The sequence below is a fragment of the Mustela nigripes genome, chromosome 9, assembly GCF_022355385.1.
Source record: "Mustela nigripes isolate SB6536 chromosome 9, MUSNIG.SB6536, whole genome shotgun sequence".
In the NCBI taxonomy this organism is placed as follows: domain Eukaryota; kingdom Metazoa; phylum Chordata; class Mammalia; order Carnivora; family Mustelidae; genus Mustela; species Mustela nigripes.
The window spans coordinates 87,010,344-87,082,432 of record NC_081565.1 but is presented as its reverse complement, the minus strand read 5'-3'; the positions used below and the strand labels follow the sequence as shown (position 1 = coordinate 87,082,432).

General features: G+C 39.9%; 2 protein-coding genes across 11 annotated transcripts; one reads left to right on the top strand and one right to left on the bottom strand.

Annotated features, from left to right (window-relative positions):
• The first annotated feature begins 2,362 nt into the window (after window positions 1–2,362).
• On the top strand, window positions 2,363–23,596 carry ZNF484 (zinc finger protein 484). Of its 10 annotated transcripts, XM_059412014.1 has the most exons (7): window positions 2,363–2,461; window positions 3,105–3,138; window positions 5,584–5,749; window positions 6,721–6,765; window positions 13,888–14,014; window positions 14,301–14,393; window positions 18,913–23,596. In XM_059412014.1, exons 4-7 carry the CDS (start codon window positions 6,751–6,753, stop codon window positions 21,189–21,191), a joined length of 2,514 nt encoding a protein of 837 aa, XP_059267997.1. In that variant the 5' UTR covers window positions 2,363–2,461; window positions 3,105–3,138; window positions 5,584–5,749; window positions 6,721–6,750; the 3' UTR covers window positions 21,192–23,596. The 10 variants fall into 10 exon arrangements, with proteins under 10 accessions (XP_059267997.1, XP_059267996.1, XP_059267993.1 ...); XM_059412013.1 differs by lacking the exon at window positions 3,105–3,138; XM_059412010.1 differs by lacking the exon at window positions 5,584–5,749.
• Window positions 23,597–55,885: 32,289 nt separating this feature from the next.
• LOC132024169 (large ribosomal subunit protein eL43-like) lies at window positions 55,886–62,154 on the bottom strand. The gene is made up of 2 exons (XM_059410147.1): window positions 62,150–62,154; window positions 55,886–56,201 (listed from the first exon to the last, which is right to left on the bottom strand). Exons 1-2 carry the CDS (start codon window positions 62,152–62,154, stop codon window positions 55,886–55,888), a joined length of 321 nt encoding a protein of 106 aa, XP_059266130.1.
• Between the last annotated feature and the right edge of the window lie 9,935 nt (window positions 62,155–72,089).

Genomic DNA, 72,089 nt, shown 5'->3' with positions numbered 1-72,089 from the left:
CAAAGAAGATAGGCAGATGGCAAATAAACTCATGAAAAGATGCTTCACATTATATGTCAACATCGAAATGCAAATTAAAACAGAATGAGATACTACAACACATGTATTAGAATGACTAAAATCCAGAACTCTGACAAAAACCAAATGCTGATAAGGATGTGGAGCAAAGGAACTCTCACTGCTGATAGAAATGCAAAATGGTGTAGCCACTTTGGTATACAGTTTTACAGTTTCTCGCAAAACTAAATATACTCAATATATGATTCAGCATTTGCACTCTTTAGTACTTACCCAAAAGTGGTGAAAACTTAAACCCACACAAAAATCTGCACAGAGATATTTATGACAGCTTTATTCGTAATTGTCAAAACTTGTTAGCAATCAAGATGTCCTTTGGTGGTGAACGGATAAATAAACTGTGGTACGTCTAGGCACTGGAGTATTCTTTAGTGCTAAAAAGAAATGAGCCTTCAAGACATGAGAAATTTGGAAGAAACTTAAGTGCATTTTACTAAGTGAAAGAAGCCAAAATCTACATGCTATAGGATTCCAACTAAATGACATTCTGGAAAAAGCAAAACCATGAAGGCAAGAAAAAAAGAAAAGGTTCCAAGGGTTGAGGTATGGGAAAGGAAAGGTTGAATAGAGAACAGAGGATTTTCACAGAGGGTACAATAATGATGGGTACTTCTCATTATATATTTGTCTAAACTCCTAGACTGTATAACACAAAGAGTGAACTGTAGTATAAACTATGGACTTTGGCGGGGGGTATGACATGTCAATGTAGGTTTATCACCAAGTTTCAGTGAGGTCTCCTAAGTTCTGCTCTCTTAGCAACTTTCAAATATGCAGTACTGTATTATTAATTATAGTCACCATGCTGTGCATTATATCCTCAGGACTTATTTATTTTAGAAGTGGAAGTTTTTGAAGACCTTCAGTCAGCATTCTCCTATCCCCTACCTTTGGCAACTACCAATCTATTCTCTGTATCTGTGAATTCAGTACTTTTTTTTTTCATTTTTTAGATTCCAATATAAGTGAGAACATAAAATACTTGTCTTTTTCTGTCTTTTTTCGCTTAGTATAATACCCTCAAGGTCCAACCATATTGTTGTAAATGGCAGAATTTCCTTCTTTTTGTGGCTAAATATTCCCATTATATGTATGCACCTCATTTTTTTAATCCATTCATGCATTGAGGAACCCTTAGGTTGTTTACATTTTGGCTGTTGTGAATAATGTTACAATGAACACAGGGGACCGGATATCTCTTCCAGATACTCATTTCAGCTTATTGTTTTGTTTTCTTTGTTGTTTTTCAGTTTCATTGTTTCTGTTCTTTATTATTTCCTTCCTTTTTTAGTTTATTGAGTTGGGAGTGTAGGTAATTGAGAATTTTCTTCTTTTGTAATGTAAACCTTTATTATTTTCTCTGGTACAGAATTTCCTCTATCCACTGTCTTAGCTACAACCTACTAATCTTGATATGTTGTGTTTTCATTTTCATTCATCTTAATGTATTTTATTTTATTTTTTTTTAAATCTTGTTTTTGTTTGTTTGTTTTTTTTTAAAGATTTTATTTATTTATTTGTCAGAGAGAGAGCGAGCGAGAGCGAGCACAGGCAGACAGAGTGGAAGGCAGAGTCAGAGGGAGAAGCAGGCTCCCCGCAGAGCAAGGAGCCAGATGTGGGACTCGATCCCAGGGTCATAGGATGGAGCCCCGCATCGGGCTCTCTGCTCAGCAGGGAGCCCGCTCCCCGCCCCCCCCCCCCGCCTGCCTCTCTGCTTACTTGTGATCTCTCTCTCTCTCTGTCAAATAAATAAAATCTTTTTTAAAAATCTCCTTAAGACTTCCTCTTTGGCTCATTGATTACGTAGAATTGTGTTAATTTACAAGTGTCTTTCTGTTCCTGATTTCCACTTTGATTCTTCTGTGTTCAGAGAACATAGCCTGTATAATTTCCGTTCTTAAATCTGATAAGATACGTTCTATGACCCAGGTTATATTCTACCTTGGTAAATGCTCCATGGGTGCTAGAATAGAATGTGTATCTTGCTGTTTGGGGACAAAGTGTTCTATAATTGTTGACTGGCTTCAGTGGTGGTGTTGAGTACACAAGAGAACGCAGAAAGGCCTTGGGGGGCTTGGGGTGAAAGGCTTGGGGCTTGTGGTTGCTCCCTGGCTTACTCCCAGAGTAGTACCTCTGTTTGCCTTCTTTCCACCCACAACTCTGGGCTACACCGTCTTTACGTCACTCCAACATGGCGGCCCGCAGAGCTGAGTGGCTAATGGGCGCCGCCATGTTGGCGCCCAGTCGGCCATTTGAAGGGGGCCGATTTTAGCCGACAGCCATGTTGAGTCTGAGCGTGCGCACATCTAGGCGGCGGCGTAGAGAGTCCCGCAGGCGCTGGGAGGGAGTGAGAAAAGAAGACCGGTTTTAGTCACCACCTGAGGTATATGGCCACTGTCTTGAGAGACTGTGGGTGAGGGGCAGGTGAGTGCAGCGATAGGAACATGGGGAGCTGAGCCGTGAGAAGTCTCTGATGTCTGTGATTAGCACCGGGTCAGTGATGGGGGCGGTCACTGGATGGAGTAATGGGAGTCGGTGGGGTCTCTGACGGTGGATCGTCCGCGGAGGGTCGCGGTCTGTGGGATCTCTGACGGTGGCTCCGCGGGGGAGGGGCGGGGTCTGTGGGGTCTCTGACGGTGGATCGTCCGCGGAGGGTCGCGGTCTGTGGGATCTCTGACGGTGGCTTCGCGGGGGAGGGGCGGGGTCTGTGGGGTCTCTGAGCGCGGATCCGCAGTGGCGGGACCGGGTCTGTGGGGTCAGTGTGGGTGGATAACTGCAGAGCCTGGATAATGAGGGATCTGAGGGGTGAGCGATGTTAGATATTAATTGATATCCTCTTTTTTTTTTAGGCTTTTGGTTTGTTCCTCTTTATGAGTATTCATGTTACATGTTGCTAGAGATTTAAAAAATATGCGATGAGGCTGCCTATACGTTTTCATATACCTTATTTTGATCGTTTACTTATCCAGATTAGCAGCTACTTTGCTATTTGTCATACATATTTTCTTTCTCTTTTTTATTGTCAGACGTCTCAAATTTTATTTTATGGACCATTTTAAGGTACTGGTTTTGTTTATAATCTATACTTTTGTTTTCTTTTTTAAAAAATTCACTCGCTTGTTTTATTTATTTTTATTTTATTTATTTGACAGAGAGCGACACAGCGAGAGAGGGAACACAAGCAGGGAGAGTGAGAGAGGGAGAGCGAGCAGGGAGCTGGATGTGGGGCTGGATCCCAGGACCCTGGGATCATGCCCTGAGTCGAAGGCAGATGCTTATCGGCTGAGCCACCCAGGCGCCCCCAGTCACTTGTTTGAGAGAGAGAGAGAGAGAGAGAGAGAGAGAGAAGGTGCCCACGTGACAGGTGGGAGGGGCAGAGGGAAAGGGAAAGGCTGTCAAGCTGACCCATAGAGACGCTGGGATAGGGACGCTCCATCCCAGGAACCTGAGATTATGACCCTGGCAAAAATCAGGGCTTCCACGTTCAACTGACTGAGCCACTGAGGTGCCCCATCTCTGTTCTTTTTTTCTTTTTTTCTTTTTTTAGATTTTATTTATTTATTTGACAGATCACAAGTCGGCAGAGAGGCAGGCAGAGAGAGAGAGGGGGAGGAAGCCGACTCCCCTCTGAGCAGGGAGCCCGATGCAGGGCTGGATCCCAGGAGCCTGGGATCAGGACCTGAGCAGAAGGCAGAGGCTTTAACCCCCTGAGCCACCCAGGCGCCCCATCTCTGTTCTTTTTATGTTAATTTTATCTCTCTTTCTTTTTAAAAGATTTTTTTTTAAGGTAAATTGTCGTTCTTTCCCTTATTTTCTCAGTTTTATACTGGATATCTATAGGGATATAAAATTTTCCTTAAATACATTTTTATATATTAAGTGTATTAATAAATGTATATATTAATAAGTGTATGTATTAAGTGTATATATTTTTAAATATTCTTTTCTAAAGATTTTTTTATTTTGTTTATTTTAGAGGCAGTGTGAGCAGGGAGTGGGCAGAGGAAGAGGGAGAGAGAGCTGAGCATGGGGCTCCATCCCACAGCCCTGAGGTCATGACCAGAGCCAAAATTAAGAGTCAGAGACTTAACTGCCTGAGCCACCTAGAGGGCTGGAACTTGAAACTCACCCCCTGACTTGAAGTTGAGTCAATCACTAATGGCCAGTTATTTCATTAATCATCTGTATGTAATGAAGCTTCCATAATATTACAGAAAGATGGAGTTTGGAGATGTTTTGGATTGAACACATGAAGGTGCTGGGAAAGTGCAGTACCCCTTTCCATGTACCTTGCCCTAGCATCTCTTCCATCTGGTTGTTCCTGAGGTATATTCTTCTATAATAAATTTTTAGTCCAGTAAGTCAAATGTTATCTTGAGGTTTGTGAGCTGCTCTAGCAAATTAATGGAACCCAAGCTGGGGTTCCTGGGAGCTTCTGATTCACAGTCGATTGATAAGGCACAAGTAACAACCTGGACTTATGACTGGCATCTGAAGCTGGGGTGGGGGCAGTCTCATGGGACTGAGCCCTCAACCTGTGTGATCTGATGCTGACTCCAAGTTGATGATGTCAGAATTGAGTTAAATTGTAGGACACTCGGCTAGTGTTGCAGAATTGCTTAGTGTGAATCCCTTTCCCGCCCTGCTTCAAACACATGCACACACATTTGGTGATCAGAAGTATTGAGAATAGAGGAAAAACACATAGAAGGAGTTTTATAGGAGGGAGTCCTATAAAAAAAAAAAAACAAAACCAAAAAACCTGCTTCCAAACACAGCAGTGAGAAAAGGTATTTCTGAGATAATTGGGGTATTTTGAATATAAGCTGAATATTAAAATGATACAGAAGTACTAGTAATTTTCTCAGGCATAATAATCTTCTAGGAGATTTATGTGAAGTATCATAACATCTGCAACTTCCAAATGATTCAGCAAAAAATGTGTACATACACATATGAATCTACTTGTGACTGTGTGTATAGAAAGATTAAGCAAATATGGCAAAATACTAACTGTTGAAACTAGGTGGAGGGTATGTATGTGTTTCTAGTACTAATCATTCAACTCTTCTTTCTGTTAGAAAACTGTGATTAAAAGTTTTGGAATGTGGCGCCTAACTGGCTCAGTCAGTAGAGCATGAGACTCTTGATCTTGGGGTCCTGAGTTTGAGGCCCACGTTGGGCATAGAAATTACTTTTTAAAATATTTTAGGGGTGCCTGGGTGACTCAGTCAGTTAACATCCAGCACTTGATCTCAGCTCAGGTCTTGATCTCAGAGTCGTGAGTTCAAGCACTGCATTGGGTCCCATGCTGGGTGTGAAGCCAAATGCAAAAGAAAAAAAAAAAAAAAAGGAAGAAAGAAAGAAAGAGAAGGGGGCCGGTGGGGGGGGGGGGGGAAGAAAGGTAGATTTTAAAAATGAAAAAATAAAAATACTGGAAAATAAGTGACTCAGATCAGTTGTTTTATTTTTTTTTAAGATTTTAAAAATTTATTTTTTTCACAGACAGAGATCTCAAGTAGGTGGAGAGGCCAGGCAGAGAGAGGGGAGGCAGCAAGGCTGAGCAGGGAGCCCGATGTAGGGCTCTATCCTACGCCCCTGGGATCATGATCTGAGCTGAAGATAGAGGCTTTAACCCACTGAGCCACCCAGGGGCCCCTCAGCTTTTAAGGTATGTTATTAACTAGAACCAAATCCACTTACTACATTGTAACCAAGACAAATTTTCCATTGAAGTTTCCCTTTAAAGAACTGTAAAGTGGGACGCCTGGGTGGCTCAGTTGGTTAAGCAGCTGCCTTCGGCTCAGGTCATGATCCCAGCGTCCTGGGATCGAGTCCCACATTGGGCTCCTTGCTCCGCAGGGAGCCTGCTTCTCCCTCTGACTCTGCCTGCCACTCTGTCTGCCTGTGCTCGCTTTTGCTCGTGCTCTCTCTCTGACAAATGAATAAATAATAAAATCTTTTAAAAAAAATAAAAAAGAACTGTAAAGTTAAGGAAAAATGTGAAAAAGCTTCAGGGTGTCTCTGGTCTTTCCTGTCAATATTCTCACAGTTGGGATGGGCTAGAGCAAACTTGTTAGATTCTTTAAAAACAATTACTTTGTTTTTTACTAGCAAATAAGAAGAATATAAAAATTACCTGTAATTTTACCATCACCCAAATAATATATCTGTAAACATGGTAGTATATTTCATTCCAGATAATTTTCTTTTTGTGCATGAGAGCAGTTGTAGATGTGTATATGCATGTATGTGTGCATATGTATGTATACCCATGTTATTCAGTGAAAATGGAATCATATTGTTTAGTACATGTTTTGATTTTTACTTGTCAGTTTAACATATTTTCTACTGTAATTTAATTTCACATAACTTTATGTTCTCAGGATGGCCTATAAATTATTTAAGCAGTCTGTAATTATTGGTTATCAAGATGTTCTAGCCTTTTTATTTTGTTATTAGTCATGCTGTGGTAAAACTGCATTTAAATTTTTGTGCAATACAGGATGATTTTTTATGATACAGTTCTAGAAATAAGTTTTTGGGACAGCTGCATGGATGCTAAATGATGTATGTGTCCATGTGTGGGACCCTGGCACAGTTTCTTCTCTCATCTGTCCCTCTGTTCATCTCATTTTTCAGATCTCTACCTCTTTCCCAGAAAAGCCAGAAATGACCAAGTCCCTGGTGAGTTCTTTTTGTTCATATATTTGTTGCTTTATTTTCTAGTGGATTTTAGGAAGGATTTAATAATCCATACAGTAAATGGACAAGCACAAATAAAGAAAAACTAAGATTGGGTGGGGAAAAGAGGTGACTTATTAACTCTAGGTCAAGCTTGGGGTATGTAAGACTTGTGTGATTTTATATAGCTATGAACTTTGAACTGTGAGATTATCTCTGATCTTCCTGAAAGACCTAGCAATAATGGAAATGAGATACTGATTTATATTGTTGATAAGTAATTTATTTCACCTGTACTAAAGATACCGTGGTTCCTGATGTTTGAGAAAAATTTTAATGGCTCTTCAGATGGTTGGAGACAGAACAGTGTCTTCAACAACACTGTTAGTGGAGGTGCGCTGATAGGTTTTCTGTTGTTATAAAGCAGTGCTTCTCATATTGGAGCATCACTACAGATTCTGATTTAATAGTGTTGGGATTCCCACAGGATGTCATTGCTGCTTGTCCAGGGACTACCTGCTGAAGCAGAGTTTTGAGGTTTTATGATGAACAGGTATTTTGTCAGATGGTTTTTCTGCATCAGTTGGTATGGTAATGGGATTTTACTTCTTAAGTCTGTTGCTATGGTGGATCACAATTGATTGATTTTCTTTTTTTTTTTTTTCAAAGAATAAAATGTATTGTCTTCTCATGCAGCAGGAGGCTCTGCTGTGCCCTCAGACGCCCCCTTCCCCCCTATAATTGATTGGTTTTCACATCTTGAGCCAGTTTTGCAACCTTTGAATAAACCCCATTTGATTATGGCATATACTTCTTTCTATTTATTTGTATTTGTTGATACTTTGTTAAGGATTTTTGTATCATATTTATGAGGGATGCTGATCTATTTATTTTATTACTACTATGTATGGATTAAAGTTCCGACTCCCCACCTGGCTTTTTCTCACACCACACCTTTGGAGCATGAAGGGGGCATCTCTCTTTAGCTAGTCGGAGTGCGAGTCTAGGCTACTCACTGGGTCTTCGCTGATGGGTTTGGGGTCAGGCTCAAAGGTTTTGTTTGTTTTTTTAATTTGTTGTGTCTGCCTTGAGTGTGTTTTGCCTACAAGTTTTCTGCCTTTCTGTGCCTTTGCTGGTCTTTTAGCTAGAGAGAGCAGACTTTTCTTTGAGCTCTCTTTGTGTGCTCTTGTTGGTGATACTGGGTTGTAGGCTTTTCTAGCACCGGTAAGGACTGTATCAAGCAGTCTTTGGGAACTCGTGTTATGTAGTTTTGGGTTTCTGAGGTTCCTAGGCAGTTCGACTTTTCTTTAGCCTTACAGAGTCTTCTCATATTTGTTTTATGGATGATGTCTATGGTTTCTAGATGTACTTAGTGGGATGAGAATGAACAAGTGCATCTATTTCCATCTTTCCAGGAATGGAAGTTAGTTCACTGATTTTTTATTTTTTTTAAGGAGGACTTGTTTTATATTAAGCATATTCCTTTTCTTTGGCATTTTACTGTTAATTTAATTATGGAAAGTGCTAATTGTATCACTCTAAGACTTGAAAATTTGTTAAGCATATTCTTACATACTTTTTTTTTTAAAGATTTTATTTATTTATTTGTCAGAGACAGGGGGAGAGAGACCGAGTGAGCACAGGCAGACAGAGAGGCAGGCAGAGGCAGAGGGAGAAGCAGGCTCCCCGCAGAGCAAGGAACCCGATGTGGGACTCGATCCCAGGACCCTGAGATCATGACCTGAGCCGAAGGCAGCGGCTTAACCAACTGAGCCACCCAGGTGTCCCTTTTACATACTTTTTTCAATTATATTTACCTCTTTGTTCTTTGCATTTTAACTTTTATTTATTTATTTATTTGTTTATATTTATTTCATTTATTTATTTGACAGAGAGAGAGAGCACAAGTAGGCAGAGCAGCAGACAGAAGGAGAGGGAAAGTCAGGCTCCCCTGAAAGGGTACCCTGTTGTGCAGTGGCAGAAAGCCTAGGTGAAGTTTGTCCTGTAGTTAATGTGGAAAACAGATTTGTCAATGATGAACTTGGGTTTTTCTCTGAGAAGATTTCTAAGCAAAGGGTTGAAGATGTAGCAAGTTTATTCTTCCTGATTATAGTGAAATGTGACAGTTGAGCGGGATTGAGGGGACAACTGTTAAGCAAAAAGAAACCAGACTTGATGACTTGGGGAATTTACAGGCTATTAGGATTCCAAAAGGTGCCAAAATTAGTTTTACAGTCAAGAAACCTCTTGAGAGAAAGCCAAGGGTGTGGATAAGTGTTTTGTGTATTTTTCTAGGTTTTTAGGTAATTAGCAGGAGAAATAGGGTGAAGTGCACGAACTCTATTTTTTTAAGAACCAGAAGTCTCAGTCTTGCCTTTTATTTTTTTAAATCTTATTTTTTTTATTGAAGTGTTGTTGACACACAATATTAATTGGTTTCAGCTGTGCAACACAGTGATTCGATGAGTCTGTACATTAGGCTATGCTGACCGCAGATGTAGCTGCCATCTGTTGCCTCACAACACTGTCACGATACCATTGACTCTGTTCTGTCTGCTGTACCTTTCACTCTCAACAACTCACTCATTCCATAACTGGCAGTCTGTACCTCCCATCACACTTCACCCATTCTCCTCCTACCCCCGGCAACCATCAGTTTGTTCTCTGTCGCGGCCGGCGCGACAAGAGGGAACAGGGTTGAAGGACAGGATCATGAAGAAAGGGAGTGTGGGGACAGGAGGGACGCAGGCGAACGCCAAAGTTTATTTTGCAGAGTTCTGATTTATCCCACACAGTAAGAGAATCGCCTTCTGTACATCTAGTTTCTATTTTGGCCTGAGAGTAGCTGGCCATGCAGAGATATCAGACAGCCTTGACCTTTGTGGTTTGGACACTTAGGCCATAACTCAATATTCTCAAAACACAGGAGCCTTATTAACTTAGTCTTGAGACAGCAACTGCAATGGCAACAAGCCAAACCTTACAATGTTCTCATAACAATCCAGGGAAACACGGTGGCACTCTAGCTTGCCGCCCGTGAAAGTCCTCAGTTGAAGAGGTTCCCAAGAACTGTTCCTCTCTTGGGTTAACCCCCTTCTAGGCACGAGGCTCCCAACAGTTCTCTATATTTATGGGTTCGTTTCTACTTTGTTTGATTGCACGTGTAAGTGAAAACATGCTATTTGCCTTTCTCTGACTAGTTTCACTTAGGACAGTACCGTGTAAGTCCATCCATGATGTCATAAATGGCAAGATCTTATTCTTTTTTATGTCTGAGTGTCTTATTTAACATTTTTTTAAAGATTTATTCATTTATTTTCTGGAGAGAAAGAGTATGTGCGAGCAGGGGGTGGGGGCAAAAGTAGAGGAAGAGAGAGAATCCCAAGCAGACTCCCTGCTGAGCATGTAGTGCAACATGGAGCTCCAGCTCATGACCCCGAGACCATGACCCCGAGACCATGACCCAGGCTGAAACCAAGATTTGGAAGCTCAACATCTTTATTCATTCATTTATTGATGTGAACAGTGGGGTTGCTTCTATAACTTGGCTATTGTAAATAATGCTGCAATAAACATAGAGGTACATATATCTTTCTGAATTAGTGTTTTTTTTTTCTTTGGTTAAATACTCAGTAGTGGGTAGCTGAATTATACTTTTTTTTGCTTTGTTTTTGGAGATGCTCTCTGGTTAACTTTTTAGTCTTTTACCCGTATACCCCTAGAATTGGGCAGGTGTGTGTTTGAGTCCTGGTCTCTCTGTCACCCAGCTGTAGCCTTCTACTGATTCAAAGCTGGATTCTACCTTTGCCAACACCTAGAATTGGTAAATACTTCCAGTGTAAAAGTAGCTGCATACATGAGCTTAAATCTTCAATGTTCTCTCCAGAGTCTAAACTTCTAACAGCTTTCCTGTATATGGCATTTATAGTTAATCTTGGAAGAAACCCTGGACTGCCACAGACTATTGTATCCCATCTGGAAATAGCAGTGCCTCAGAAGAGTCCTTTTTACACCATATATTTCATCCATTTAAAGTATACATTCATTGGTTTTTAGTATATTCACAGAATTGTATAACCAGTATAAGTTTTAGAACATTTTCTCTAACCCCTCCTCTCCAAACTTATAACACACCTTTTTGTTAGCCCCAATCCTTCCATTCCTCCTAGCCCTAGGTAATCACTAATCTTTCTGTAACAATAAGTTCTCCTGTTCTGAACATTTTGTATTAAAGGAATCATTTAATATTTGGCCACTTGTGACTCACTTGTTTTACTTAGCATAATGTTTCCAAGATTTATCCACATTAAAGCACGCATCAGTACTTTATTCCTTTTTATGGCTGAATAACATTCTGTTGTATGGATATAGCACATTTTTTTTTTTTAAAGATTTTATTTATTTATTTGACAGAGAGAGATCACAAGTAGATGGAGAGGCAGGCAGAGAGAGAGGAAGGGAAGCAGGCTCCCTGCTGAGCAGAGAGCCCGATGCGGGACTCGATCCCAGGACCCTGAGATCATGACCTGAGCCGAAGGCAGCGGCTCAACCCACTGAGCCACCCAGGCGCCCCTGGATATAGCACATTTTTAAACCATCATTAGTTCACAGACATTTGGGTTGTTTCTGTTTTTGTATATTATGAATAGTGCTACTATAAACATTCATGAGCAAATTTTATGTGCATAGATGTTTTCATTTTCTTTGAGGTATATACCTAGAAGTGGACCCCTTGGGTTATATTGTGACTGTGTTTAACTTTTTGAGGAATTGCCATTGTTTCGCAGAGTGGCTGTACCATTTTATATTTTCACCATCACCACTTGAGGATTCCAGTTTTTTCCACTTCCTCACTAATGTTTATTTATTTTTTTTTTTTAAAGATTTTATTTATTTTATTTGATAGAGAGAGATCACAAGTAGGCAGAGAGGCAGACAGAGAGAGAGAGGAGGAAGCAGGCTCCCTGCTGAGCAGAGAGCCCGATATGGGACTCGATCCCAGGACCCTGAGATCATGACCTGAGCCGAAGGCAGCGGCTTAACCCACTGAGCCACCCAGGCGCCCCACTAATGTTTATTATTATCTCTCTTTTTTATTGAAGCCATCCTAGTGGGTATATTTCCCTGATGACAAATAATATTGAGCATCTTTTTTATTAAAGTCATCTCAGTGAATTTGAAGAGGTATTTTCGATATGACCTTTTGACTAAAGATACTGAGGATCTTTTCATGTGCTTTTGGCCATTTGTTTATCTTTGAAGAAATGTATATTCAGATCCTTTACCCATTTTAATTGGATTATTATTTTTTATTGAGTTGTAAGAGTTCTTTATGTAGTCTAGATCCAAGTCCCTTATTAGACATATCATTTGCAAAAATTTTATCCCAGTTTTTGGATTGTCCTTTCACCTTTTTTTTTTTTTTTTAAGATTTATTTGTCAGAGAGTGAGAGCATGCCCAAGTGGGGGATCAGGGAGCAGAGGGAGTAGCAGGCTCCCTGCTGAGCAAGGAGCCCAATGTGGGACTTGATCCCAGGACCCTGGGATCATGACCTGAGTAAAAGGCAGACGCTGAACCAACTGAGCCACCCAAACTTCCCATCTTTTCACTTTTTTGATGATCTCCTTTTTTTTTTTTTAAAGATTTATTTATTTTGACAGAGAGAAATCACAAGTAGACAGAGAGGCAGCCAGAGAGAGAGAGAGAGAGTAGCAAGCTCCCTGCTGAGCAGAGAGCCCGATGCGGGACTCGATCCCAGGACCCTGAGATCATGACCTGAGCCGAAGGCAGCGGCTTAATCCACTGAGCCACCCAGGCGCCCCTGATGATCTCCTTTTAAGCACAATTAATTAAGTCCAGTTTATATGTTCTTTTTTTCTTTAGTTGCTTGTGCTTTTGATTTTATGTTTAAGGAATCGTTGCCAAATCCAGTGTCACAAAGATTTACCTTTTAATTAAGTGTAAATTTGGCTAAATATAAGAACATTAGGGCCTTTGATCCACTTCGAGCTAATTTTTTTATATAGTACAAAGTAGGGGTCCAACTTCATCCTTTTACCTGTGGATATCCACTTGTCCCAGCATGATTTGTTAAAAAACTTTTTTTCCATTTAAAAATTTTTTGACTCCTCTGTTGAATATCAATTGACTATAAATATGAGGGTCTATTTCTGGATTCTCAGTTACATTCCATTGACCTATAGTCTCTCTCTATGCTAGTACCACACTGTTGTGGGAGGGGGGAAGCCTTTTTAAAATAAACTTTTTTTTTTTTTTAAGATTTTTATTTATTTATTTGACAGAGAGAGAGATCACAAGTAGGCAGAGAGAAGGGGAAGCAGGCCTCCTGATGAGCAGAGAGCCCGATGTGGGGCCCAATCCCAGGACCCTGAGATCATGACCTAAGGTGAAGGCAGAGGCTTATCCCACTGAGCCACCCAGGCACCCCTTTAAAGTAATCTTTATTTATTTATTTATTTATTTTTATTATTTATTTATTTTTTTTTTAAAAAAGATTTTATTTATTTATTTGACAGAGAGAGATCACAAGTAGACGGAGAGGCAGGCAGAGAGAGAGAGGGAGAGAGAGAGAAGCAGGCCCCCTGCTGAGCAGAGAGCCCGATGCGGGACTCGATCCTAGGACCCTAAGATCATGACTTGAGCCGAAGGCAGCGGCTTAACCCACTGAGCCACCCAGGCGCCCCAAAAGTAATCTTTTTTTAAAAGAAATAATGGACTTATTAACAGTGGACTGATAAGTACAAAATGAATGGCAGAATATAGTTTATTTTTTATGTTAAGTGTTAATGACATGGCATAGAAAACAGTGCACAAATCATATGTTTACAGTTTTATGAATTTTCACAGCTTATTTCTTTGAAACTAGTACACCAATAAAAACAAGACCAAAACTACCCAGAATGTCATCAGTAGCACAGAAAGAATGACATGATGTTTTTAATAAGATTCATTTTTTCCTTCAAGATAATAGCATAGGATATTGGTATTTAGTGGGAACCTTGTATGTTGTAGCATATTAAACATTATTAAAAGTAACTTCCTAAATATCTTGTTTCCATTCTTCAGTCCTCATCCTTCATATTGAATAGGAATGTGTTTTTCAGGGATCAGTGTCATTCAAGGATGTAACAGTAGACTTCAGCAAGGAGGAGTGGCAGCAATTGAACCTTGCTCAGAAAAGCCTGTACAGGGACGTAATGCTGGAAAACTATTTCAACTTGATCTCAGTGGGTAAGCATAGCTCCACTGGCGAGAAGCCTATATCTGTTTGAATACATTTTCATTCTCAGTGGAATTTTTGAAATATGTGGGATTTCTGAGGTATGTGGGAGTTCTAAAAACTGCAGGACATCTGAAGTGTGTAATAGTTTTGTTCTTATTTTGTTCTATGTTATTAATTATACCTTTAGGGTATTATGAATATACTTCTCTTCTGCATGAACTTTTCTGAAAAGTAAATGGAATGCTTCATTGAATGGCCTCGGAAACCCAGTCTTCTATTATTTCCTGTTAATAGGGTGTCAAGTTCCCAAACAAGAAGTCATCTTTAGCTTGGAACAAGAAGAGCCACGTATGCTGGATGGTGAAACCTCCAGCCACAGCGCTCTCGGTGAGTAGAGAACAAGAGCATGGGGACCAGCGTGCGTGAACTGGAGTTGTACTGGCAGAGGCTGGCAGCTGTGAAATGCTGTTAACAAGACACTTCTGGGGACGCCTGGGTGGCTCAGTTGGTTAAGCGGCTGCCTTCGGCTCAGGTCATGATCCCAGCGTCCTGGGATCGAGTCCCACATCGGGCTCCTTGCTTGGCAGGGAGCCTGCTTCTCCCTCTGCCTCTGCCTGCCACTCTGTCTGCCTGTGCTCGCTCTCGCTTCTCTCTCTATGACAAATAAATAAATAAAATCTTAAAAAAAAAAAACAAAAAAAAACCCAAGACACTTCTGTAATACTCCGCATTCTTGGAACTGCATGGATGAAGTTGGTATAGTTTCCTTGGACATCTGAAAGCCATCCCCACTTAAGGCCTCTTCCTGTATCAGTACCTCTGTCTTGGCTTGACTTTCTAGGAGGGAATGTGCTCTAATTACTGGTACTTTGGGTCTAGGATCCTGCTCTATGGATTTTCTCCCTTTCTCTTAGCATTTCTATTCTTTTTACCTCCAACACAACATTAAATCCTTTTCTTACACATTCAGAAACTCATTGATTTACCTTTTTAAAAAATTACTGTGGGACACATTCTTGAGGAGTTCTTTTCATTTTCTCTCTTTCCTCTTAGTGCTTCAGAATTGTCATTTAGACATGGCCTTCTTTTATTATCTCCTGTGTCTCTCTTTGAGTGTACCATTACTACATTCAGGAGACAGCTTTTTGCTGTATATGACAGTAGTAGTTATGTTTCCTGACATTTTCTTTTACTGCCCACAAGTGGGCAGAGAGGCAGAGAGGAAGAGAAGCAGGCTCCCTGCTGAGCAGAATGCCCGACGCGGGGCTCGATCCCAGGACCCTGGGATCATGACCTGAGCCGAAGGCAGAGGCTTTAACCCACTGAGCCACCGAGGTGCCCCCCTGTGACTCATCTTTTCAAATAATTCTTTCTGCCCTTTCTAGTAACTTTTGTCTTCTAGAAAATACCATTTAGATGCCCTCCTCTTATTACTTTCCTGTGTTACTACTCAAAACCCTGTCTATATTTTCTCATGCCTTTAGGTTATTCTAACCCTATTTGGATGTGCTAATCTCTACCCATGCCTTTTTTTTTTTTTTTTTGACTAGTATATCTTAGGTGCTAGTAATAGATTTCATTGCTTAAATTCCATGTTTACCGCGCCATAGCTATATGGAGCCAAACTAAAGGTACTGCCTTTTATGTAACACGTGACAAATTGTTCTCTCAGTGGGTTTGTAAACTAAAGAAAGAACATGCCTCATATTTGCAGGTTGCATTGTCTCTGTTTAGTGTCCATAATTATGTTTATTTACTTCATTTTAATGTTTTTTAGTGATCCCCGTACATCTGACCATTTAATTGTTTTGTGATCTGGGCCGATTCAGATACTTACTCTTTGTGCTTAGACTTCACTGACCATTACATGCATAAGCACACACGGCTTTTTCCTTTTCTAATTCAACAGTCCACAGAAACTCAGCAAAATTACATCAAATTATGTGATAACTGAGTCTTTTTTTGAAAAATTTTTTTAATGTTTCTGTGGAGAGTATTTAACAAAATTAAATTCTTAAATTTATGCAACAGGCAGAGGAGGTTACTTTTCTGTCTCAGAGTGATTAAAAAATTTTTTTTTCTGCTAGGAGCAACTCAGAGGGCCAATAATTGTAATTGGAAAGGGAAAAGAACTGCATGAAATGTTTAAAATGTCAGCCTTTGTGCAATAAGCGTTGGTTACGGTATACATCTGTGCCAATTAAGTATGACTATGAGTGGCTCAGAATATCTGTTTTTTGTTAATACTTTAAGAAAAGAGAGATCCCTAGATTATCTGTGAAAGAATAATGAATTTTGAAAGGAACAGAGGATCAGAAATAAAAAGCTGAATGGGGAAAAGAATATAGTTGGCCCATGGACAGTGTGGGGGTCAGGGGCGCCAGCTCCTCATGCAGTCATGAATCCATGTATAACTTAGACTGACCCAGAACCTAACTACTAATAGCCTGCTGTTGACCGGCGCCTTATTGAGAACATAAACAGTCATGTAACACGTGTTTTTTTTTATGTTAGGTATATTACATACAGTATTCTTATGACAAAGTAAGCTAGAGAAAAGAAAATGTCATTAAGAAAATCATAAGGAAAATAAATTTACGGTACTATACTGTTTATTGAAAAAAATCCACATCTAAGTGGCCCCATGCAGTGTAAACTTGTGTTGTTCAATGATCAACTGTATATGTTTGGATTTAGTAATAAAAAAGACTTGAGTGACTAGTGGAAAGATAGCGTACATATATACATTTTATTGGCCTGAAATTATGGCCCTGTATTTTACTGAATGAGCATTTGAGTGTGTAGTGACAGGAATTGCATATATTTAAACTTTTAAGAACAGGAACAGATTTTTACACTGCACATTGTTGGTGGTAATGTAAATGTTGTTGGATGTTTCAATGGCTTGTAAGCTAAAGAAACTGAAAGATTGCAAAAGATCTAGTATTAGATGCTCTCAGGAATAATAAAAGCTGTTAATGTGTGTGAGTAAAATTGTAACGTAGCATCTAAAGAATATGTCTGGGAGCATGACAAGGCCCTGGAGGCAGAATGAAATGGATATGAGGTTAGACTACGTCTGTATTCAAGAACTCTAGTCGAATAAGTTAATAGTATCTATTTTTTTGGTAAATATTTACTGAGAATCTACTATGTCTTATATACTCTTCCAGAATTTGGACTATTAATTCTCTTATTCTAGGCAAGAATGGTGTATCGGAGAAAGCAAGCTCTTGTCACTAATAGACCCCAAGTCAGTGACTCAGAGAACATAAATATTGACCCGGCATCATGTAACAGTTTCCAAGCCATCCCCTAGAGCTGCGGTTGGCAAACACTTCCTGAAAAGGCCCAGAAGTCATTATTTTAGGCTTTGTGAACCATGTGATTGCTTTCATTACTATTCAGTTTCACTGTTTTAGCCCCAAAGCAGCTAGAGGCACTACATCAATGAATGAGTATCTCTCTGTTCCAATAAAAACTTCATGCACACAGAAATTTGAATTTCATTTATTTTTCATGTGTCATGTAATTACTCTTTTGATTTTTTTTTTTGACCACTCAAAAACTTAAAATCCATTTCTAGCTTTTGAGTGGAGGCCTGGATTTAGTCTGAGGGTCATAGTTTTCCAGCCTGTGCCTAGGGCATTACCAGCCACAGAGCCGGGTGCCACCAGTCTGGAATATAGCCAGTGGGAAGAGAAGAGGGTTGTGGAGACATGCCTACATTCTTAGGCATATCCTTAGGATATGGGCTTTGTCACACAAAATAATTTTTACTCCCATTTGACTGATAAGCACTGAATTACTTGGCTTTACCTCACCATAAATGAGGCTGTTGTTCGGGGGCAGCCATGAACTTGGCTACAAGCTTCTTACTGCTGAAGGGAGAGGAGAGGTTCTGATGGAAGGCTTTTAGGCCCTGCTTCAGACAGCTGCTCCTTTCTCCTGTTACATGCCTCCTGTTGAGTACATCTATCTCTGCACCCCAAACCAGAATAAAGAATTGAATCATAGGTGTTTTTTGCCATTTGGCTAAGTCAGAATGAATGAAGCTACAGTAGTTTTACTCTAGGGGCACCTGGGTGGCTCAGTTGGTTAAGTGTCTGACTCTTGATTTCAGCTTAGGTCATGATCTGGGGTCATGAGATCGAGTCCTGCTTCGGGCTCTGCGCTCAGCATGGAGTCTGCTTGACCCTTTCCCTCCCCTTCTGTTCCTCCCCTCACCCCTGCTCACATGCGTGCTTTCTTCCTCTCCCTGTCTGAAATAAATAAATAAATCTTTTAAAAAATAGTTTTACTCTACATAAATACATGGGTATTTAGGACAGAGTGATTAACAGGGAAGGAGAATGTAGAGAGATTAGTGGATGAAGGTTTAAAAAGAATAATAAGGATGACAAGGATATAGACACAGATACTTCTTTTAAGCTACGCAGTTCGTCATTTTGTTCCTCTGACAGCTTACTGTATGTAGTTCTGCTACATACATAGAGCTGATGTGGCTTCACTTTGAATCTCCTCCAATTACTGATCATTTGGTTTGGGCAAACACCTGACTCTTCTGTGGCTCAGTTTCCTCATCTGTAAAATAGAGACAACACTGATACCAAGAGCAGTGGGTTGTGATGCCTAACTAAGTTAGTTACAGAACTTAGGACAATGCCTGGCACATCTACATGCTACTGCTTATTATTTACTAAATACAAAACAAGTATTTGTATTATTGCCATATATTATATATAAATCTATTACTACTCATATATATTTTTACATATATTTGTTATATTTATATAACACTTTATCTCACACTTCTCTGTAATCACCCTAAGTCAACTGTATGTATTGGCCCTTCTATGTTCTCTTAACTGTTCTTTGTGTGTTTTGTTTTTTCCTTCTTTTTTAGGTGGGGATATTGGTTTTGAGACTTCACAGCAGGGAATGTCTAAAGAAGTTTCAGTCCAGTTTGAGAGAATTAATCTCTTCACAAGAGATGACCCATATTCCATTTTAGAAGAATTGTGGCAAGATGGCAAACAGACAGGGAGATGTGAGGAAAACCAGAACACAAATGTAACACAAGTTCCCTTTATCAACAAGGGAACACTATTTAATGAGAGAGACTGTGAGTATAAGGATATTGGGAAAATTGGCCATGTAAATACAGCAAGAAAAAGACTCCAGAACTATGAATCATTTGGAAGGAGTTTGAAGCCTATTATAAGCTTATGTGATTATAGAAACAATGCAACAGAAAATCTTGATAAGATTATTGGCTATGGCCATATTTTCACTCATATAAATTCTCATACAAAAATGAATGCTTGTGAATATAACCAGTGTAAGAAACTTCTGAGTTATAAGCAAGCTCTCATTCAACATCAAAAAATTCATACTGAAGAGAAGCTCAGTTTATTTTCTGATTATGTAAAAATTTTCATCCAGAAGCCACACCTCTTTGCAGATCAAAGTATTTATACTGAAGAGAAACAGCATGAATGCAGCAAATGTGAGACAGTCTTCACTCAGAAGCCCCAACTTGCTGTACCTCAGAAGGCTTCTGTAGGAGGGAAACCCTGCACACGCACTGAGTATGAGAAGGACTTGTCCCTTAAGCCAAATCATGAGAAAACTCACACCGAGGAGAATAATTGTAAATGCAGTGAATATGGAAAAGCCTTTATCCAGAAGTCAGATCCACTCAGATGTCAGGGAATTCATATAGGAGAAAAACCCTGTGAATATCGTGAATGTGGGAAAAATGTCTCTCAGAATTCAAATCCCAATGTACATAAAAAAGTCCATAGTGGAGAGAAACACTTTGAATGTACTGAATGTGGAAAAGCCTTCACAAGGAAATCAACTCTAAGTATGCATCAGAAAATTCATACAGGAGAAAAACCCTATGTTTGTACTGAATGTGGGAAAGCCTTTATCCGGAAGTCACATTTTATTACCCATGAGAGAATTCATACTGGAGAGAAACCTTATGAATGTAGTGACTGTGGAAAGTCCTTTATAAAGAAGTCACAACTGCATGTGCATCAGCGGATTCACACAGGAGAGAATCCCTTTATATGTACAGAATGTGGGAAGGTCTTCACTCACAAGACAAATCTCATTATACACCAGAAAATTCATACTGGAGAGAGACCTTACATATGTACTGAATGTGCGAAGGCCTTTACTGACAGGTCAAATCTAATTAAACACCAAAAAATTCATACTGGAGAGAAACCCTATAAATGCAGTGATTGTGGAAAGTCATTCACCTGGAAGTCACGGCTCAGGATACATCAGAAATGCCATACCGGAGAGAGACATTATGAATGCGGTGAGTGTGGGAAAGCCTTCATCCAGAAGTCAACACTAAGTATGCATCAGAGAATTCACAGAGGAGAAAAACCCTATGTTTGCACTGAATGTGGGAAGGCCTTCTTCCACAAATCACATTTTATTACCCATGAGAGAATTCATACTGGAGAGAAACCTTATGAATGCAGCGATTGTGGGAAATCCTTCACGAAGAAGTCACAGCTCCATGTCCATCAGCAAATTCACACAGGAGAGAAACCCTACAGATGTGCTGAGTGTGGAAAGGCCTTCACTGACAGATCAAACCTCTTTACACACCAGAAAATTCATACTGGGGAGAAACCTTATAAATGTAGTGACTGTGGAAAAGCCTTCACTCGGAAGTCGGGCCTCCACATACATCAGCAGTCTCATACCGGAGAGAGACACTATGAATGTCATGAGTGTGGGAAAGCCTTTGCAAGAAAATCAACACTAATTATGCACCAGAGAATTCATACAGGAGAGAAACCTTATATTTGTACAGAATGTGGGAAGTCCTTCATCCAGAAATCACATTTAAATCGGCATAGGAGAATTCATACTGGAGAGAAACCCTATGAATGCAGTGACTGTGGGAAGGCCTTCATTAAGAAATCACAGCTCCATGAACATCATCGAATTCACACAGGGGAGAAACCATTTATATGTGCTGAGTGTGGAAAAGCCTTCACCATCAGATCAAATCTTATTAAGCACCAGAAAATTCATGCTAAACAGAAACCTTATAAGGGCAGTGACTTTAGGAAGGCCTTAAACTGGAGGCCACAGCTTAGTGCACATCAGAAATCAGATTCTGGGAAAGTAGATTGCCCAGGGCCACAATCATGATGTGGGGATACAAAGCTGTGAGAGGCTACAGCTTGGCTAAGAAGCAGGAGGTAAAGCCGCCTTACCTCTGGTCAGAAGTATAAATGTCTGGATCACAGAGCTGATGTCCTGTTTCACGTATGGGGAAGACATTTTGAAGAAAGTGTTTAAACAGTGTGTGATGGTCATGCTTAATTCCTGGACAGATACTGGGATTGTCAAGCCCCTGAAATAATAGTAAATATGCAAGGAGAGGATTTGGCAGTCTTTCTTGTTTCATGTTATGGATAAGCAGCTTTATAAATTCAGAGCTGTGTTCAATATTAACCAAAGGAATTTCTTAATGAGTAGAGTGCTAAGAAATTTTCTCATTGTCTAAGGATGCTGAAATGAAAGCAAAAGTGTAGACCATTCAGAGCTGTAATGAAGAGAATCTAGAAGTTTTTGTGAATATTGACATTAGAGACAAAAGAAAGGATTCTTTCTTTTTCCTTTTAGGAAGTCAGTCATTTATTGTTTACAGTATCAGTATGTGGAAATTTGGATAAACATTTTTCTATTTGACTTTGACATTAGCAAATCAGAGCCACAGGCTTACTTGAATATTCACAGGCCTCTTTAGTTAACCAGTATGTTCCCTTATTTATTAATTTCCTGCCATGACCCGGGTAACTCACACCTGGGAGGCATAAAGTTTTCCCATCTTGTGTCCATACCCAAAGTGACCAGTGAGGTAAGCAGCCCTGCAGACTACTTACCATCACCTCAGAACTGGCCCTGAGACCACAGGGCTTAGTCTGCACTTTGAACTCTTAACATCATCCACAGAAATCTATATATTTTTTACTCATTTCTGTTTGGGAAAGAAAAATTAAGAAAATGGATTTCAAGACCTAGAATTCTTTTCTTCCAGTTTTGTTAATACATTCTCTACATAGTCATCACATGCTGGGTTACTACTAGACGCTATTGTTTGCATTTGAATTTGTCTTTTTAAAAAACAGTTTCACATTTGGAAGAGTACCCTTCCTGTCCCCTCCCAATCTCTACAAATTAATCTTACTGTGTTTTCAAACCCTTTCTCTTCTTCCAGACTTATTCCATCAGATTCCAAAAGAAATGCTTTATCTTCCAGAATATTTGTGAATTTGTCTTTCCTTTAGATCAACCCATTTTTGTTTTATATATTTTGAGACTTTGTTTTTTTTTTTTTTTTCTTTTTTATTTTTTATTTTTATGAGACTTTGTTTTTACATGCATTCAAATTTAGAATTGTTATATTCTTCCTGGTTAATTGAAACTTAATCATTATGAAATGTCCGTTTTTAAAATAGATTTTATTTATTTATTTGATCAAGATCACAAGTAGGCAGAGAGAGAGGAAGGGAAGCAGGCTTCCTGCTGAGCAGAGAGCCCAATGTGGGGCTCTATCCCAGGACCCTGGGATCATGACCTGAGCTGAAGGTAGAGGCTTTAATCCACTGAGCCACCCAGGTGCCCCCTGAAATGTCCATTTTTATTGCTACCAATGCTTTAAAATTTACTACTAAGGATGTTAATACCGTATATACATATCACTTACTGAAGGCTAATTTAAATTAGTATGCACACCACTCTGGATGAGGTGAGCAGCTACAAAAATGGCTCCTTTATTTCCCTCTTGACTTATATAGTATTAATGTTCTGCATTTGGATTTTGTAAGTAGTTGATTTGGTCAGTCATTGTTTCACAGTCAGTATTCCTCTAGATTAATCCTCATACTTACCCTTTTAAAATTCCTTTTTTATTCCTTCTTTCAAATTTCACTCTAGAATCATTTTCACTCTGATTGAAGAGGATCCTTTAGCATTTCTTTTAGAGTGTGCTTGTTTTTGTATCTTGGAAAATGTCTTTATTTTACCTTCATTTTTGAAAGATAATTTTACTGAATATAAGATTCTAAGTTGACAGTTATTTTCTGTATTAGTATTTTGAATATATTTTGTTAAAGATTGTATTTCACTGTTTTGTTGGAAAATAAGCTTTCAGTGTAATTACCTTTGAAGGTAATGTGCTCCCAACCCCACCCCCTTTTTCTAGTTCCTTCAAAATTCATGTCTTGTCTTGGGTTGCCAGCAACTGCACAGTGATATACCTAGGTGTGATTTTCTATGTGTTTGGGATTTGTAGTTTTTCTTAAATCTGTAGCTTAGTGAGGGTTTTTCTTTTCTTCACATTTTGGGAAATTTCTTGCTATTATCTATGCAAAGTATGCTTCTGTTTCATTATCTTCCTCTGCTTTGTCTAGAAATAACCCCATTATTTACACCCTGTTAACCTTTTTCCATTGGTTCTTTCAGATTTTAGTGATGCTTGTCTTCTCCTATGCCTGGTGATTTTAAATCAACTACTAGACACTGTATATTAAAAATTGTAGAGATGCTGAGATGGTCTGGATGATACCTTCTTCCAGAGAAGATTTGCATTTGACTCTAACACGTGACTGGGTGAGAGCATGAACACCCCTGTTTGTCTTCATCCAGTCACGTAATGAGAGTATGTAAAACTGGGCTCCATTCCCCGTGAAGGCTTGTTTGGTGTTTTTCACTCTTATTGCTAGTGGATACTGTGGAGACCTAGACTTAGGGAGATTGCCAGGTGCCTCATCCTGAGAAGGAGCTTATTCCTAGTATTTGTACCAATAGGTCACATAAATTTGTCAAAAATTGTCTTAACCTTTCTTGGCCAGCATTTGCTTTAAAAATTAGCATACACCTCTTTTTAATAAATAGCCCCAAATTCCAGAGGTTATGTCTTCTCTCTTATCTTACTCATGCAGTCTCTTACTTCCTGGTAGCTGTCCAGTGCCATCACAGAATTAAATATATTTAATATTTTCTTCCACCATTTTTAGTTCTCAAAGTACTGGTCTGTATCACCTACTCTATCAGCAGATTCAGTGCACTGAGAGCTGTTCCTTTCTAAGCAGTGTGGAGGTCAGAAATACATATATTCTTAATTACCAAAACTTCTCAAACTAAAAAAATGAAAATTTTTTCAAACTAACAACTGAAAATGCTTTGATTTGTGACATTGTGTCACTGAATTTGTGACATTCACTTTTTTGTTGCTCAAAGTGAAGGCATTTATTGTTTTCTTGAAGATTTTGTAAACTTTGATACATAAGAGAAAATTACCTTTGGTGGTGTCAAATTTTATTATGGTAGCTGCCAGACTTTAGCAAAAAGAAGATTGACTAAGAGACTCTCATGTTTCTTTCTTTTTTTTTTTTTTTTTAAGATTTTTATTTATTTCTTTGATAGAGATCACAAGTAGGCAAAGAGGCAGGCAGAGAGAGAGAGGGAAGCAGGCTCCCCGCTGAGCAGAGAGCCCGATGTGGGGCTCGATCCCAGGACCCTGAGATCATGACCTGAGCCGAAGGCAGAGGCTTAAACCACTGAGCCAACCAGGTGCCCCTCTCATGTTTCTTTTTTAATAGTGTGTTTTTAACCCCCCTTTGGATAATAAATAGGAAGTGAAGTTAATGAAGACTAGTCTAAGAGCCCAGGGGTTTGAAAATAAGGATTTTGAAGATTAATTTAGAAGGATTACGGAGATAGTGATTCTCAACCTTTTTATTCCCAGGTACATTTTATTTATGTTTTATTTTTAAAAACATTTTATTTATTTATTTTGAGAGAGAGAGAGAGTGCACACGCAGGGGGAGGGGCCTCCACATATTTGAAGGGGCACTGGGAATTGATTGGGGAATGGATGATGGACAGTTACGGGTGAAATGGGAGAGTTGAATCTTACTTAGAAGGAACTCCAAGGTCAGTATGATTGAAAGCATGTGCAGCAAAGACCTTACAGTGGGGAGTAGTATGAATTAGATGTATCTTTTTATGCCACTATGTAATATAATTCATTTTATTTACAGCAAAACTTTCTAAAAAATTTTACAATCTAAGTTTTACAATCTAAATTTAATTAAAATGTACCTTAAGTTAACTTTATTATTTTTTTTAAAATTTTATTTATTTATTTGACAGAGATCCCAAGTAGGCAGAGAGGCAGGCAGAGAGAGAGGAGGAAGCAGGCTCCCCACCAAGCAGAGAGCCTGATGTGGGGCTCGATCCCAGAACCCTGGGATCATGACCTGAGTCAAAGGCAGAGGCTTTAACCCCCTGAGCCACCCAGGTGCCCCATAATTTTAACAATTAAAAAAAAAGCTCATTCTGTGAATTCAGTAAATATAAGAAAACTTTCACTCAAACCAACATTTAATCATATATCAGATAATTCATAGGAGAGAGTAGTTTTCTGTTTTACTAAATGTGAGTAGGGCTTCATTTACAAATCATTATGTCATTACACAGCAGAGAAATCATGCTGGAAAGAAACCTTATGAATACAATGACTAGAAAATCATCTTGAAACTGGAAAGTTAACTTTCTGAACATCAGCAAATTCACATATGAGAGAAACAAAGGTTAGAAACTCATTTTCCCCCAGAAGCTCATTTTGGAGACAGAACCTTATAAAAGCAATGACTAGAGAACCCACATGGAAGTTAAAAAAAATTTCTGCTGCAAGTAGACAAAATAAATGCACTTCATGTGGAAATAGCTTCATTCAGAAATCAGTTTTCAGTGTTTGTACATGAGTGAAATTATGTATTTCCTGAAAATGAGAGACATCTCTAAGTTCGAACCTGTTATAAATTACTCATACTACAGGGACGCCTGGGTGGCTCAGTTGGTTAAGCAGCTGCCTTCGGCTCAGGTCATGATCCCAGGGTCCTGGGATCGAGTCCCACATCGGGCTCCTTGCTCGGCAGGGAGTCTGCTTCTCCCTCTGCCTCTGCCTGCCATTCTGTCTGCCTGTGTTCACTCTCTCTCTGACAAATAAAAAAGTCTTAAAAAAAAAAATTACTCATACTACAGAGTTGTATGTCAAAAAGTTTTCATCCACAAGTTACATCTTACCAGACATCATAAACAGTGGAGGAGAATAAGTTTTATGAGAATACATCATTTTCTTAAAATGCCATAAAATTCATACTGGAGGGAAACTGGAAGAAGTATTCCCATAGAAGCAAATTTTACAAGAAATATATTTCATTTTGTTTATTGGTTAAAGTTCATGCCCATGTCTCAAACCAGTGAGGACAATAGGCCAGCCCAATAGCTGATTTTTTTTTTTCTTAACTTTTTAAACTTTTTGCTTAGGAATGGTTTCAAACATAGAGAACAGATAGAAGTCTTCAAGAATAGGAAGGGTAGGGACGCCTGGGTGGCTCAGTTGGTTAAGCAGCTGCCTTCGGCTCAGGTCATGATCCCAGCGTCCTGGGATCGAGTCCCGCATCGGGCTCCTTGCTCGGCAGGGAGCCTGCTTCTCCCTCTGCCTCTGCCTGCCATTCTGTCTGCCTGTGCTTGCTCTCGCCCTCTCTCTCTCTGATAAATAAATAAAATCTTAAAAAAAAAAAAAAAAAAGAATAGGAAGGGTACAAAAAATACATATAGTAACCGTTTAACCAACTTCAACCAAAATTAACATTTTGCCCAATATGTTTTATCATTGAAATTACCTTTTTTTTTTTTAAGATTTTATTTATTTATTTGACAGAGAGAGATCACAAGTAGGCAGAGGCAGGCAGAGAGAGACAGGAGGAAGCAGGCTCCCCACTGAGCAGAAAGCCAGATGTGGGGCTCGATCCCAGGACCCTGGGATCATGACCTGAGCCGAAGGCAGAGGCTTTAACCCACGGAGCCACCCAGGTGCCCCTGAAATTACCTTTTAATTCTTAGAGTTTTATTAGCAATGTTGGCAAGAAGCAACTGGATTGTATCAGTAAGACAGCTAATTTTCTATTATTAATCATCATAGAAAAATGAATATTAGAGTTAAAGGGAAATGAAATTTCTTCCTTTTCTTCTCCCACTTTCAAGGGCTTTATGGTGTCCTTATTCCTCAAAGTGTAGACACCAGGGTTTAGCATGGGCGTGAGCACTGTACAGAATGGAGACCAGCTGGTCTTTCCCCAGTGAATGAGATGACATGGGCCATACATACGTGAACATGGCACTGCTCTAGTGGTAGAGAAGGACAGTCTCAGGATGCAAGGCACAGGTTGAAAAGGCTTTTTGCCTCTCCTCTGAGGACCAGATAGAGGTAGGAAAGGATATTACCCAGGAAAGGAGTTCCCATCCCGTGGAGAACAATGCCAACTCACTGACAGAAGTGTCCCCACAAGAAAACAGCCTTTCTTTTAATTAAAAAAAAAAAATACACTGAAACATACATATAACTGTATGAGTGTGACGTATTTTATCTCCTGAATTTTGCACTTTCTCCACTCAGCAACTCCAGCCACACAGTCTGTGAGTAGATAAGCAATGGTAGTCAACTTCATAGTTTTCTTTTTACCCTATCATACAGACACATTAATATCTTTGCACACAGATCAGTGTGTTTTCATTGCCTAAGATGGGCTTATATTATTTACACAGTTTTGCATATTTTGCACTCAGTAACTTGTAACTACTGAAAAAGGTCCATGGTGTGGACAGGTCATAATTTGTTCAGCCAACTCTGACACGTTTATTCTCATTTTTGTCATTAGGAAAAATGATCCATAACTGCCCTCAAGAGGTAGGATAGCATAATGGGCTAACAGACAGTCATAACCATGTCCTTACCTCCTGGAGCTTTTTTTCTTTCTTTCTTTGTGTAACCTACTTCTAGCAGTGAGACTGATGGATTGAATTGTGTTTTCTTATTTTAATAGAAATTACCAGATATCAATGGGATAAGACTAACGTTTCATATTTCCAACATTAGTAAATAAAGCCACCCTTCTACTAAAAATGGTTACTTTTTAACTTTGAGAAGTTTTCTGATTTCAAAGTGATAACTTACTTTAATTTACATATTAATATACCTCTTTAAATGTTTCTTGGCCATTTAATTTGCTATTCTGTAAGTTGCCTTTATAAACCATTTATTCATCTTTCTTTTTGGATTATTGTTAATTTGTGGCAGTTTTTTGAATGTTAAAGGTAATAACTCCTTTAAGAAAACTATTGCTTGACTCTTGACTTTGTATATATTTTCCCATTCACATGATTTTATTTTTTTACATGTTTAAATGTGTCTTTGTCTTCATTCGGTTTCTGAACTTCTAGTCTCAGTTAACCTTCACACAGTACAAGATTTTTTGAGTGTATTTTTTTGGTGTGTATTGTATTTCTTTTGGGAAAGTGTTTTTTTTTTTTTTTTTCTTGTGCATGGATAGCCACTTTCACAACTGTAGACAGTGTTAGTTTGCAGAGCAATTCCACTGCTTTTCCCTCACTACTTACTTGGTTAGCATCTTTTGAAGATGGTAGTGGCCGGGTAATTGACTTAGGTCAGGAAAAGCAAAACACTGGTCGATGTATTCTGGGAAAATCTTTGTTTTCCTAAGAGAAAGGATAGATTTAACTGTGCCATCAATTTACCCTTCTTCCCGCCTTGCACATGATGCCTGAGACAGTGGCAGCCTTCTCTCAACTGTAGGGGAAAGAATCAGAAACACTGGTCATGAGTGTATTTAGTCAACAGTAGTAGCAAGTTACCTCCAGACTTGCTAGGTGATAGAAATAAACAGGTTTTGCATAAACCATTCTATTCTAGGTTTCTCTTGTATCTGAAAGCATGCCTAAATTTATTCAGGCATCAAGATTTATAAAGTAATCATCTTTTTTTTTTTTCAAATTTTTATTTAAAATCTAGTTAGTTAACATGTAGTGTAATATTGGTTTCAGGAATAGAATTTAGTGATTAATCACATATGTATTATATCCAGTGCTCAACAGAACAACTGTCCTCCTTAAAACCTATCACCCATTTAGTCCGTCCCCTGCCCACCTCCCTCCATCTACCCTCAGTTTGTTCTCTATAGTTCAGAGTCTCTTATGGTTTGCTTTTCTCTCTCTCTCTCTCTCTCTGTTTTTCCCTTCTTCTATATTCATCCATTTTGTTTCTTAAATTCCACATATGTGTGAAATCATATGGTATTTGTCTTTCTCTGTAAAGTTATCCACTTTTTTTTCTTTTAAAATAGAAAAATATTTTAAAACCCCAGTAGATAACCCTACATAAACTTAGGTAGAGAGAGAGAAAATTTACATAAGATCACAGACCTGTACCCCTGAAAAAAATAATATGTTACATATTAGTTTTTTATTTTTATTTTTATTTTTTATTTTTTATTTTTTTTTAAGATTTTTATTTATTTATTTGACAGAGAGAGATCACAAGCAGGCAGAGAGGCAGGCAGAGAGAGAGGAGGAAGCAGGCTCCCCACTGAGCAGAGAGCCCGATGTGGGCCTCGATCCCAGGACCCTGAGATCATGACCTGAGCCGAAGGCAGCGGCTTAACCCACTGAGCCACCCAGGCGCCCTACATATTAGTTTTTTAAAAAAGAAGATTTACATAAGATTTGTAATGAGTAAGAAGAAATACAAATGATACTGGATCAATTAATAGAATTGAAAGAGAATACTACTTAGAGTGAATGATTACCTGGCAAGACATACTTTGAAAAGGAAATGGAGAAAGTTGATAACCATAAAATAAATTGTAAATATTATTGCAGAGCAACTGTTTAAAATGACCAGAACCACAGGAAGAAATTTCTTAAATAGGACATAAATAATGAAATATAAAGGAAAATAATGATAAATTTGGCTTTTCAAAATTAAAAATTTGTCCTTGGAAAGGTATTGCTAAGAAAATGAAAAGGGAAGATACAGAATGGGAGAGAATATTTGCAATAGATATATGACAAAAGGTTTGTATTCTGAAAATATAAACAAATTTACAACCAAATTGTAAGAAGGCAAATAATCCAATAAAAAATGGCAACAAATTCAAACAAATTGTTTATGAAAGATGTGACATGGCCAAGAAGGACAAGAAAGGATTTTCAACATTAACCATCAAGGAAATACTAACTAAAATCTCAGTGATACCTCTACACTCATTAAAATGACTAAAATTAAAATGATTGGCAATAAGTGTTAGAAAATATGGAGCAACTGGAACTCATTTGCAGCAAGAGGAGATTTGAAATGACACAAACACTTCGTATAATAGTTTGCAAATTCTTAAACAGTTAAAATACACAGGTACCATACAACCGAGCCATTCCACTCCCATATTCAACCCAAAAGTGACAAAAAGATGTCTATACAGATTTGTAAATTATTGTTCGTAGTTTTATTCATAATAGCTTCAAACTGGTAACAGCCCATATGTCCATCAAGTGAGTAAATAATCCAAAATGTGGGCTATCCATAAATGACTACTGCAATGCTATTCAGCAATAAAGAGCAATGGCTTCTGACATGTGCAACAACACAGATGAATTTCAAAGTCATTTTGAGTAAAAGAAGCCAAACATAAGTATCACATACTGAATAATTGCATTTATATGAAATTTTGGAAATTCAAAATAATAATGAATTGGCACAAATCCGATTGATGGTTGCCTGGGGCTGGGGGTAGAGGGAGGGATGGCCATCAAAGGGTACAAGGAATGTTTTGGGAATGATTAACATGTTCTGTATTTTTATTGTTTTGGTGGTTTCATAATGTACACAACTGTCAAATGCATTGAACACTAAATGGATGCAGTTTGTTGTATGTAAATTATGTCAATAAATTTGATTTTTAAAAGACAAAATGGAAAGATGGATTCATATCTCATTTTAGTACATGTTTAGAGACCAGATAATTTTATTAATTCAAATTATTCTAAATCCTAGAGAGAGCATTTCCCAATATATTTTTTATAATTCGTAATATATTTTATGCTTCTCATTGCTTCATCGAAATTTAAAAATATGCCATTACTAGTTGAGGGAGGCAAGATGGCGGAAGAGCAGGGGACGTTGTTTCATTTGGTCCCTCGAATTTAGCTGGATATCTGTCAAACCATTTTGGACACCCACGCATTCAGCGTGAGATGTAAGAAAATATATCTGGAAATCTACAAACAGATGAACGATTGCTTTTTGCAAGATAGTAGGTTCAGAGTTGTGAATCTGCGGAAAAATACTGGAAGATAAATGGAGGGGGAAGGAGCCTCCATAAGCTGGCTACTAGGAATTGATATAACACCAGAGCACAAAATTGGAACCCTTAGAAATCTGCAGTGAGAGACATCCCATTCTGAAAAGGACTCGGGATGAAAAAGGCAGAATTCTAGGTGGGTGACTGTGGTCTCAGGATCACAGGAGACACAAAGAATGGGGGTGCCTGAGCCAATAGACTGCTCAAGCAGCGGAGCGGGGAAACATTATGGTCAGTGAGCCCAGGAGGGACCCTCAGCTCTGGTTGCCATAAACCACGAGCCAGCCAGTAGGGAGACTGCTCTATGCCTGAACACCTGGAAAAGGACTGGAACATGGAGGCTGGTTACCATCCCCTTGAAGGGGTGAAATGGCTGCACCCACGACTGGGCAATAGCTCTCAGGGTGTCTGTCAGTGGCCCTGGAAAGGACAGTAGGGCGGCACCCACCCATGACCTGGGAACAGTGCAGCAGGGTGTGTGCATGAGCTCACAAATGCTCACAGTCCCAAAGACACAAAGTGCAGAGATGCTCTTGGGTCCCTGGGAATCCCCCTAGGAGAATTGCAGTGGGCACAACCCACGGGAGTCTGTGGAGCTTGGTGCACACAGAAAAGGAGATGGTTTGACCAGAGAGTTTATTGAAGAGGAGTGACTGCAATCTTGTGGCTCTGGGCCGGAGATCCAGTCATGGCCATTTTTGCTCTGACCCTCTGAAGAGGCTGGGAAAGCGTCCAGGGAACAAAAGCTACACAGATCACCAGCTTACATGAAGCCCATGATCTTGACAAGGGGTGTGGCGACTCTGCCCAGGCAAGGATATCTGAGAAGCAGTACAGTAGGCCCCTCCCCTAGAAGACAGATTGGAAGAACAGGTGAAGGACAAGCTTATGGATCCCTGGAGATTATAGAGCTCCAGCACCAGGGAAAACAGTAGATTGAGCTCCAGGTTTTTTCCTCATGACTTGTTTGTCCTTTGGTCTAAAATTTTCCATTTCTTTTTTTTTTTCTTTACCTTTTCCCCTTTTGAACTAGGTTCATATTTTACTAACTTTTTAAAATTTTTATTTTTTTAATTTTTATTTATTTGACAGAGATCACAAGTAGGCAGAGAGTCAGGCAGAGAGAAGAGGAAGCAGGTTCCCCACCAAGCAGAGAGCCTGATGTGGGGCTCAATCCCAGGACCCTGGGATCATGACCTGAGCCAAAGGCAGAGGCTTAACCCACTGAGCCACCCAGGTGCCCCAGCAACTTATGTTTTTAAGTTACTTTTTAACTTTTGTTTTTTTCACATCTAGAGTTTAAAGATGTATGCTTCAGTCTATTTCTTTTCTCTCTATTCAATTTTATTTTTATATAAATATGTTTGCTTTCTTTGCAATTTTGGGATGTAGTGTCATCTAACACAGAGACTAAAATTCAATCAGGAACAAGCAGATCACCCTGTGAGATTATATTCTCTCTCCCCTCTATCCACTCCCACTACTTTTTAAAATATAGTTTTGTTGCATTTTGGCTTCAGGTGGTGGCTTCTAACCACTGTGGATTTTTTTCTAGGGTGTATTTTTCTTGGGTCATGTTTGATATTTTGGATTTGGTTCATTTCCTTACCCATTCTTTCCTGGGCAGAATGATTAGAAGGAGGAACTCACAACAAAGAAAAGAACTGGGGGCAATCTTCGCCACAGAGCTAATCAATATGGATATAAGTCAGATGTCAGAGTTGGAATTCAGGGTAGCAATGATAAAGTTAATAGCTAGGCTTGAAAAAAGTATAAATGACAATATAGAATCTCTAAAGGGAGAAATGAGATCTAATCAGGCTGAACTAAAAATACTATGAATGAGATGTAGTCTAAATTGGATGCTCTAACAGTTAATGAGGTCAATGAGGCAGAAGAGAGAATAAGTGATCTAGAGGACAGGCTGATGGAAAGGAAGCAAGTTGAGGAAAAGAGAAAGATAACTAATAGCCCATGAAGAAAGGCTTCGAGAATTTAATGATGCCTTGAAATGAACCAATTTCAGAGGGCTGGAGAGAGCGAGCGAGCGAGAGCTAGAAGGTATAGGTATAGCTGAGCAAATCATGTCTGAGAACTTCTTTAATCTGGGAAAGAAAGCAAACATCCATGTCCCAGGAGGCAGAGAGGATTCCTCCCCAAATCAATAAAAGATAGATCAACACCCTGATGCATAATAATGAAGCTTGCAAATCTTAGAGGCAAAGAAGCTACCCTGAAAGGAGCTAGGGAGAGGAGGTTTCTTACTTATGAAGGGAGGAACATCAGAATAACATCAGACCTATCCACAGAAGCCTGGCAAGCCAGAAAAGGCTGGCAAGATATATTCAGGGTACTAAATGAGAAGAACATGCAGTAAAAAGTACTTATTCAGCAAGGCTGTCATTCAGAAGGGAAGGAGAGATAAAGAGCTTCCAGGACAGATAGAAACTGAAAGAATATGTGACCAACAAGCCAGCCCTGCAAGAAATATTAAGGGGGGATTCTGTAAGTGAAGAGAGACCCCAAGAGTAACATAGGCCAGAAAATAAGAGACAATCTACAGTAAGAGGGACTTCACGGGCACTATGGCACTAAGTTAATATTTTTAAATAGTTACTGTGAGTGTAAATGGGCTGAATGCTCCAACCAAAAGACACAGGGTTTCAGACTGGATTTTAAAAAAAGCAAGCGCCATCTATATGCTGTCTACAGGAGACTCATTTTAGACCTGAAGAAACCTCCAGACTGAAGGTGAGGGGGTGGAGAACCATTTACCACACTGATGAATCTCAAAAGAAAGCTGGGGTAGTAATCGTCATATCAGACAAATTCGATTTTCTTTACCTGGTTTTGGTATCAGGGTAATGGTGGCCTCATAGAAGAAATTTGGAAGTTTTTTCTTCCTTTTCTATTTCCTGGAATAGTTTGAGAACAGTAATTAATTTTTCATTAAATGTTTGGTAGAATTCACCTGTGAAGCCATCTGGTCCTGGACTTTTGTTTGCTGTGAATTTTTTATTTTTATTTTTATTTTTTTATTTTATTTTTATTTTTATTTTTTAATTTGACAGAGAGCTAGAGAGAGAGTACAAGTAAGCAGAGCGGCAGGGAGAGGGGGAGAGAGAGAAGCAGGCTCTCTGCTGAGCAGGGAGCCCGATGTGGGGCTTAATCCCAGGACCCTGGAATCATGACCCAAGCCGAAGGCAGCCGCTTAACCAACTGAGCCACCCGGGTGTCCCTGCTGTGAATTTTTAAAATCACTGAATCAATTTCCTTGCTGGCTATCAGTCTTTCTTCCTGTCTCTAGGAATTTATCCAATTTTCTCTAGGTTGTCCCATTTTTTGGCAAGCAATTCATAATATTCTCTTATAGTTGTTTGTATTTCTGGGGTGTTCATTGTTATTTCTCCTCTCTCATTTGTGATTTTATTTGGGTCCTTACTCTTTTCTTCTTGATAAGTCTGGCTAGAGGTTTGTCTTTTTTTTTTTTTAAGATTTTATTTATTTATTTGACAGATAGATATCACAAGTAGGCAGAGAGGCAGGCAGAGACAGTGGAGGAAGCAGGCTCCCTGCTGAGCAGAGAGCCCGATGCGGGGCTCAATCCCACGACCCCAGGATCATGACCTGAGCTGAAGGCAGAGGCTTTAACCCACTGAGCCACCCAGGTGCCCTTGTCTTTTTTTTTTTTTTTTTTTTTAGTATTTAAAGATTTTTATTTATTTATTAGAGAGAGAATGAATGGTGGGGAAGAAGCAGAAAGGAAAAGAGAGAGAAAGTAGAATGCCTGCTGAGCAGATGTGGGGCTTGATCCCAGGACCCAGAGATCATGACCTGAGCCACCAACTGAGCCAGCCACCCAGCTGCCCCAAGGTTTGTCAATTTTATTAATTTTTTCAAAGAACTAGCTCCTAGGGGCACCTGGGTGGCTCAGTGGATTAAAGCCTCTACCTTGGGCTCAGGTCATGATCTCAGGGTCCTGGGATTGAGCCCCCATCAGGCTCTCTGCTCAGTGGGGAGCCTGCTTCTCCCTCTGCTATTTCCCCTGCTTGTGTTTTCTTTCTCTGTCTTTCTCTCTGTCAAATAGATAAAATCTATTTTAAAAAATTATTTTAATTCTTAACAAGCAAATTTCAGATTTCCATGTCTTTTGGCTTACTTACTAGAAAATTTTGTTCCTTTGGTGGTGTCATGTTTCTTTGATTTTTCATGCTTCTTGAATTTTGTTCGTTTGTTTGTTTTGAAGTAAACTATTCCTTATGCGGGGCTCAAACTCACAATGCTGAGATCAAGAGTTGCATGGTTGCATGGTCTACCGACTGAGCCAGCCATGTGTCCCTCATATTCTTTGAAATCTTGCATTGTTGTTTTCACATTAAAGAAATATTCATATCTTCAGTCTTTACTGATTGGATTTAGGAGAGAAATGCTTTCCATTAGCCCTGTTAGGGATTCTGAGGCTTGCTGACACTTTTTGTGGCTATGTCTGCTCTACATTTCTTGTTTCCTTGTATGGAGGAAGTCTTAAGTTTACATATTCCTGCAAGGCTAAGTTTGGTGCTGATAGCCTCCCTTTTGCTGTTCCTAGGTAGGTGATAAGTATCAAAGTCTGTATGGTTTCTTCTAGTTCTACAGAATTAAGCTGGCTTTCTATGCATGCTCACTAGCCCTCTTCACAGACTCTCTCACCACTTTTGGGTGTAACCCCAGGGAGCTGGCCACAGTGTGCTGGTGTGCGTAGGTGAGACACTTGGAGCACTGGGGATGCCCATGAACCACTGTTACTCTTACCATCTTCAGTGAGTCCAATCTTGGATTTTTTGTTGTTGTTCCAATGATGGGCTAGCTTTTCTGTTAAATTCCAGAAATTGAATCCTATCTTGTCCATTGGTAATTGTCTAAATTGTGTTCTTTGGGAGCAAGATAGAAAACACTTATCGAGCCATGTTGATGACATCACTCCCTCTAAATGACTTTATATATATATATATATATATATATATATTTCTCTCTCTCTCTTTTAAAAGATTTTATTTATTTATTTGACAGAGACAGAGCGTGAGAGGGGAGAAGGTCAGAGGGAGAAGCAGACTCCCGGCAGAGCTGGGAGCCCGATGCAGGACTTGATCCCAGGACTCTGGGATCATGACCTGAGCCAAAGGCAGTTGCTTAACCAACTGAGCCACCCAGGCACCCTATATTTCATATTTTAAGTAATCTCTACACCTAGTGTGGGGCTTGAACTGACAGCCTGAGATCAAGAATGCATAGGTACAGGTGTGCAGTAGGCAGAGGTCGTTCTATAATCAGAATTGTGTTTAACCAAAGAGAGAGAGCAGCCAGCAAGTTACGGGTACACACGTGTACACACACGAGTATACAGACTGACCATGTAAGTTAAGAAGGGAGCAGAGGGATGGAGAGGTATGGGGCAAAGATCAGTGCATGGGGTGGGTGGAGGGACTTCCAAATCTGGGTAGGAATGTAGGAAACTCCAAGAGGTCAGATATAAAATACACCTGTGGGAAGTGAAGCCCGTGACTTTCAACAGGAGTTGACTTGAAATTAGTGAGATTATGTGTAGTGAATGAAGCTTATTTCCTTTAATTATTTTTTTTAATATTATATTTATTTATTTGAGAGAGAGAGAGAACACAAGAAGGGGGAACAGCAGGGAAGAGCACAAAGCAGGCTCTGCACTGAGCAGGGAGCGAGCCCAGCACCAAGTTCCCTTCCTCCACCCCTAGGAACATGACCTGAACCAAAGGCACACGCCCAACCCACTGGGCCACCCAAGTCTCCCTTATTTTATTTTAAATGTACTTTTAAACTTCTCAATTAGGAAATCAATCTCTTTTTTTCTTTTTTCTTTCTTTCTTTCTAAAGATTTTATTTATTTACTTGACCGAGACACAGCAAGAGAGGGAACACAAGCAGGGGGAGTGGCAGGGGGAGAAACAAGCCCCACCCGGAGCAGGGAACCCCATATGGGCCTCCGTCCGAGGACCCTGGGATCATGACCTGAGCCCAATGCAGACGCTTAAGGACTGAGCCACCCAGGCGCCCCAGGAAATTTTTCTTTAGGAAATAGACACATCCCTTCTTTGGGGAGATTTCTCTCGCAGGGACAAGGCAGGGCGCTGTGGTGGGCTGGGGGGCCGAGGTTCTCTCCCGCAGGACTCAGGCCTCCCAGGAACCACCCCCCTGCCGGGGCTGGCCCATGGCTGTGCTGCCCCTAGTTAGGCGCCGGTCCCCTTGTCAGGCGGCCCCACGCACAGAGCGGCAGCCGTCGCTCACGCGCGGACCAGGCCTCAGCCCCGCGCAGGGCCGCACGCGCGTCTGACAGCGGGACTCGGCCTCCCGGCGGCCCCCGCACCGGAAGCGGCCTCCGCCCCCGCAGGGCTCGTTCCCCCGTGGGCCGGCGGCGGGGGCGCTCGGAGCCGGCGTCCGTGTGGGAGCGCTGCCGGAGACCTGGCGTGCCAGAGAGGGGGAAAGCGGGGGACGGTGCCTTGCGGTGAGTGTGCGGAGGCCTGGGAGCGGCTGTGACCGCCGAGGCCTGGGAGCGGCTGTGACCGCGAGCGCTGCGGCGTGAGGGGGCGGGTAAGGAACGCGCGGGGCGCCGGGGCAGGTAGGGCCCCTCGGTGCCCCGGGGGAGCGGTGGGGCCGCGTCTGCGTCTTTAGTTCTTCCACTTTTCACCGAGTTAGTTAACTCCCCCGTTTCTGTTTGTTTTTCAAGCGGACGGAATTAAATATTTCAATCCACGGATTGTCTGCCTAATATTCCCAGTAAATGCTGACAGTGTCGCTGTCACTAGTAGTACTAGGACGCATCGAAAAGGAATGGAGGGTCCCCGGGAGGTGCAGTCGGTGAAGTGTCAGCTCAGGTCGTGATCTCAGGGTCGTTCGATCGAGCCCCGTGTTAGGGTCTGCACTCCGTATGGAGTCTGCTTAAGTGTCTCTCTCTCCTTCTCCCGTTGCCCCTCTCCCCTCTCTGAATAAATATATACTTTTAAAGATTTAATGTATTTGACAGAGAGCGAGCACGGGTAGGCAGAGCAGCAGGCAGAGGGAGAGGGAGAGGCAGGCTCTCCGCTGAGCAGAGGGCCTGATGTGGGGCTCCATCTCGATCCCAGCACCCTGGGTCATGACCTGAGCCAGAGGCGGACACAACCAACTGAGCCACCCAGGCGCCCCTGGGTGCCTTATTAAAATAAAATAAAATAAAATAAAATAAATAAGTACTTTTAAAATAAATGAGTACTTTTAAAAAAGAAAATGAATGTAGAATGCCTTCTATTTAATTATCATAGAAAAGCTTTTATCTTTTACTGCATAAAAAGAAAATTATCTCCAGAATGTAGTAAATATGAAGAGGCCATTATTTGGATCTTTTCTTTTCTCTTTCAAGATTTTATTTATTTATTTCACAGAGAGAGCGGGAGAGCACAAGCAGGGAGGACGGTGGGGAGAGAGGGAGCAGCAGACTCCCCGCCGAGCAGGGAGCCGGATGTGGGGCTGGATCCCAGGACCCTGGGATCATACCTGAGGTGAAGGCAGACACCTAACCATCTGAGCCACCCAGGCGCCCCGGATCTTTTTTTTCTATGTCTGCAAGTTCATAATGGGAAAATAGTAACCCCCTGAGAGAGTGAATGCAGAATTATTAAGAGCATAGGTCTTGGACAACATGCTCTGTGAAGCAACTTCACTATAACAAATCCTTAAAAGCAGAAGTTGTAACTATGGATGCTCAAAAATTCTAAGCTCTTAGGAACTTAGTAACATCTGTATGCTTAATTATTTTAAACATATAACAAAATAGACTCAAGGAAAGTAAGTATGAATTGATAGGTAAGGAGAAATGATGTGGTCAGAGCTGTTTTCAGAAGTTAATACATGCTTTATATTTAAAAAGTTAGGGTTAGTTATTTAGTATTTTCAGACTGTACCTTAAACACTTTGGGTACTGAATAGTATTTGTTGAATAAATAATTATGCATTCAACTCAAGAAGTGGGAAAAAAAAACTCAAAACAGCCCTGAAATGAATAGATGGAAGGGTCTAATAAAATTAAAGGAGATTAATGAAAAAGCAGTAGACAAAATCTAGTTTATTTAATTTGCTCAAGTAGACTTTATCATGTCCCATCAGAAAAAAATATCTAGTCATAACTCAGTCCATTACTATGAATGAGAAAGGAGCTATAGCTATAGATGTGATGAAGATATTTGTAATAATAATTTTATTATATTAAATTTGAAGATTAGAGGAAAGGCATACTTTCCTAGATACATATGTCACTGAAATTGATTCAAGAAGATAGAAATATCTGGGGTGCCTGGGTGGCTCAGTGGGTTAAAGCCTCTGCCTTCAGCTCAGGTCATGGTCCCAGAGTCCTGGGATCGAGCCCCATATCAGGCTCTCTGCTCAGCGTGAGCCTGCTCCCCCCCACCCCCCCGCCTGCCTCTCTGCCTACTTGTGATTTCTATCTGTCAAATAAATAAATAAATCTTAAAAAAAAAAAGAAGATAGAAATATCTGAAGACATCAATTAACAAAGGACTAACATAGTTATAGATCTTTGTCTTTAGATGTAATTAGATAATTTACAGGTGACACCCGGAGGGAAGAGATATCAGCTCATTATAGGAGACTCATATTATCCTGTGAAAAATGTTAGAGCAGTGCTTCTCAGACAGGCTACTCTTCCCCTCCCGTCTGTAACAATTTTGGCTGTTATAGATTTGAGGAAGGAGGTGTACAGGGCAGGTTGCTGTAAATCTACAAGGCTCAGGACAGCTCCCAGCCCACCACAAAGGATTACCTGGCTGAAAATTTCAACAGTCTTGTTGTTTAAAAAACCTGTGTTCAAGGTCAGCATACTAAGAACAAATACTAGATCAATATCAAATGGAGTTTTTTGTTCTTTAACATTTGCATAGCTTTCATTTAGGTTTTTCATTCTTATTTTGTATAAGCTTTTGGAATACTTTGAGTATTATCATTTACTGGAGTTTATTTTTTCAGTCTTTGGTACCATTAGATGTATATATTTGTGAAAGAACATGCATGTGTACATGTATAAGTATATTCCATTTAATCATTTTTTTTGTGGTTTCTTATTTTCATGTCTGTCTTAGAAGTATGTCCTACATCAAGATTAAACAAATGAATATCCTTCTAATAATTTGTTCTCTGTGTAGATTTTAAAAGATTTGGGGGGGGTAGTGAGAGACAAGAGTGAGACCATCTGGGGCGCCTGGGTGGCTCAGTGGGTTAAGCCGCTGCCTTCGGCTCAGGTCATGATCTCAGAGTCCTGGGATCGAGTCCCGCATCGGGCTCTCTGCTCGGCAGAGAGCCTGCTTCCCTCTCTCTCTCTGCCTGCCTCTCCATCTACTTGTGATTTCTCTCTGTCAAATAAATAAATAAAAATCTTTAAAAAAAAAAAAAAAAGAGTGAGACCATCTCAAGGAGGCCACACGCCCAGGACAGGGCCCAGCACAGCGTTGAATATCATAACCCTGAGATCATGATCTGAGCTGAAATCAAGAGTCATACACTTAACCAACTGAGCCACCCAGGCACCCCAGACTTTGAAAGATTTTTAAGCTACTCCCTAGAATTAACATTTTTTTTTAAAGATTTTATTTATTTATCAGAGAGAGAAAGAGGGGGAGAGAGCAAGCACAGGCAGACAGAATGGCAGGCAGAGGCAGAGGGAGAAGCAGGCTCCCCGCCGAGCAAGGAGCCGGATGTGGGACTCGATCCCAGGATGCTGGGATCATGACCCGAGCCGAAGGCAGCTGCTTAACCAACTGAGCCACCCAGGCGTCCCTAGAATTAACATTTTAACAATTCTTCTTGATATCTTCTTCATTTTCACTTTTCTGATTTCACTCTTCTACTCATGCCAGAAGGAGTCATTGCCATTAGTTTTGTATGTTTTCTACCCGCATCTGTGTATACATACCCATAAACACTGTGTAGCACGTTCCCTGGGGTTTATTGTTTATCTTTTTAGCATCTTGCTTTCACTGTGGCATTTTAAGATATTGTTTTGTTTTTATTTTCATAATAAAATTCAGTGTAATTGTTGAATCTATAGGGATTCATGTATTTCAATTCTTTAGAAACCTAAGTCACATAATGCTTTTTGCTCATTCTTTTATTTCCCTTTGGAATTCCAGTTAAACGTACATTGGGTTTTTGCAGTTTCTCCTCCACTGTTTCTTTTTTTTTTTTTCATTTTTAATCTATTCCCCACCTTTGATGTACTCTATACTTTAAAAAAAAAGTGTTTTTGATTTATTTGAGAGAGACAGCGAGCATGAATGGGGGAGAGACAAGCAGATTCTCTGCTGAGCAGGGAGCCTGACTCAGGGCTTGATCCCAGGACCCCAAGACCATGACCCAAGCTGAAATCAAGAGTCGGCTCAACCAGGTGAGCCACCCAGGCACCTTTTACCTCTGCCATTTCTAAACTCAATGTTTTAAAGTTTTTTTGCAGCTTTATCAAATTCTGTGGTATCTCATTTTTCCCCATTTATGATCCATCTTAACTTTTGAGTTGGTTTTCTTAGTTCGCCAAAAAAATGCCTCCATTTCTCCTAATTCTTTGACTCATGTTTTTCAAGCCTCTGTCCTGAACCACAGATACTGAAGAGTGGTCTTTTTGTTTTAGTCATCCACTACACACACAACTTGGTTTCCTTTAAGTTCCTGAGAACAGATGAAAGAGGTCTTTACCAGACTCTGCTGCCTATTTGGAGTCTGATGATATTTTTTATTTCTCTGTATGTTTTCATCTGTTAAGTAGAAGGAGGTATAAATATCCTTCCATCTCACAGTGTTTTACATTTAGCAGCGATCTCTGTGGCACCCTCCATAGACATGTTTCCCTTTGGAGATGAGAAGACATTGGTTATAGACATGAAAATGGCCACGGCCACGAGTGTAAGTGAGTGCCATTTACTCTGTGTGCCCCTTTCCAATTATTTAAAAACTGAACTTCTTTTCCCTCTTATTTTGAATGGGAGTACTGACCATTGTTGAATGAATTGTATCCTCCCAAATTAATACATTGAAGTCCTAAGCCAGTATGATTATAATTATAAATCCAGGTGTGCTTATAAGATGAACAGAACATGAATATGCACACACAGGAAAGAGGACATGTGAAGACACAGCAGGAAAGTGGCCATCTGGAAGCCAAGGAGAAAGGCTTCCAAACATGCAGACACCTTGATCCTGAATTTCCAGCCTCCATGACTGTGAGAAAATAAGTTTCTGTTGTTGAAATGCCTGGTCTGTGCTATTTGTTATGGTAGCTCTGGCAGATTAGTACAGTGACTTTTCAGGTTATCTGAGAAAGGTAAGGGAAATAATGATCCTGATAGTTGTCAGTTCTTGAAAATTTTGGTAAAGCTAGGCCATTTGTGATTAAATAGACCTAAAGGAGGTTAACACAAGAGAAAATGATTGGAGAAAGATTTCCAAGTTCCACATCCTTTTTCCTGGGGAAATTGGAAAATAAGGGAGGGTGATATGAAGTGAAAAACTTGAAGAATATGCAATTCTGGCTGAGAATATTTTTGTTTATTGAAGGACATCTTTCTTTAGGTCATGGCTTCTACACATCTGTTGTGTGATAGTGAACACACCATTGCAGGACATGCACTCTGAAAGGTCTGATGTTTGGAACAAGAGTGCACAGTGCACATTTCTGAAAGCTTTTCCCAGCACTGGGATCATTTGTTGAACTGCACGCAGTGACTTTTGTAGCATAGGAAGGAGAGCTATTGAGAATTTGCAGGACAAGTATTTTCAAGTTTCTTTTAATTATCTAGGTTACAACACATTCTCTTTGAAACTTCGTGTTGAGGCAATGCCCTGTACTCCATAAATAAGAGTTATTGATAGTTTCTTAGTTTGATTTTTTTAATCTCCTCTGTGTTCCAGGTCAAAAATTGATTGCTGGGGGCCACTTTACTCCTTTATTATAGTATTATTCTGTTCCAAAACGAAGCAGTTAAAGGCTGATAAGATAGTAATGCAGGACATAATTTTAAAATTAATTACTCAAAATTAACTCAAAGTGGATTAAGGCCTGAAACTATAAAATTGAGAAAACATGGGGTATAAGTTCCTTGACATCAGTATTAGCAATGATTTTTAAAAATTTGACAGCAAATCAAAGGCAACAAAGTAAAAATAAACAAATGGAACATCAAATTAAAAAGCTGCTCTTTCTATAATAATAACAAATAAATAAAATATTTTAAAAATGGGCAAATGAGGATGCTTGGGTGGCTCAGTTTGTTGGGGTTGGACAGCTGCCTTCGGCTCAGGTCATGATCCCAGTGTCCTGGGATCAAGTCCCACATTGGGCTCCTTGCTCAGCAGGGGGCCTGCTTCTCCCTCTGCCTCTGCCTGCCACTCTGTCTGCCTGTGCTCGCTGTCTCTGACCACCCCCCGAAAAATGAGAAAAAAAATGGGCAAATGATATGAATAGACATAGTCCCAAAGTAGACACACAGATGACCAACAGTATATAAAATATGTGCTCAACATCTCTGATAAGTAGGGAAATGCAAATGATATGTCATTTCATACTTTTAAGATGACCATTATCAAAAAATGAAGAGAGAAATGCTGGCATGGATGTGGAAGATGTGGAGAAAGGGGAACCCTCGTATACTGTCAGTGGGAATGTGAACTGGTACAGCCACCGTGGAAAACAGTATGGAGGCTCCTAAAAAATTTAAAATAGGGGCGCCTGCGTGGCTCATTGGGTTAAGCCTCAGCCTTTGTCATGATCTCAAGGTCCTGGGATCAAGCCCCAGCTCGGGCTCTCTGCTCAGCCGGGAACCTGCTTCCCGCTCTCTCTCTGCCTGATACTATGCCTACTTGTGATCTCTCTCTCTCTCTCTCTGTGTCAAATAAATAAAATCTTTAAGAACATTTTAAAATAGAACTACCACTTCTGGGTATATATTCTGAAGGTTACAAAATCATTATCTTGAATAGATATATGTAACCCTATGTTCATAGCAGCATTAGCACAGTACCCAAGGTATAGAAACAATTTGTGTTCATCAATGTATAAAGAGAAATAAGAAAATGGAATATATATATTACACACACACACACACACGCACACATAATGGAATATTGTTCAGCCTTAAAAAAAGAAGGAAATACTGTCATCTGGAACAGAATGGGTAAACCTCAAGCACATTGTACTAAGTGAAATAAGCCAGATATAGAGAGACAAATACTGCATGGTATCACTTACTGTGGAATCTTTAGGGGAGAAAAAAGTCAAACTTGTAGAAGTAGAGTCGAAAAGATATTGTCAGGGAATGCAAGTAGGGGAAGAAGGAGGGAGTTGGTAAAAGGGTACAAACATTTTGTTATAAGATGAAAAATAAAATAACTCAAAGTGATTTATTTCTGTATGATTCCTGATGCCGTTGTGAGAAACGAGTTATAAATAAATGAGTTATCATTTATTCTTTTATTTATTTAAACTTGTATTTAGGGGGCACCTGGGTGGCTCAGTGGGTAAAGCCGCTGCTGCCTTCGGCTCGGGTCATGATCTCGGGGTCCTGGGATCGAGTCCCGCATCGGGCTCTCTGCTCAGCGGAGAGCCTGCTTCCCTCTCTCTCTCTCTGCCTGCCTCTCTGCCTACTTGTGATCTCTCTCTGTCAAATAAATAAATAAAAATATAAAAAAAAACTTGTATTTAGGCATGTCATTTTGACATTATCAATTTTTAAATTTTCACCAATAAAAGTTAGAAACCTACATAATCCATTTACAAATACATTATAATTCTATTACTTAATGTCTTCACAATTCTCTAATGTAAAACTTATTTTCCTCACTAACATTTGTTGTTTCCTGTTTTGTTAATTCTTTCCATTCTAACTGGTATAAGGTGATATTGTGGTTTTGATTTGTATTTCCCTGATGATTAGTGATGTTAAGCATTTTTTCATGTGTCTGTTAGCCATTTGTACATCTTCTTTGGAGAAGTGTGTGTTCATGTCTTCTGCCCATTTTTTGACTGGGTCATTTGTTTTTTGAGCATTGAGTTTGAAAAGTTCTTTATAGATCTTGGATATCAGCCCTTTATCGTTAATGTAATTTTCAGATATCTTCTCCCATTCCCCGGGGTTGCCTCTTTGTTTTGTTGACTATTCCCTATGCTATACAGAAGCTTTTTATCTTTATGAATGTCCAAAAATTCATTGTTGCTTTTTTTCCCCCTTGCCTTTGGAGACCTGTCTTGAAAAGAAGTTGCTGTGGCTGGTATGGAAGAGGTTACAGCCTATGTTCTCCTCTAGAATTTTGATGGATTCCTGTCTCACATTGAGGTATTTCATCTATTTTGAGTTTGTCTTTGTGTATGGTGTAAGAGAATGGTCCAGTTTCATTCTTCTGTATATAGCTGTCCAGTTTTACCAGCACCACTTATTGATGAGACTGTCTTTTTTTCCATTGGATATTTTTTCCTGATTTGTCAAAGATTAGTTGACCATAGAGTTGAGGGTCCATTTCTGGAGTCTCTATTATGTTCCATTGGTCTATGTGTTGGTGCCAATACCATGCTGTCTTGGTGATCCCAGCTTTGTAATATAGCTTTAAGTCAGGCAACGTGGTGCCCCAGCTTTGTTTTTCTTTTTTGACATTCCCTGGGTGATTTGGGGTCTTCTCTGGTTCCATACAAATTTTAGGATTGTTCCTTGAAAAATGCCAATGGTATTTTAATAGAGATGGCCTCTGGGCAGAATAGACATTTCAACAATGTTTATTCTTCCAATCCATGGGCTTGGAATATTTTTCCATCTATTTGTGTCTTCCTCAGTTTCTTTCATAAGTGTTCTGTAGTTTCTAAACTATAGATCCTTTACAAATTTGGTTAGATTTATTGCAAGGTATCTTATGGCTTTTGTTGCTATTGTAAATGGAATCAATACCCTAATTTCTTTTTCTACAATTCCATTGTTAGTGTATAGAAAAGCAACTGATTTCTGTGCATTGATTTTTAACCTGCCATATTACTGAACTGCTGTATGAGTTCTAGTAATTTGGGGGTGGAGTCTTTTGGGTTTTCCGCATAAAGTACCATGTCATCTGTGAAGAGAGAGAGTTTGACTTCTTTGCCCATTTGGATGCCTTTTATTTCTTTTTATTGTCTAATTGCTGATGCTAGGACATTGTGGTCTGAGAATATGGAGGGAATAATCTCAGTCTTTTGGTATCAGTTGAGGCCTGATTTGTGACCTAGTATGTGGTCTATTCGGGAGAAAGTTCCATGTGCATTCAAGAAGAATGAGTATTCTGTTGTTTTAGGGTGGAATATTCTGTATATATCTATGAGGTCCATTTGGTCCAATATATCATTCAAAGCTCTTGTTTCTTTGTTGATTTTCTGCTTAGATGATCTGTCTATTACTGAGTATGGTGTGTTAAGATCCCCTACAATTAATGTATTCTTATCAATATGACTCTTTATTTTTTTTAAAGATTTTATTTATTTATTTGACAGACAGAGATCACAAGTAGGCAGAGAGGCAGGCAGAGAGAGAAGAAGGGAAGCAGGCTCCCTGCCAAGCAGAGAGCCCAATGCCAGGCTCAATCCCAGGACCCTGGAATCATGACCTGAGCCAAAGGCAGAGGCTTTAACTCACTGAGCCACCCAGGCACCCCATGACTCTTTATTTTGGTTAACAGTTGGCTTATGTAGTTGGCTTTTCCCATGTTGGCCATATAAATATTTACAACTGTTAGATCTTCTTGGCGAATACACCCTTTAAGAATGATGTAGTGTCCTTCTGTATAACTGACTACAGCCTTTAGCTTAAAATCTAATTATCTGATATGAGAATCACTACCCCAGCTTTCTTTTGAGGCCCATTAGCAAGAAAGATGTTTCTTCATCCCTTCACTTTCAGTCTGGATGTATCTTTAGGTTCAGAAATATGTCTCTTGTAGACGGCATATGGACAGGTCCTGTCGTTTTATCCAGTCAGCACCCTGTGCTGTTTTATGGGAGCATTTGGGCTATTAACATTGAGAGTGGTTATTGAAAGATAAGTTTTTATTGACATCATGTTGCCTTTGAAGTCCTTGTTTCTATAGATTGTCTCTGTAAGTTTCTGTTCTATGTCATTCTTTTTTTGGTCCTTTCTTCTTTTTTAGAACCCCTCCCCCTTAATATTTCTTGTAGTGCCAGCTTGGTGATCACATAATCTTTTCAACCTTGCCAGTCTTGCAAGCTCTTTCTCTCTCCATCCATTCTGAATGTCAGCCTTGCCAGATTAAGTATTCTTGGCTGCATGTTCTTCTCATCTAGTACGCTGCATATGTCTTGCCAGCCCTTTCTGGCTTTCCAGGTTTCTGTGGATAGGTATGACATTATTCTGATGGTGCTTCCTCTGTACATAAGTACACTCTTCCCCCTAGCTGCCCTTAAGACATCTTCTCTGAATTTATGACTTATGAATTTCACAATAATGTTCCTGGGGTCTCTTTACCCTCGTTGATCTTGGGGGGTGTCCTCTCTGCCTCTATGACACGAATATTTGTTCCACTTCCCAGATTAGGGAAATTTTCATTTAGGATTTGGTCAACTATATCTTCTAGCCCTCTTTCTCCCTCCACCCCCTCAGGGATCCCAACAATTCTGACATTGGAACATTTCATGGCATCATTTATCTCCCTAATTCTTTTTCATGGCTTCTAAGCTGTTTTTTCCAAGCCTCCTCCTGGTCCTTCTTCTCTATCAGTTTGTCTTCTAGATCACTAATTTGATCTTTTGCCTCATTTATCCTAGCTGTTAGAGTATTTAAATTGAATCTCATTGATAGCATTTTTAAGTTCTGCCAGATCAGCTCTCATTTCCGCCTTTAGAGATTCTATGTTGCCACTAATGGTCCTCTCCAACCTAGCCATTGCCTAGATAATTATTTATTATTTTATTATTTTTTATTTTTTATAAACTATATAATATATTTTTATCCCCCGGGGTACAGGTATGTGAATCGCCAGGTTTACACACTTCACAGCACTCACCATAGCACATACCCTCCCCAATGTCCATAACCCCACCCCCCTCTCCTTACCCTCCCCCCAGCAACCCTCAGTTTGTTTTGTGAGATTAAGAGTCACTTATGGTTTGTCTCCCTCCCAATCCTATCTTGTTTCATTTATTCTTCTCCAACCCCCTTTACTCCCCATGTTGCATCTCCACTTCTTCATATCAGGGAGATCATATGATAGTTGTCTTTCTCTGATTGACTTACTTCACTAAGCATGATACCCTCTAGTTCCATCCACGTTGTCGCAAATGGCAAGATTTCATTTCTTTTGATTTGCCTAGATAATTATTAGCCTGAATTCTATTTCTGACATATTGTTTAATTTCATATCCAATAGTTCTGTGGCAGAGGTTACAGTCTCTGAATTTTTCCTCTGTTCAGTGTTCTTTCTCTTAGTCATTTTGGTGAGAAGTGGTTGAGGGGATGTATAGCTGAATATATCAACCACGATCCATGCAAGGTACACCACACTAATGGGACCACTGGCTGGCTCAGCTGTTGGAGTATGTGACTCCTGATCTCAGGGTAGTGAGTTCAAGTCCCACGTTGGATGTAGAGCTTACCAGCAACAGCAAACACCACACATGCATGCACAGTAGCACTTGAGAGGATTCTAAATACTCATATATTTGGCTGCTTGAAGTTATCTAATGGCTCACTCATGCTCTTTTATAGAATTTTTCTCTTTCTTTTTTTTTTTTTTTTTTTTTTTTTTTTAAAAGATTTTATTTATTTATTTGACAGAGAGAGATCACAAGCAGGCAGAGAGGCAGGCAGAGAGAGAGGAGGAAGCAGGCTCCCTGCTGAGCAGAGAGCCCGATGCGGGCCTCGATCCCAGGACCCTGAGATCATGACCTGAGCCGAAGGCAGCGGCTTAACCCACTGAGCCACCCAGGCGCCCCAATTTTTCTCTTTCATATTAGGTAAATCTCTATTGCTTTACTTTCAGGTTCACTAGTCATTTCTTCTACAATGTGTAATTCACCACTAAACCACCCATTGTATTTTCAGCTCAAACATTTCAGTTTACAACTCTAGAAATTGAAGTTCAGTGCCTAAAAATGTATTATATGCCTGTCCCTACTTCAGTTTCAATGTTTGAAATATTGTTATCATTTGCTAAATGTTTTCTGCTAATAATAAATTTGTCATTTCTGGGTTAATTTTCATAAAAACATTCTCATAATTGTATTCTTTTCCCCTTGCCTCTTTGAATGAACTCTGCACATTGCATTTTACCTTGATCGCTGGATTTTGTATTCCTCTAAACATTCTTGAGCTTTGTTCTGGGGTCAAGTTAAGTTACTTGAAAATAATTTAATCCTTTTATGATTTTTTTAGGAGAATCCAGAGCATCACTACTCTTTTTACTGACCAGTCCCAACCCCACTATTAAGACATTGCTAAGTAGTCTAACCAATACATCATGAATTATGAACTCTGACTGGTGGGAGCAGATATTGTTCCTGGCTTTGTGTGAGTGCTGGGTATGGTTCCCTTCAAAACACTGAGTGGTTTTTGTTTTGTTTTGTTTTGCCAGGTTCTGGTAGTTTCCCATATGCTGATTGTCACACTCAAAGGTGACCTGAAGATCTTAGAATTCCCTCACTCTAGTTCTGTCTCTCTTCTTTAGTACTCCTCTGGACAACCATTGCCTTGATCACTCCTCTCAGCTACCTCTCCTCAATTCAGAGAGTCTGCTGAGCTCTGTCTCACTTCTTTAGTGTGCCACATACTATAATCTCTCTTAAGGCAGTAAGATGAGGCAGTCATAGGGTTTTGTTTTCTGTTCCTCATGAATCACTGTTCTTCATTGCCTAATATGCAGAAATATTCCCCCCCAATCATTTTTCCTCCCACCCTCCCTTCCTCCCCGCTTCCTTCTTTCATTTATTTTTTGGTTGTTTCAGGAGGGAGTGTAAAAGAAGTTTCTGTTACTCCATCTTGGCTGAATGCAGAACCTCAGAGCATTGGCACATTTAAGGCAATTTTTGGTGGATATAAAATTCTAGCCTGATCATTTTTTCTAGTACTTTAAAAATGTCTTCCAATTATTTTACTGCTTTCATAGTTTCTGGTGAAAGGTCTAGGAATTCTTTGTTCCCTTTTTTTTTTTTTTATGAGTCTTCTTCCTCTGGCTGCTTTATAAGCTTCCTCTTTATTGCTACTTTTGAAAAATTGATGAACCTAGTTAGATTTTCTTTATATTTGTACTGTTTGAGTTCCTTGAAGTAGTCAGTTCTGTGGATTTAGAGTTTTCATCTAATTTTGAAAATAGCCATTCTCCTTTCAAATATTTTTTTCTGATCCCCTTTCCTTTTCTGAAATTCTAATTATATGCATTTTATATCACTTGATATTGTCTCATAGACTACTGTTTTTTTTCTCACACTCTGCCTCATTTTTGAATAATTTTTATTTCTTTGTTTACAAAATCAATTTCTTCTTTTCTGAACTGTGTAATCTGCTATAAAAATCATTCACTGTTTTTATGTTCCCCAAATTCCTATTGGTTCTTTTACTGTGTCTTCAATTTCTCTCTCCATTATAGTCACACTTTCCTCTAATGTTATAAAATTAATAAATATATTTATAATAGTTGTCTTAACATTTTTGTCTGAAAACTTTATCATCTGTCATTTCTGTTGATCATTTCACTTGATTTAGTTCATATTTTCCCACTTCTACCATGTCTAGTAATTTTTGATAGGATGGTGGAAATCATGAATGTTTTTGTTGAATTCTGAATTTGTTAATCTCCCTTAAAGACTGTTGGATTTTGTTCCTGCATACAGTCAAGTATTTGAAGATAAGACTGATCCTTTCAAGGTGATTATTATCAAATTTTGTTAGGACGTATTTAGAGTAGTATTTACAACTCATAGTACATCATTAGTTTTTTTTTTAAGATTTTATTTATTTATTTGACAGACAGAGATCACAAGTACGCAGAGAGGCAGGCAGAGAGAGAGAGGAAGAGAAGCAGGCTTCCCACTGAGCAGAGAGCCCGATGCGATGCAGGGCTTGATCTCAGGACCTTGGGATCATGACCCGAGCCGAAGGCAGAGGCTTTAACCCATTGAGCCACCCAGGCGCCCCACATCATTAGTTTTTGATATAATGTTCAATGATTCATTAGTTGCATGTAACACCCAGTGGTCATCACATCATGTGCCCTTCTTAATGCCCATCACCCAGTATTGTGAGCTGCTTTAATTCTGTTACTATGGACTGACCATTTCGGGGTCTTTATTGAGCTGCAGATATTCATGAAGTCTCCACACTGGCTGGTCTGAACTCAAACATTTCTTATTACCCTGTGAGCTTTGGAAGTGTTCATATTAAAGCTTTGGTGTCATTCTTTGCTCTGTCTTAATATACCTTCATCCTATGCATGTGTGGTTTAGTACATAGTTTCATGGGGATCACCACATAGGTTTCTAGAGCTCTTAGGATAGTTTTTCTCTGGTTCTTTTGGGTCCATCTTAGTGAGTTTAGCCATTATCTATTTGTCTTAACACCTACCTGAGGTAAGAAGTTATTCAATAATAATTGAAGCCATAGAATGAACATTCATTTATATGCCAGATACTCTGCATATGTTACTCCTGATCCTTACAGTCATTGAACAGCTTCATTTTTATCCCCCATTTTGGACAAAGGGAATTGAGCTGTAGTTTGGGAGATTCCCAGGACCTCAAGATCAGTGATTCACTAAAAGGACAAAACTCAGAAAAGCTAGTATATTCACAGCTTCAGCTTATTATAGTGAAAGAACACACATTAAAATCAGCAAAGAGAAGCACACACAGGGCAAGGCCTAGTAAAATTCCAGTCACAAGTTTCTTTTTTTTTTTTAAAGATTTTATTTATTTATTTGACAGAGAGATATCACAAGTAGGCAGAGAGGCAGGCAGAGGGAGAGAGAGGAGAAAGTAGGCTCCCTGCCGAGCAGAGAGCCCAATGCGGGACTTGATCCCAGGACCCTGAGATCATGACCTGGGCCGAAGGCAGAGGCTTAACCCCCTGAGCCACCCAGGTGCCCCAGTCACAAGTTTCCGTATTTGTTTTCTTCTAGTGGAGTTAGGTAGAGTGTTTACTTCTCCCAGTAACAATGTGTGGCTACACATATGGAGTACTGACATACAAGAAGCTCACTTAAATCTTGATGTTTGGGGGTTTTGTTTGGGGGTCAGTTCCATAGGCATGACTGAGAGGGCACATGGTTGCCCTGTCTCTAGCCTCTCCAGAGGTTAAGCTGATACCACATGGCTCATAGATCCTACCATCCATCACACTAAATTACACTATCTGTTATAGTTCAAGGCCCTCATCAAGTAAGCAAAGACATTTATCAGGCAGGATGCTCTAAGGCCTTAGAGGTTCCCTCCCATGAACTAAGCAAAAATCTAATATTTCTTTGGGCACGGTTAACTCTTTACCACACAGGCCAGGTCCTAATTCTTGGCCTAGTCTTCCTTATAGCAAAATAATCATATTTAGTACAGCAATGGTAAAAGTATGAACCTGCCTAGCACTTAGAAGATCCAGTGTAGAGAGTAGGGATAGACTTAAAGAAAACACTAATCCGTCCTGTAAATCATTACCTGTATTTTCCTATTTCTGTACTAATTTGATTGTTTCCCCCACTTTAACCCACTATTATTTGTACCTTATGATAATCTTGTCCAGATTATTTAATATAGAAATTAGTTGATAGTTAGCCAAATCCATTTCTTCCTCAGACCATTTTTCCATTAATATTACATCTTAAGGATGATTTAAGTCAATTTCTTGGTATTATATAAGTTATTTATATATGGTAGTTGACTCTTACAAACACTGTGTTACACCATATTGCAGTATGGTATGGTACAATTTGATTACAGGAAAAAAGAATTTCAGTGGTATTTGGTATGCCTTCTTAACCAAATCAGTCCATGACCACATACCGGATTTTATGGACAGGTGTCATTACGTTGGCCACAATTCAGTTATTTCCAGGTTTCAATTCATTTGGGGATGAAGCTAAATACCCTGTTTCAGTTTACAGCCTTTTGGTGAAACTGTTTTCCACTGTGTGCTGTTCTATAGAAGGGCTCACTTTCTTTCTATAGGGACACAGGTGGTATCCATCATAGTTCCTTTCCTTGTTAATTGTACTACAGGGTATATTATTTTGAGGAGCATCAGTGCTGCAGTGTAAATTACAAGTGCTCCAGAGAATTTTCATATTTGGAAGTCCATAAGATCCTGTAGGCATGCTCCATTGAGCAGCGAGGATGGAGGGTCATTGTCCGTGAGTACTTCAGCTTTCATCTGTATTAAGATAGTAAAAAGGTGCATGGGATGAAGAAACAAGGACTTCCCAACATGGGCCCTATCATTATCCAAGATTGTTTGAGTCTTCCTGATGCTATTAGTTTCGTATTAGTTTGCCATGACAAAGTGCCACAAAAAATCTTAATAACAACAGAAATTTATTGTCTCACAATTCTGGAGGCCAGAAATCTGAAAGCAACATGGTGGCAGGGTAATTCTCTCTCTGTAGTCTCTAGGAGGAGGATCCTTTCCTGCTTTGCTGTGTTTGGCAACAATCCTTGGTGTTCCTCACTTTGCAGATGCATCACTTCAACCTCTGCTTCCATCATCACATGATGTTCAGTTCTCTGTCTCTTCTCCTCTTCTTATAAGGAAACCAGTCACATTGGATTAGGGCTCATCCAAATGACCTCATCTTAACTTGAGTACATTTGCCTAGACCCTACTTCCATATAGGTTTACACTGAGAGTTACTAAAGTTAGGAGTTCAACATATCTTTTTGGAAGACACAATTCAACCCATAACTGATCCTACAGTCATATTTCCAGACTGACTTCCATCCTCTGCCTTCCTTCTGGAAGATAATTCCCTCTAATCTGCTTATTATGATTAATAAATCTTTTTTCTTCTGAATGCTATACCTTAAGAAAAGTGAATTCAACTTGTCCCATGATGCCTAGACTGGCATCTGTCTACCTAAAGCCTCTGTCTCTGGGCCAATTTTTTTTTTATCCTGCCATGCATATTGTTGCCATCATGTAATAATGGCTTGACTGTGGTTAGGGTATATGTTTGTATCTGAAGATGTTAGGTCCTGCATGCTAGGGTTAGATGAGTGGTAGTCACACCTATGTGTAATTTAATTTGTGTATCCCATAAGGCTTCCCATAGCCTTCCTCATCTTAGGAGGTGGAGCTTTCCTCAGGGAAATTCAGACCCACCATATAATGACTATGGTTTTAATTTTAAATTCAGAAACTCACTGTATTTTTCTATTTTATCTATTTTCATGCACAAAAACAAGGGTGATACGTATTTGTGCAGCGCACACTGGGGCAAGACAGATGTGCCACTGCTGTACCTTGTCCATGATAACCAGGGACTCTTGCAAGCATTTGGTTATGGAAATTTATAGTTCCACAAGTGATCGGTCTGCCAGGAGTTGTACACCACATGGTTAACCCCAATTTTGCCAGAAAGGCAAAGGCACAGTCCACTCATTCAGGCCCTTAGGAATCCTATTGTAAGGGTTTAAAGGTGCCATTATAGTTCTTGCTTAAGGATCATCCCTGCTTCCAACGAAGAGTTGTAGGATTCATCCCAGAATCATTACATCAGATAGGAACAAAGAAAGTTAAGGTTATTGGGGAAAGAAATGTAATCATAGACACCCAGAGCTGCAAGTACCAATCAAATTTCATATACTTCCCAGCTTTGTGTGGGGCCTTCCTCCAGGCATCTCTGCATTGCTTCTGCCCCCCAACCTCCACTAATTTCATGCACACAGGCAGCCACTTCAAGTGAGCTCATTTGAGAGTGTCTGTCCACACCAGCACTCTGGCTTCTAACAGGGCATTACTTAATGTGGTAATCTCTTTTCTCATCAGTGATTTCAGTCTATCAAACTCATAGTCTGTGTGGGCTTGGGTAATCTTAGTTGGTCCTAGGGCAGGTTTATGTGTCTTCTGTTCTACAGTCCTAGGTAGGTGAAATATTCCTCAGTCAGATATAATATCTACTTCCATAATATAGTCAGATAAATAAGATACAGACAATTCATATAAAATCTGTTGAAATATTCCAATTTTTACCCAAACTGTCACCTTAATACCATCAAACACAGCATTCCCACATCTTCCCAACCTAAATGTAGCTCCCCTTAGGACTTCACCAACAGGCTTTGGATCACATTATATCAGGCTCATGTCAATGACGGTTCCCAGAAAAGTCTCTCCTTCACTCCCTGTCCATTTTCCCACTCCTGTGTATATGGTCTTTGGATCCCCAACTGGGGATTAGGCCAAAGGGCGCTGGCCATTTTGTCAATCCTTATACTGATTAGATTGTAGGAGCATCACCTGAAGTTAGGTTTCTCATTTTCACTCTGCCTTCTAGCTTTGTGGTTGTTGTTGTTACATAAATTAACCCATTTATTATAGGCTAGCAATGTTTCGAATGGTGGAACTTCTACTGGTCTTTCAACTCCTTCAGTCTTCTGATGGCGGACTTTACTGTGATGGCAAAAATGGTGTTGTAGGTCCAGGCACCACCAGTGATGGTTTTCATGCAGGAGCCACAATGCCAGATCCCCACAGCTCGTTTTCTCATCTTGGTGTTGCCATAGGAGCACGTGTACTTGGCGTGCTGGCTTATTTCAATCTTCTTCACCATTTTCCTGAGGGAAGCACCATAACAGGTCTCGTATTTACCCATGATATCAACCTTCTTGGTGCGTTTAGCCAAGTTGCTGCAAACTATGCCTGAACCCAGAGACTTCTGCCTTCTAGTTTTTAAAATTATTCCAAACTAGAGTAAATGAAGTAGGTTTGTATAGGACTTTCAAAGTTGGGGACTAGCCAATAATTAGATCTATTATCATATCAACATCCTCTTCCCCTCCACCATGAGATTCTTCTCAAATGGCATATTACTTCTGTGGTACACTTGCCAAAATGCATAACCTTAACCTAAGACATGGGCCATTCTCTAAGTGACCAGTTTTCTTCAAAAGCTTCAAGGTCATTAAAACCAAAACTGTCATAGATTTGAGGATACTGAGCAGAACAACTGAATGCAATGTGTGATTATGGATTAGATTGTGGACTAGCAAATTATATTGGCCGGAAAACTGGCAAAAGTGGAGTAGGGTCTGTAAATTGGTTTTTCATATTCTATCAATGTTATTTTCCTCATTGTGATAGCATGTGTCACATAACATGTGAACATTAATGGGTGAAGGGTATATGGGAATTCTCATACTAATTTTTTAATGCTAAGAGCCTGAGACCTGTAAGGGAGGTGAAAATCTTAATAAATGCCTTTTTGGAAGCTCCATATTGTGTATTTTGAAAATGAAATGAATGCCTTAGTCATTATAAATATGCAGAATTCTGAAGGCGGTAGGGAGTATCTTGGTGAGGCCTTGTCTTCTGGCTTTAGTATGTGCAGAGATATGTGTGACCTTCACTTATATTCGGGTATCTGTGAGGCAAGAGATTCCCAGAGTTTGTTACCCCAAAGAGGACAGCTATGTACAAGGCATTGTTGCTGCCATTGATTGGACCAGATGGCCAAACCTTTGTCAGTGGCCAAAGAGTCCATAAAAATGTGCAGATGGGGCCAATTGTTAGCCAAGCCATTGAATCCTAAAATGACTGCCTGAGGTTTAGCTAACTGTGCTGACCCTTGTGTCCATCTTTGATCATGAACATCTGGGTTAAGGGATGAAAAGCATCCTTTCCTGCAAACTCCACATGTGATGATGATGACATTCACAAAGTATACAAACTTACTTTGCTGTTTGCTCAGCTTATCCTAAGCAGGTCCCCAGGTAGTCAAGGGGTCTGTAAGGAGTGGCCTCCTCCAGCACATGACGTCTGGGAAGAAACTGAGGATGAGGAAACCATTCTGCTACAGGTGGGATATGCCAGAGGTCCCAAGTCTGGTTCCATATTCTGGCAAGGAGGCCTTGATAGTGGTGCCAAAGTGCTGCTTCCCTTCCATGATGCGATCCTATTTGGGTGTAAAGAATCAAAGGCTCTTTGCGAGAGCCTCTATTTCCAAAAAAGCCCTGGATGTGACCAGCAGTTGTTGCCCTAATGGTATGTAGTGTGGGGCTAAGGAGGGCAGTGTCTTGCATCAGACGCTAATAGGCAACTTACGGCCATCATGATGGTCCAGAGACTAAGAGGCATGAAAAAAGTTGGTTAAACCTCAGTAGTGAAGGACTCTCTTGGGGGTACTTAATGGGAGGGCCTGTATTGCAATTTTAAGATTTTAGAGCCTTTTGTTAGGTGGGACCCCATTCAGGTTGGACTGATCTGCAGCTAACAATGTAAATGGACTTAAGTAAAATTTGTAAATGAGGAATACATTACCTCCAAAACCCAAGAAGACACAGAAGATATTGGGCTTGTTTTAACACTGTAGGTGTTCGGAATCAATAGCTTTGTCTTGACAGTGGATGGAGAAGCCAATGGCTAGCCAAATAATTTTAGGAACTTAATTGAGGTAGTTGGGCGTACTGTTATGTCTAGACAATGGCCCATTTCCTTTCATTGACCTCCTTTGTGAGTGTCTGTACGTCCTGAATGTGTGTCAGATGAGTCTCCTCAGAGGAGGATGGCTTCACTGTAATGTCCATACCTGTGTCCTTAAAGAGAGAGGGATGCAGTTGATCTTGCCTAGAAAGACTGATTGCACGTGATGTCAAGGCTACTGAGGCACTCCAAGTGTAGCCTGGTTAAGGTGTATCAGGGATGAAGGTGCCCAGGGATGAAGGCAAACTACAACTGAGAGGCTATTGAAGCAGGCACTAAACACAACATATTAGCCAAATCGGTAACAGTGAAATATTGATTAGCTGCTGCCTGGATGGTCAGTCATTTCAGTATTATTGGGTTTGTGAGCCTTATTGGATGGGACCCGGGCACTGAAGTTGAGGTAATTCACCAGGAGATGGCATGCATGTTTTCCTAGTTTAAGAACAGGCCAAAGCTGGAAATGGAGTAGTGTTGGGGAGGGGGCATTGCCCTTCCTCTAAATAGGTCTTATAGAATGGGTTTCAATCCTTGAAGGCCCTTTGTAATTTACAGTGGACCACTGTGACAGGCAGAATAATGGCCCCTACAGATGTCTACATCCTAATCCCCAGAATTGTGAACATGCTATTTAGGTGGCAAAAGGGGATTTTGTAGGTGTGATTGAGTTAAGATTTGAGATGGGAAGATGAGTCTGGATCATCCGGACGGGCCAGTGCAATCCAGTCACTAGGCGTTTGTAAGAGGAGGAGGTAAGAAGTCAGTCAGGAGAGGTTTGAAGCCCTGGCTGCTGGTTTAGAAGGTGAGGGGAGGGGCCTTGAGTAGAGAGCAATGTAGGCAGCCACCATCGGATAGGAAAGGTAAGGAAAACGATTCTAGAGCCTCCAAAGACAATGCAGTCCTGTCTGGGCATTGATTTTAGCTCAGTGAAGAACACTTAGGACTTCTAATGTCCAGAAGAGATAGTAAATTTGTATCGTTTTAAGCCATTATGTTTGTAGTAATTTGTTACAACACTAATAGGAAACTAATATAGCAGTATTAACTGTCTTAACTGGAGGAGAAAATACATGTTTCTATTTTGCCAGGTCTTTACAAATGGCAATTTAAATTTACTACTTATTGGGTTGGAACATCTATGCCCGTTATGGGATATTTTAAGGCAGTGGATGCTATGACCATGAGGAATTAAAAAGATAGTACTTTTGGGGCACCTGGGTGGCTCAGTGGTTTGGGCTGCTGCCTTCGGCTCGGGTCATGATCTCAGGGTCCTGGGATCGAGCCCCGCATCGGGCTCTCTGCTCCGCAGGAAGCCTGCTTCCCTCTCTCTCTCTCTCTCTGCCTGCCTCTCTGCCTACTTGTGATCTCTGTCAAATAAATAAATAAAATCTTAAAAAAAAAAAAAGATAGTACTTTTGATGGCTAAGATGTGGCATACCTTTTGGTCTTCTAGTTTATGTTCAATAACTCTCCTAAAATTATATAAAGCACTTTGTTTTAATTTAGAAGGGACCCCAGGTAGTATGAGCCCTAGATTAAGACTGTGAAAATTTGCCAGTTGGTACACTCTGGCAGATGTAAAACTAATTCAGACCAATGTTGTAAAGGTGTAAAAGTCAGTCAAAACTCTTTTTTGTTGTATAAACTTTTAGTAGATTTAGATTTCTAATTGGGTGAATACATGGACTTCTCTTTCAACTTTTTTGCTTCCTTCCCTCATAATTCTGTTTTACTCCCACCACCTTTTTTTTTTTTTTTTTTTTTTTTTTTTCCCCCCCCCCTTTTTTTTTTTTTTTTTTTTTTTTTGGTGCTACCGCTCCTGTTTGTAAGTTTCTTCCTTTTTGAGAGTCCCAGATAAGAACTGTCAATGTTAGGGTCCTCCCCCATATCAACAGTTGAACTAATGAGGGTTTTTTCCCCTATAAGCTGGATCAGGAGCATTTTTAATGACAGACATAGGCAGCAACAGCAAAACTGTTATAGTCACAGCTCCCCTTCTACAGAAGCAGCCAGCTGTTGGGCTCCTGTGTTGCACAGGCTATCAGTCTTTCCCCTGAACACTCATACAAGAGAAGCCAGTGTCTGCTTAAGACATAACTGATGGTAACAGGGTAAGTCTTTCCTCTGAGCTTGGCATCAGTCATAGCTAATGCCATGAGACACATAATTCAATCTGAGACACACCAGTAAGTCCAGGCTGAAATATGTGACAAGGGTCACTTTTAAGGAGGGCTTAGACAGGTTTCTCAATGTCAATTATAACTTGTAACTTTGGTTTGTTTCATATATGACAGAGGCTCACAAGACCTGGCAAATGTAGCAAAGGGTTGCACAAGTTAAAGTGCAAGCATGCTAGAAGGTAGCACACCAAAGCAACAGAGTATCTCAGTGGTGGTTGTTACCCTCTACACATACTGGTCACAGTGCCAATTAATTATAGTGGTCACTCTAGAGGCAGGACAGACCCCCACCCAAACTTTTATTTTTATGTCAAGACTGATGTTGCCACACACACATTAAGGGAGTGTGAAGAGATTTATTAGCCATTAGGCTTTCAGTGGTGGGGGACAGACAAGGTAGGCTCACCACCAGCTCCAAAGATTGCTTGGCAGTACAAGGATGAGTGACTGGCTCTGGCTTTTATTGTGGTTATGGATGGGGTCAGGGTGAAGGTTCTGTGTATGGGCCAGGGCAGACTCTTTGTTATAAATACATTCTTTGTTACTCCATTTACACAAAATTCTAGGAAATGCAAAACAATACATAGCGAAAGAAAACAGATCAGTGACTGCCTGATGGGAGAGGGAAGGAAGATGGGAAACAGGTATTACAAAAGGGACCTCCAAAACTTTTGGGATTGATAGTTATATTCATGTTCTTGATTGTGGTGATGATTTCATTGATATATGGATGTTTGTACCACAGTTTATTAACAGAGACAAAGACTTGACAGCATACTCTGTTGGTCAGACTGTAGTGTGACATACTCTGGTACATTGCAGTGGAAATAGATGGTACAGCAGCCCTCAAGAGGACAATCTGGCAGTTTCCAATAAAATTACATGGAATGAATAGGTCATGGGAATAAAGGCACAGGATAGGGAATATAATCAATGATACTGTAATATCATATGGGGACAGCTGGTAGTCACACTTGTAGTGCACATATAGGCTTGTTGAATCAATGTTATACACCTGAAACTAATATTGTGTCAACTATGCTCAAATTAAAAATTTTTTTAAAACATGTAAAATATAATCAAACCTAAATATGATTAAATAACTCAGACTTGTTAAAGATTTAAAAAAATAATGTAACAAAAACATATGTACCTATCACCATGATTAAGAAATAAAACAACAAAAAGAATAGCTGAAGAGTAGAAGGAATAGGGAATAAAACACAGTAACCATAAAAAATTTGACAAATTTGACTGCATTAAAAATTAAGGACTTGTGTTTCTCTGGATACCATGTAGAGTATTAAAAAGTCAGACAACCCACTCAAGCAGTCACTTTACAAATGATATATTTTTTCCAATAAACACACGAGAAGGTGCTTATTAGTCATCAGAGAATGTCAATTAAACCCAAAATTCGGGGGGCGCCTGGGTGGCTCAGTGGGCTAAGCCACTGCCTTCGGCTCGGGTGTGATCTCAGGGTCCTGGAATCGAGTCCCGCATCGGGCTCTCTGCTCAGCAGGGAGCCTGCTTCCTCCTCTCTCTCTTTGCCTGCTTGTGATTTCTGTCAAGTAAATAAATAAAATCCTTAAAAAAAAAAAAACAAAAAACAACTCGGGGGCACCTGGGTGGCTCAGTGGGTTAAGCCTCTGCCTTCAGCTCAGGTCATGATCTCAGGGTCCTGGGATGGAGCCCCGCATCGGGATCTGTGCTCAGCAGGGAGCCTGCTTCCCCCTCCCCCTCTGCCTACTTGTGAGCTCTCTCTGTTCAATAAATGAATAAAGTCTTAAAAAAAAAAAAACCCAAAAACCCAAATTAGATATCACTATATATTTACCAGGATGACTTAAAAAGCCTGATTATACCAAATGTTGGTAAGGATGTGGCACAACTAGAAGCTGGAGACACAAGCACTCGCCGCATACACGTGCCCCCGCCCAACCTCAGGCGCGGCAGAGGGATACAGGCGCCCTCCCAACAGCGGCTGCAGCACACACAAGCATCACACTTACGCCATGGCCCGCTCGCAGTCCCGAGGCTCCCACCCGGGCGCCCGGCCCAGGATGCGGGAAGCCCCCGCTTTTAGCGTCCTCTGGGTGCAGTCAGGAACGACTCACACCGCCCTGAGGATCTGACGGGTTTGTGCCCCAGAATCCTTAGCCCACAGAGGCTGAATTTTCTCGCCAACCCCAAAGGAAGCGCCCAAACCGCGGGGAACTGCGGGTGCAGTGCCGGCCCAGTGACTCCGACACCGAGGCCGGTACCTACAGGCCCGCCAGCACCAAGCCTACTCTCAGGATGCGGCAACCAAGCGGGGCCGCACAGTCCCAGGTAGTTATGGTGGAAACGCCTTTCCGGGCCGGCCCACTCCCCGGGGCGCCAAGCGTTGGCCGGCCTCTCACACCAGAAACACCGGGGAAACGTCGAGCAGAGCAGTAAAAGCAGCGAGATGGACGGGAGCGGCGCTCGGCTCGTGCGGCAGCGACTCCTGGGAAGTGTCGCGCAGAGCCGTAAAAGCGGCGTGATGGACGAGGGGCGGGGGCGTTCTGCCCGTGCGGCAGGGACTCCTGGGAAGTGTCGCGCAGAGCCGTAAAAGCGGCTGGTGGACGAGGGGCGGGGGCGTTCGGCCCGTGCGGCAAGGACTCCTGGGAAATGCCGCGCAGAGCCGTGAAAGCGGCTGGTGGACGAGAGAGATTCTAGGCTCGTGAGGCGGAGGCCGGGAAATGCGCGGTGCAAGAGCGCTGGATCCACAAGGTAGGTGGTCGTCCTGTCCCGCAGTGTCTGGCCGCGCGGGGGAGGGGCTGCGGGAGGGAGGGCCGTCGTAACTTCGCCTGCTCGCGCCTGCGGGCTCCTGAGAGTTCCGCCGAAGCTCCCACTTGTCCGAGTTCACACAAAAGTGCACATGATTTAGGCGTTGTTGGTGGCGGTTCGTGTTTGGTGGAACCGGGACGTGGGAGTTGGGTGGGTAAAGGGGCGGCATCTGCCAGGTGGGGAGGGGACTAATTGTGTCCTGAGCTCGGGGCAGTAGGAGTCTGCCGTTGGGGAAGGATTGTGCCGAGGGAAGCTTCGGTGTGGTTCCGGCGAGACAGTGTTTGGGGTGCTGGGTGAATAGGCCCCTGCGAGGGTCCAGGGTGGGGTGCTGTGACTCTGAGGAGGTGTGTTCTCTGGAAGAGGAGGTTTGTGAGTGAGGGAGAGCCATAAACTGCTGACGTTCCTCTTTGATGAGTATTTCACATGTGGAGAGGCAGAAACAATTTAAAATAGATCCAAACAGATGTTTATTTTGGTATGTATGCAAGATCCGAATTTGTTTTTAGACAAGAAAGTATTTGAAAAGAATATTTTGCTACTGGGTGCCTATGTTTGCCAAATCTCTGAGGGAAGATGTTCACTCTCTTCTTTCGTGGATAGCTGGCGACTCGGGGGAATTGGCCCAAATTTGCCAGCTTTGGGCCAAAGTAAAGCAGTAAAGTTCGTTCACCAGGCAATGTCCTGAATTGCTCAGAATTGAGGAATGCGGCAAGTGTCAGAAGGTGTTTGTGCTCATTTTGTGAAGAGAAAACATTGGCTTAAAATAGAATTTAAGGCTGAAAACAATTGGACGTGGAGGCCGGACCAGTTTACTCTGCTCAGAGATTGCTTAAAACGATTCTTTGAAGGTTTTGTTTCTATTAATCTCACCATCATCATTGTTCATGTGATTATAAATAGTAGGATCCAGTAGGATAGCTGGGGATAAAATTAAACTGATGGCATTATTAAAAGGATAGTTTAAGGACATAATGGAAGTAAAGATCCCCTTTCCCACTATGCGATAGACACTAGTAAAAATAGAAACAAACAACATAAAGTAAACAAGACCTATTTTAGAAGAAATAGGAACACGCTAAAAAAATGTAAACTGTAAGTGGAAAGACAATCTAATTGTAGATGGGGAGACTAAACATCAGCTATCCCTTCACAGGACCAAAAAATAAATAAGGGTCTTAAACAGCAAGCATAAAGTCGACTTTGTGCACAAATCTTGATTTTTAACACTCTGATAGCCATCTTCTCAAGCACATGTGAAACGTTCACAAAACTAATATTACAGATTTCAAAGAAAAAAGTAATTTCCTTTTTTTTTTTTTTAAAGATTTTATTTATTTATTTGAGAGAGAGACAGTGAGAGAGAGCGCATGAGAGGGGAGAAGGTCAGAGGGAGAAGCAGATTCCCCGTGGAGCTGGGAGCCCGATGTGGGACTCGATCCCGGGACTCCAGGATCATGGCCTGAGCCAAAGGCAGTCGTCCAACCAACTGAGCCACCCAGGCGCCCCAAAAAGTAATTTCCTTAAAGTAAAAATAAAACAGTATTCTTTTATCACAGTGGAGCAAAACTAGAAATTAATTTTTCAAATGACATACACCTGGAATTTAAAAAGCTAACAAAAAAACTCGTTCAAAGAAAAAATGCAAAGTGATATTGCAAATTTTAAAAGAAAATTGATAAAGCATAATATGTCAGAAACTACAATATACAATTAAAGCAATTAAGTGAATTTTATAGTCTTAAAATTTTTTTTTTTTTTTTTAAGATATTGTTTATTTGACAGAGAAAAACAAAGCAAGAGAGGAACACAGGCAGGGGTGTAATGGGAGAGAGAGAAGCAGGCCTTCCGCCGACCACGGAGCTTGATGCAGGACTCAATCCCAGGATGCTGGGATCATGACCTGAGCTGATGGCTGATGCTTAACAACTGAGCCACCCAGGTGTCCCTATAGCCTTAAATTCTTAAAACAATAAGAGAATTAAATAGTCAATTAAAAAGAAAAAAACCAACAAGTCAAAACAAAGCAGAAGGGAATAACTTATAAAAGTAAATTCCAAAATTAATAAAACTTAAGAGTAATGAAAACTATATAAGAAATAAGTAAATAAATCAAGTGCAATAAAAACCCAAGTAGTCAAGCCACTCACTACAAATCAAGAAAAAAAATGAAAAAATGAAGAAAAATATAAAAAGTGACTAGGAAATATAACTGTGGAAGAGGGAATTTTAACAGTAGACTATTTTCACAATTCTTTATTTGAAAAAAAAAAAAATTATTTCTTTAATTGGGGCAGGGAGGGGAGAGAGAGTCCCAGGCAGACCCTGTGCCAATCTGACATGGGGCTCAGTCCCATGATGCTACGCTCATGACCTGAGCTGAAATCAAGCATTGGAAGTTTAACCAACTCTTACCCCAGCCACCCCTATTTTCACAATTCTATGTAAAATAATAAGAGAGTAAAAATAATTAAAAGAAAGCTTTGATAAATTAATAGATTCCTATGAAAATACATTTATTAGGGGCGCCTGGGTGGCTCAGTGGGTTAAAGCCTCTGCCTTCGGCTCGGGTCATGATCCCAGGGTCCTGGGATCGAGCCCCACATCGGGCTCCCTGCTTGTGGGAAGCCTGCCTCCCCCTCTCTCTCTGTCTCTCTGCCTGCTTGTGATCTCTGTCTGTCAAATAAATAAATAAAATCTTAAAAAAAAAAAAAGAAAATACATTTATTAAAAGTGACAATTTATATAATAAAAGCATAAATTTATAAGCAAATTTTAGGGGTGCCTGGGTGGCTCAGTGGGTTGAGCCTCTGCCTTCAGCTCAGGTCATGATCCCAGGGTCCTGGGATCGAGCCCCACATCGGGCTCTCTGCCCAACAGGGAGCCTGCTTCCTCCTCTCTCTCTGCCTGCCTCTCTGCCTACTTGTGATCTCTGTCTGTCAAATAAATAAAATCTTCAAAAAAAAAAAAAAAGCTGTTATAAGCAAATTTTATTAGAGGAAATGAAGAAATTTTACTCTCTCACAAAACCGCATCGGTCATAGAAAGTTTCACAGAAGAATTCTACCAAAAAGATGGAAAGTTTCAAGTTAGTAAATGGAACACGTATAACATTTGGACCGAAACCTGATGGAAAGTGTACAAAAAACCTGGACAAATCTTAGTAATGAATATTGATTAAAATTTTTTAAATATTAGCAGAAACAAACAACATATTAAAAATAAAACCTCACCAGGTTGAATTTATCAAAAAATGCCAGGATGCCTCAGTATTTGGAATTGTCAGTATAACGAATCATAGACATAGATCTAAGGAAAAAATCATAAAATTTCTCCCCTAGGCACTTGAAAAGATCTTTTACAAAATCCAACACCCTTTATTTTTTGGGAGCTTGTACTCATGACCCGGCGATCAAGACTTGAGCTGACATCCAGGGAGTCTGATATTTAACCAACAGAGCCACCCAGTTGCCTCTCAATGCCCATTTATACTCAAAAAAATAAATAAATAAAAAATCACTGCAGTAGGAATTGACGTATCCCAGAACTAAAACAAGTTTCTTCCTTAATATGTAAAACAATAGAAACATTTTCTTAAGTTCAGAATCAAAGCAAGTATATTAACTTTTTACTGCTGGCATTAGCCAATAAAATCAGTAAGAAGATAATGAGAGTTGTGTAAATTTTAAAAATGAAACTATTTGCAGAAGAAATAAAATACATCTAGAAAGCTCAGTAGTTAATAATTAAAAAAATTACTGAATAATGTATTGGGATTTTAAATGAATACACAAAATTAATAGCCTTCATTTAACAAAAAGTTATGACAGTAAGAAAAATCTCAACATCTTTTTTAAAAAGATAAAATACTTAGGAGTAGAATGTGAAAGCTGAAAGAAGAAATTTTTTTTTTTTAAGGTTTTATTTATTTATTTGACAGGCAGAGATTACAAGTAGCCTGAGAGGCAGGCAGAGAGAGAGGAGGAAGCAGGCTCCCCATTGAGCAGAGAGCCTGATGCAGGGCTCCATCCCAGGACCCTGGGATCATGACCTGAGCCGAAGACAGAGGCTTTAACCCACTGAGCCACCCAGGCGTCCGAAAGAAGAAAATTTTATACTAGTCACCAAATAGACATGGTCAAATGCTGTCATAAAAATATAAGTTCTTTCTAAGTTGATACAGAACTTTAAGATAATTCCCCAAACAAACAAACAAGGTTTCATGCTGGAGATAAAAGCTGAATTTGCAAAAAAAAAAAAAGTTAACAAAAGCCAGCAGATCTTGAAGATGACTGGCAGTGGAGGTTTTGCTAACCATACTCTTAGATCCTAGATAATTGTAACATCGTAGAGTTAGAGCATGAATAGACAGAAAAAGGGAATAAAGTATAAGATCTAGAAATGGACTAAAGTATATTTGGGTAATGTATACTAAATATGGCATACGAAATCACTAAGGAAAAGAGGAATTCTTTAATAAGTGTCATTGTGACAGTGAGCTAGCCATTTGGATAAAAGATAAAATTGAGTCCATACTTTATAATATAAACCAAAACAAATTCCAGATATGTTAAGAAATCTAAATAGAAGAAACAAAACCACATAGTTTCTAGAACAAAAAGAGAGAATTCTTTTATAACTTGGGTATGGGTAAGGACTTCCGAATTATTACTCAAACCAAAAGCAGTAAGCAAAGTGATTAAGAAATTTGCATTCAAAAATACGGGGTAGGGGCACCTGCGTGGCTCAGTCAAGCGTCTGCCTTCACTTGGGATTCTGGGGTCCCGGGATTGAGCCCAGCATCCAGCTCTCCACTTAGTGGAGCATGTTGCTTTTTCCTCTCCACCCTGCATCCCCTCCCCTTGTGTACATTTTCTCTTTCTCTCTCAAATAAACAAAATCTTAAAAAAATAAGAAATGAAACTAATTTAAAAATAATGGTATGCTAAAAACATAAGCAGGACAAGACAGATAATGCATTTGGAATAATATTTGCAATTTACCTCACAGATAAAGAGCTAACTCACTAATATATAAAAAGTTTCTTAAAATTTTTATTTTTTAGTTCAAGCATAATTAACATAGTGTTATATTAGTGTCAGGTGTTTGATAGTTATTCAGCAATTCTGTGTATTATACACAGTGCTCATTATAAGTGTACTCTTTTTCTTTTTTTTTAAAGATTTTATTTATTTATTTGTCAGAGAGAGAGGGAGAGAGCGAGCGAGCACAGGCAGACAAAGTGGAAGGCAGAGGCAGAGGGAGAAGCAGGCTCCCTGCCGAGCAAGGAGCCCGATATCAAACTCGATCCCAGGCTGCTGGGATCATGACCTAAGCCGATGGCAGCTGCCCAACCAACTGAGCCACCCAGGTGTCCCTATAAGTGTACTCTTAATCCCCTTCACCTATTTCACCCATCTCTCCACACCCCTGCCCCCAGCCCTGGCAGCCACCAGTTCTCTATATTTTATATATTTATAATCTATCTATCTATCTGTCTATCTATCTATCTTTATTTCTTAAATTCACACAGCAAAGTCATGTAGCTTATATCTTTCTCTGACTGTATTTCACTTAGCTTTATATCCTCTGGATTCATTTGTTGCAGATGGCAAGATTTGATTCTTTTTTTTAATGGCATATATATATAATATATATATATTATATATATATAATTATATAATATATATATTATATATATGCCACATCTTTAGCCATTCACCAATGGATGGACAGTTGGGTTGCTTCCATATTTTGGCTGTTGTAAATAATGCTGCAGTAAACATAGGGGTGTGTATATCTTTTAGGATTAGTGTTGTTGTTTTCTTTGGGTAAATAGCCAGTAGTGGAATTACTGGATTATATGGTAATTCTATTTTTTTTTTTTAAGATTTTATTTATTTATTTGACAGGAGAGAGATCACAAGTAGGCAGAGAGGCAGGCAGAGAGAGAGGAGGAAGCAGGCTCCCTGCCAAGCAGAGAGCCCTATGTGGGGCTCGATCCCAGGTCCTTGGGATCATGACCTGAGCCGAAGACAGAGGCCTTAACCCAGAGCCACTCAGGTGCCCCGGTAATTCTATTTTTAATTTTTAATTTTTTGAGGAACTTCTGTACTGTTTCCGTAGTGACTGCATCAGTCTGCATTCCTACCAACAGTGCAGGAGGCTTCCCTCTTCCACACTTGTTTCTGTGTGATTTTAGCCATTAAGAAAGGTATGAGGTGATACCGTAGTTTTGATTGCATTTCTCTCATGATGAATGATGAGCATCTTCCATGTTCTGTTGGCCATCTCTCTGTCTTCTTTGGGTAAATGTCTGTTCATGTTTTCTGCCCTTTTTAAATGTTTTGTTGTTGTTGCTGTCTTTTTTGGTGTTGAGTTGTGTAAGTTCTTTTTGTGTTTTGGGTATTAACCACTTATCAGGTATATTCTTTGCAAATATTTTCTTCCATTCAGTAGGTTATCTTTTAGTTTTGTTGATGGTTCCTTCACTGTGCAAAAGCTTTTAATTTGGGTGTAGTCCAAATACTTTCATTTTGATTTTATTTCCCTTGGCAACGGAGACATACTAGAAAAATCTATGACTGATGTCGAAGTGATTACTGCCTGTGTTGTCTTCCAGGAATTTTATGGTTTCAGGTCTTATATTTAGGTCCCTACTCCATCTTGAGTTTAATTTTGTTTGTGGTCTAAGAAAGTGGTTCAGTTTCATTCTTTTGTATGAAGCTATTCTGTTTTCCCAACACCATTTGTTGAAGAGACTGTCCTTTTTCCATTGTAGAGTCTTGTTTTCTTTGTCAAAGATTACTTGACCACATAATTGTGCGTTTATTTCTGGTCTCTTTGTTTTGTTCCATTGATCTGTGTGTCTGTTTTTGTGCCAGTACCAAACTGTTTTGACGACTGCAGCTTTGTATATAACTTGAAGTCCAGAAATGTGATGTCCCAGCTTTGCTTTTCTTTTTCAAAACTGCTTTGGCTATTTGGGGTCTTTTGTGGTTTCTTAAAAATGTTATGATTTTATCTGTGAAAAATGCTCTTGGTATTTTGATAGGGATAGCATTAACTATATAGATTGCTTTGGGTTGTATGGACATTTTAACCATTCTTGTTTTTCCAATCTGTGAGCATGGAATTTCTCTTCATTTTGTCATTTAAAAATTTTTTTTTATCAGTGTTTTTTATTTTTAGAGTGCAGACAGGTCTTTCATCTCCTTGGTTAAGTTTATTTGTACATATGTTATTATTTTTGGTTCAGTTGTAAGTGGGATTGTTTTCTTAATTTCTCTTCCTGCTATTTCATTATTAAATGTATAGAAATGCAGTATTTCTGTATATTGATTTTGTATCCTGTGATTTTATTCAATTCTTTGATCAGTTCTAGTAGTTTTTTTGGTGGAGTCATTTGGGTTTTTGGTATATGTATGTCATCTGGAAATGGTGACAGTTTTACTTCTTCCTTAGCAGTTTGGATGCATTTTATTGCTGTAGCTAGGACTTCCAGTACTATGTTGAATATAAGAGTGGTGAGAGTGGACATCCTTGTCTTCTTCCTTACCTTAGGGGAAGTGCTTTCAGTTTTTTTTTTTTTTTTTTTTTAAAGATTTTATTTATTGACAGAGAGAGATCACAAGTAGGCAGAGAGGCAGGCAGAGAAAGAGGAGGAAGCAGACTCCCTGTCAAGCAGAGAGCCCGATGCGGGACTCGATCCCAGGACCCTGAGATCATGACCTGAGCCGAAGGCAGCGGCTTAACCCACTGAGCCACCCAGGCACCCCGCTTTCAGTTTTTTACCATTGCAAATGTTAGCTGTTTCTCAAATATAGATCTGTTACTGAGGTATGTTCCCTCTAAATCTACTTTATTACGGGTTTTTATCTTTTTTTTTTTTTAAGATTTTATTTATTTATTTGACAGACAGAGATCACAAGTAGGGAGAGAGGCAGGCAGAGAGAGAGGAGGAAGCAGGCTCTCCACGGAGCAGAGAGCCTGATACGGGGCTTGATCCCAGGACCCTGGTCCCAGGAAGGCAGAAGCTTTAACCCACTGAGCCATCCAGGAACCCCCCTGGGGTTTTATCTTGAATGGATTTTTACTTTGTCAGATGCTTTTTTTGCATTTACTGTAATGGACATTATTTTTTTTTTTTTTATGATCTTGATTTTTATTGTCTTGTTGATGTGATGTATCACATTGATTTGCAAATATTAAGCCATCACTGCATCCCAGGAATAAGTCCCATTTGATCCTGGTGAATGATTCTTTGGATGTATTATTGGTTCAGGTTGCTGTTACTTATTGAAGATTTTGCATCTGTAGTCAGAGATATTGGCCTGTAGTTCTCTCTCTTTTTTGTAGTGTTTTCATCAGCATTAGGGTACTGTGGGCCTCATAGAATGCATTTGGAAGCTTCTCTTCCTGTTTTTTTGGGGGATAGTTTGTGAAGAACAGATATTCATTTTTAAATGGTAGACTTTCCCCACAAAGCCATTTGTTTCTGGACTTTTGTTTGTTGGAAATTATTTGATTACCGATTCAGTTTTGTTGCTAATAATAGATCTGTTCGAATTTTGTTTCTTCCTGATTAAGTTTTGGGAGATCATGTGTTTCTAGGAATTTACCCATTTCTTCTGAGTTGTTCATTTTGTTTTGTTTTTATTTGTAGTGGTCATTTGTATTTCTGTGTTATTTCCCATCTTTCATTTCTGATTTTGAGTCCCCCCCCCCCCCCTTTGTTGAGTCTGGCTAAAGGTTTATCAATTTTGTTGATGTTTTCAAGGAACCAGGTTCTGGTTTCATTGATCTCTTCTGTTTTTGTGGTGATGGTGGTTTTCTATTTTGTTTATTTCTGCTCTTGCCTTTATTCTTTCCTTTGTTCTACTGGGTGTAGGCTTTGTACTTCTTTTTCTAGTTCTTTTAGGTGTAAGGTTAGGTTGTTAATTTTTGTTTTGTTTTGTTATGTTTTGCTTTTGAGGTAGGCCTGTGTTTCTATAATCTCTTAGAACTTTTGCTGCATGCCAAAGATGTTGGGCTGGTTGTATTTTTATTTTCATTTGTCTCCATGTATTTTTTTTTTTTTTTTTTTACTTCTTATTGTTTAGTAGCTTGTTATTTAACCTCTATGTATATTTGTCATTTTCAGAT

Excerpts from the sequence above, each read along its gene's own strand:
- ZNF484 (XM_059412010.1), top strand. Across the intron at positions 14,015-14,300 it reads TTTCAACTTGATCTCAGTGG|GGTGTCAAGTTCCCAAACAA; the intron begins GTAAGCATAGCT and ends TCCTGTTAATAG. Across the intron at positions 14,394-18,912 it reads CTCCAGCCACAGCGCTCTCG|GTGGGGATATTGGTTTTGAG; the intron begins GTGAGTAGAGAA and ends CTTCTTTTTTAG.